At 40.1% G+C, this 72,089-nt stretch overlaps 1 protein-coding gene across 1 annotated transcript; it reads right to left on the bottom strand.

Moving 5' to 3' along the window:
* Positions 1-21,029: 21,029 nt before the first annotated feature.
* Positions 21,030-61,943, bottom strand: LOC311154802 (mucin-5B; the record flags this gene model as incomplete). Its single annotated transcript, XM_084207572.1, has 47 exons — positions 21,030-21,204; positions 21,768-21,891; positions 22,558-22,597; positions 23,468-23,596; positions 24,897-24,992; positions 25,892-26,014; positions 26,575-26,615; positions 27,242-27,346; positions 27,942-28,119; positions 28,558-28,589; positions 28,965-29,086; positions 29,238-29,307; positions 29,794-29,972; positions 30,626-30,818; positions 31,343-31,526; positions 31,951-32,201; positions 32,495-32,672; positions 33,186-33,427; positions 34,051-34,143; positions 35,380-35,535; positions 36,578-36,615; positions 36,819-36,903; positions 37,243-37,371; positions 37,584-37,740; positions 38,594-38,830; positions 39,217-39,396; positions 39,829-39,939; positions 40,630-40,768; positions 42,467-42,618; positions 42,905-43,005; positions 43,393-43,445; positions 44,446-44,698; positions 47,679-47,805; positions 49,337-49,431; positions 50,151-50,315; positions 50,875-51,012; positions 51,258-51,327; positions 51,544-51,645; positions 52,234-52,372; positions 53,619-53,736; positions 54,419-54,544; positions 55,363-55,588; positions 55,993-56,126; positions 57,022-57,109; positions 58,418-58,532; positions 59,946-60,201; positions 61,862-61,943. 47 exons carry the CDS (start codon positions 61,941-61,943, stop codon positions 21,030-21,032), a joined length of 6,327 nt encoding a protein of 2,108 aa, XP_084063698.1.
* Positions 61,944-72,089: the final 10,146 nt, after the last annotated feature.

Raw genomic sequence — 72,089 nt, 5'->3', positions numbered from 1 at the left:
ACGTGTCTGATGGATTTTGATATAACAGTTGACCATTGTCCCTATTCTTACTCATCTCTAATCACGCTGAATCTGCTTCATCCAGTCAAAGCAGACAGTTTACCACAGACTTGAGCAAATTTGTCTTACAGAGGTGTCAGTGTCTCAACAAGGAAAATTTTCTTGTCTGAGTACAAGTATGCAAACATACATCCATTGTTAATTACTGTGAAAATATTATCTGATGATTCCCTTTTATTTATCTATGACTTCATCTCCTCCAAAAGTAAAGTGATATATATTTCCCAGTGTGCATTTAATTTTGCATAACAATTTGGGGAACATATCAAACTATACAAGCACTTCCCTAAGTTCTTCTTAATCAGGATGTTTTTAAGCTAAGAAACAAAGTCAAGGAAAGAAGTGCTCTTCTGAAACACTGGCTGAAAAAATCAACAAAATCCTAACATGTAAAGTTGGTGGGTTACAATATGCTTTTAGAAGTCCAACAACTTAGTAGTACCCTATACTACTACTTCCCAAAGTTGACAGGAAAATCTGATCCATAAAGAATGGTTTCATTTTCCAGGATCTCATAATACTTAGAAGATAAAATAAAAGGAGGATAAAAATCCAGTAGCTGAATTTAGTGGATGGATCATATTTTAAAATAGGAGCAGCCTTCATTAAGGGACACTTCATAGAGTAACATGAAATACAATATGAACATAAGGTCCTGGCAACACCAAGAAAGTGACCTAGGAATTATAAGCTTAAGGTGATGGATGGGACGGAGAGAGAGATGGAAAGGAAATTCACAATTCAAAGTTCTTCATGGGATGAAGAACAAGGAGGCTGGATAAACTGAAGATAACCCCTGACATTTTGTAAAAATAAATATTCTTTATAATTCATTTTAGTCATGCTACAGGAAGCTTCTGGGTGTTTCCAAGCACTTTCACTGTTCCCTAGTTATGGATATTAAGTGCAGACATGGAGGAATTTGACCTTTATCATACTGAGTATTGTGTGGCTCTCTGTTGCTGAGTTATTCTTGCAGTTCTGCTGAAGAAGGTCCTTTGATTTCCTAAAGCCCCTGAACAAGGCTTCTCTCCTTGCACCCTGCATCACATGTAACTACAACATTATTCTGGAGTCAGCTGATACACAAAATCACCAGAGGCAGTGAAGATGACAGATGTGATCCTAGTCCAGCTGTAGTCAGTGATGATCTTCTCCTTGATTTCCCTGCCCTTGATATTTGAAGCTTTGTATTGAATGAGTTGCTTCACTTGGGATGCTGAAAACCACCCCCAGATACTGAAATATGGTCCCTCCTCCTGGAAGCTCACGTCTGCTGGTTCGAGCCATCTTCCATGAAATACCTCTGATCACAAGGGCACACATGACAAGGGTGATGCTAGAACTGGGCAGCTTTGCAGGGCTAGGAGCTGGAAACAATTACTGTCTACAGAAATCAAAGTAATATTTAACTTGACATTTGATGGTAGCACAACTGAACTCTACTTCCCCAAGTTTATGGGAAGTTGCCTTGATCATGAAGCTACAACCAGTTTTATGCTGTTGTTCCAATCATCCCTGAGAATCTGTAATCTTCAAGCAGACCAGTCACAGGATTTGTTGTGTATGATGGAATGAAATTGCATTAGACTTGGAATGAAATTGGTTAGACTGTGAGCTTTGTGGACAAGAGGGTTTACACAGCATTCAGGTCCTCCAAGGAGCACTGAAGGACTTGCAAAGTATCTGGACAATAAATTGCAGGATAAAGACTGGTCAAATCTGGGGTATATTCCTGATGAGATCCCTCTCCATAACAGACCACCAACAGATATTTGATGAGTTGCAGGTAGGGGGGTGGGGAAACACTTTGTCCTCAAAGGCTGGAGTCCTGATAAGTATCTTTAAATGAGTATTCAAGGCAAATTCTATTTTAATGGACGTCAGGAGATTACCTGCCAATATGAGGGCCCTAAATACATTCAGCTTGATGTGGTTACCTAAGTGAAATACTTAATTCAGGACCCAAGTCAGTGGAGTAAGATGCAAAGAGATCTGGGTCTCTAATTGGCTGAACTGCTGTGGTGGGGTACTGACTTGGTGGGGAACTAAGGACTTTAACTCACTAATGCACTTAAATAGATAGTATAAACCCAAAGTGACATTTGCAGCATTCGGAGTGTGACCTCATCTATACAGACTAAAACTTAAAGAGGATCCTAGGAACCAAAATCTAATTTGATGACCCCCTGCCTCTCCATCATACAGTATAGTGCTATGCCAAGCAAACCTCTGCCCCAGCTCTTCCTCTTAGGCACCTGCCTCATGTAAAATTAAGAGCAAATGGAACAAAAATCTACCTATTATTGTACATCTGGCTCCACAAAACTTGTGACCAATGTTGGTAGTATGTAAACCTATGATAACACAAGGTAGGCCAAGAAGCAGGTTGCATTTGCTCAATAAGTTAAAACAGTGTTTCTATGGAACTGAATTACCAAATACCTTCATGAAGAACGCAAGCACTTAGAAATAATCTTAGGTACATTTGGGAAAAAGCAGTCATCTAGGGAAAGACAAGGCAGAGTGTGGGAGAGAAAAGGGACCGAGAATGAGATCTACTGATCCACAGGTATGTGAAGACATTGTAATTCATTGTTTCCTACTGGGAAATCTGCATAACACTTTTACTGGTGATATTCTGTCTGGACTCTTCTTCTAGAGGTAGAGTTCGTCTCACAGATAGCTCTGCATAGCAGCTAACATTGTACTGACCAGCTAGATAACTTTGCCAGAAGAAGGATTTAACAGGATAATACAGTGAATAACCACTCTTCGTGATTCACTGCTATGTGTAACTCTAGGTGCTTGGTTACTCTTCCTAACACTCGCCCCTTTCAGCTTTGGTCAGTCACAGCCTACTGTCCTCCAGAGTTTGCAGAGCAGGAGGATTCAGGCTTACAGGTATTCATCCATCCATCCATCCATCCATCCATCCATCCATCCATCCATCCATCCATCCATCCATCCATCCATCCCACTTCTCTCTTCCCATTGCTATAGCTGCAGTATCAGGTGTTAAACACTACAACTCCAATCACTAGAGTTAAGTCTTCCCTGAACGGTACATCAGGAGGAATACTAAGTAACCTGGAAAGTTTCAGTTTACTTGGAATTGTTTGGAGTAAATTGCTAAGAATTTTTTTGCTAAAGGTGTGACCAGGTTCTACCAATCCCAGCTGCCTATAGCAGGAAAGGTTCTGACTTTCTTTTCTGTGTACGAACCATTAATCCAGAAAACAATGCCTCGATTCTTAACATCTCTCCCTCCTCTCAAGTTGCCTGTTGCCATTTACTCTTCATTAACTCTTCCAGCTCTACAAATGCTGTAATCCTGGGGCTATAACATTTCTGCTGTGAGTGTGGGCTGTGAGCCCACGTGTTGTTCCTGCAGTTGCATCATAAGCACATGATATAGGAAAGAATGAGTAGAGGAATGAAGATAAATAGTGGGAGAGGCAATTCAAAAGGAGTTTAGGTTCTGCAATGCAAAGCCACATCCTCCTATTTTCTCTTCTAGAGAAGTTGTGAAATAGGGAAATGTCCCACATGGAAAATCAGAATGCAGAATTAGAACACCTTAAAGCTTGGTTAGGTTTAATTCCAGCATCTGGCTTGAAAAACACCTGAAGTCCTTCTGGTTTGCTTGAGAGAATAGGCTCTGGCCTTAGGCATAAGAAACAGTTTGTGTGCACATAGGGCCCCTGTTTATTTAGTAACTGAAGAGGGTGTGCAGTGAAAGCTAGTCCAATTATTCTCCCTTTGAACTTCATGAGTTTTAAATCTTCTCCTTCGCTTTCCTAGAGATAAATCCCAAATAATATGAAAAAACAGCTTCTATCTCATTCCAGCGTCCTTAATTTTTGCAAAGATGAAAGTAACCCAAAAAGGAACAGCCATTAGAGAACTGTAATCTGGGGGGAGTGGGGGAGGGAGGGGGGTGGATATGTCTTACATCATGTAAGGGTAACAACCATGCATGAAGTTTGTTAGGAAGGGCACTGGACCCTAACGAGCCTTTCACTTACAGTGTAGTGCTGAACATCCTTGCATGGCTTTTATTACACTAAAGATGAGCAGGTCCCAACCAGGGCAGGGTCTTAATTCAAGAAGCAGATTTTAGCATCTGTTTCAATTGAGGCCTAAATTCCATTAACATCATGTAAAGTCTCATTCAACAGAGAACTACAAAAGTGATGCTTTAAGCTTTTTCTTTTCTCCATTTATATTTCAGTGACTCTGCTGGTTTTGCTCTGGTTTTCCTTTGAAAGTAATGTTACAGAAAATGGCAGCTCTGTTTATCAGCTGTGCTGGTGCTGTTCTTGGCAATGTATGCAGGGAGACTGGAAAATGATTTTGTTGATGGAATTTCCTCAATACCTTTGGCATTAGACACAATGGAGTGAACATGACTTTGACGTAAAAAATTCATTGGGATATTTGTTTAAGACCAACCCTCCATGACTCGAACAAACCTCAATCAAGAGGGGATGGGCTAGAAGCTCAGTAGTTACGTTTTTAAAGGAAAAATGTTAGGTTTTTTTTCTGAAATTTACTTGGCTTTAGGATCTATAAAGGCAATACATTGACAAAGGGGTTTTAAATTATTAGGTCAGACATGGTCCATCAAACACTCAATAGTTTTTATATGGTAACACTAAAATTGTGATCAACTTCCTGGTACTCTGTGTTTTGAAGTCACAGAACTGTGTGCTGTGATCATTTAAGAAAAAGAGAAATTCTTCTGTAAATTCAACATGAGGGGTTTTTTTGGATTTAAATCTCCCTCTACCTCCTCCTCTTACCTCCTGCTACTTGCACTAAGTAGGAAAGGAGTGGCAGCTACAACTCTCATTTCAAAAGAGACCAGCATAAAAAACTATCAGTTAGCAGCTGGTCTAAGGTCTGACTAAACAAGGACTAAAATTTAATTATAACCAATTTTTACTTCCTTTCCTTTTCCTGAAAATGGCTAGAGTTTGGAGCAGTAGGATTTTCTAAAAGCAGAACAAAAGTCCCCAGATATGTGTGAGAGAGATGGCCTACAGGACTCCCAGAAGGTCAGCAGCCCAGGTGGTGCTTGTATTGCTTACACCTGGAGATGCCAGAAATTAATCCATGGCCTGCAAGAAGGTCCTTGGAAAATATTAACAGTTTGCAGCTGCCTCTTCCTTCCTTTCCTCTCCACTAAACACTCCAGTCTCATGCAAACAAGGCAGCTGGGATGCAGGACTCATTCTCGGAGTGCTCCCAACTGGTCAGGGAAAGGAGATCAGGCTTGTGCAAAATCGTTCAGGGTGCACTCTCCTCCCCTTCTTCCCACCATGTAGATTTTTGTGCTATTTAAAGAGGGAATGTGTTGACAAGTCTAAGCAAAAACTGACTGGGATAGCTGTAAATCCAGAGCACCCATTGGGCTGAAGACCATGCAGAGCAGATGGTGATGCCGGGGGTGTTGATGAAAAAGCAGTGGTGGAGCTCTTTCACTCCTTCTGGGAGAGAGGACATGCCAAGAACATTGTAATTGAGGGACAAAGGATAAAGATAGTGATAATATCTCCATCTACCTAGGAAGTTGTGAGGTAAATGGGCTCAGTGTAGGGCCCAAATGCATCAGGCTGGGCACCACCTAATTGTCTGACATGTGCGCTCATTGCAAACACCGGACTGCCTTTTTTTTTTTTTCCCTTACTTGCAGCAACTTAAAAAAATTAACCACATGCAGTAGAATGGAAAAATGCCAACACTTGCTTTAAATGCTCTAGGACATGGAATAAAGGGGGTTTCCCCTTGGCACATGTGTTAGGAGCATTATGTAACCTTGTTTTGTAAGAAGCACACTGATCTCCTGGCACTGAAAAAGACCCACATATGTTGACTGCAAAAATGAGAGAGTCAGGAAAGTATTATAGAGGAATGAGTCTTGCCAAAGTAAGCAAAGTGCAAACATCCCACACTTCCCAAATTATCTTTCTTTCCTGCTTAATGCACTGTAAATGAAATTCAGTTGGACTTTGACATTATGGACTGGATTCAATCCCATTTATACTGCACATAGATAGGAACTGATGATAAAATGATATTGTTTGAACAAATAGCTTACTTCCTTTGCAATAGTTCTTACAATTGTTAACATATTTATAATTATTATAATGTGTGGCATTTATAATAGAGCCTTTCTTCACCAAGAATCCTAATGCTCTTATGAAATAAAAGGATTGTACTGTGTGTACACTATCTTAACTGAAAATATATCCGACATCACAGCTCTGCCTGTAAATCATGCTTTAAAACATAAGGAGATTAACTTTCCTACCAATCTATTGCATTTTCAGTGCCTTTTTACTGTTAAATATGGCTCTGCTTATTCCTCCAGATGCTTTCCACCAAAATGAATATGTGAGAAATCTGCAGCATTAGGCAACCTTCCTAGGGGAACTCTACATTTGTTTTCACTGCTGCAGGCAGTCTGAGTAATTTTGACTCCCTTTGATTTTCAAGATAATAATTTAAAAAACAGTGGTGAAAAAGAGACTCCTTACTGAACTAAATTAGTATTTCAGTGGTTCCATTCAGCTATTACTGCTGACAATCTGGGTGTGCAGAAAATATGAAGTAAGGCCTCATTGCCCAGTCTTGAGTGAAGCAGGAAGGCGCATGCTGGTTTTCAGCATGTCAAGAAACATATGTGAGGTCAACCCTGAGAAAAACACTCTTAAAAGCAGATGCTGCTGCCAAGTATTATTAGTCTATACATCCTGGAAACTTGGGCCAGATATCTCAATTAAAAAAAAAAAACCCAACAAAAAAAAACTAAACAAAAAAATCCCTAGTTCATTTAGAGGAACTAATCAAAGTCCTTTTAATTCTTGATTTAATAAACTAGACAGCCTTGCAAGGCTCATATCAATACAAACTTAATGTGAATGACTCCCCTCTGCTGAAGTTTCAAACAGGTGCTTTGGAGGAATTTGTTGGATACTGGGCAGTGAAATGCATTCCACCATGTATGGCCTAAAGTCATTGTAAATAGAGTGTGTCCCTTCACTGCCTCAGTTTTTCTGAGTGACAGGAATAAGAACACATGATCAATATTACCCTGAGAATACTGAGAAATTATTAATCTTTTTCTCTCTTAGGATCTCTGAGTCTATTATTATCATTATCATCGTTATTATCATTATTACTACTACAATTGTTATTATTGTATTTAGCCAATGCAGATAGTAGAAGTAGTCAATATTGGCTGCTCACAGGCCCAGTGTCAAGATTTAATCAATTTCTACTCTTACTGATGTAGATTTTTTTTTTCTGATCTAAGAGTTAATTTTTTAGTTGTACCTATTGGCCCTTTTGATCATATGTAAAAAACAGAAAACAGGAAAAAGAAGAAGAATGTCAACCACCCATGCTGAAAAAAATGTCAGAGGAAGAAGTCAAACTGCATTTCTAAAAAAACCCCGAAGTCTGGAAACTGTTTTTCCAGTAAAAATAAAACAAACAAAACCAAACCCTAACCTCATATTGGCCAAGAATGGAAAATGACCATTCCTTAGGTAAATGTTTGAATAGTTAAAAGAATGAGGGAAAGATGGTGACAGCTAAAATGTTTTGTGCATGTGTGATACAACAAGCTTTCTTTACAAGACAGGCGTAATAGCAGTGCAAGGTGTAGGAATGCCCTGCCCTGTGAGTCAACAGGCTGACAACATGGCATTTATTTTCCAGTTTAGAACAAGCAGCAAATGGCTACAGGAGATGGAGCTACAAGGCTAGCATGGGTAAACAAACTGGAAGTATGCATGCTGGAATAGATCCAGGATGCCAGGGTGTCAGCACTTTGAGCTCCCTGAAAAACACCATAAATACGGTATTGGCCACAAATGAGGCAGAATTTTAAATGTTGCCCACGATTGCAAATTACTCACAGACCTATAGAGACCCAACAGCAGCAGCAAACATTGTTTCAACCATTATCAGCTCCTGTGGGTTATCAGAAAGGATGTGGGTTTGTGATTGATGCTCTGTAGGGCCAATAGCACAGCCCTAGTCTTCCAACCCTTCCTGCCTCTTTTGAACATCTCGTTCCGGGACTTACACCCTGTCTGACCCAATACTTTGCAGATGAAGGCAAATATGAAAATAAAGTTTCCTGAAGCTGTAAAAGTGTCTTATTCTGGATTGGTTTTGCATACAGACCTCTCACTTCCCAGATAAGAACAATATCCTAGAAAGCCAAACAATGAGAAGCAGCACAGTTTAAATTCATACACACACCCTTAATACAAATTCACTTCCACAAGAAGATAAGCTTTCTGTAAGTTCACTAATCAACCAGTATAAAGGGAGAAAGCAGAATGGGAGGAGTGGTTTCACAACTTAATTTTCCAGGATTTACATTAAAGTCAAAAGTAGAACAAAATAATTACTCCCCTGCTAATTTACATCAGAAACATTTCTTTTTTAACAGGCCAATATTTGCTCATAAGCTCAGTCAAAAAAATAAACTAAGAACCGAGGCATAAAATAGTTGCAAAATTATCATATACTTAAACCACTCTGGACATTGGGTGATGTGCAATACATTTAATGTGCTCAGAGCTAAACCCTGCAGCAACTGCTGTAACTCTTGCCCTGCAGAAACTCGCTCTTGGTGAGTGATCAAAAGAAGCTAAATTCTCTAAAGATTCTACAGAATCTTTAATGGCATCATGAGGAAAAAACATAACTGCAGCTAGTTTTAGCCTATTTCTTAGAAATTGTGTCGCACAGGAGCATTTCTGGTTTGTGAGCAAGAGTTACAATTTAAGAAGGAGGAGATGGGTCCATTGTCTTTGCAACTTTGAGTTGCTTCTTTAATTCTGGGTCATTTTTGCAGGAAAACAGTCCTTGACTAGTTGAGCTGGGTTTGTCTCATTACTGCTTTGTTATCAACCCCAGTGAAGACACTGAAAGCCTTTGCCATCCCTACCTTTTTGCAGTGCTGCCCCTGTGATCTCCCACTGTGTGGGTTCTGAGCAGCAGGCTGCAGGACAGACCCCTTGTAGATCTGCTGCTCCCCAGGTAGCTCCTGTCACTTACACTGACATTGGAAATTTACCAAACCCATACATTTGTTCATCTTCGTTGTGGACTTCAGTGGTGTGTGACAAAAAAGACTCAGGGCTGGACATGTATAGGAAGAATGAAAATTCCAGTGCTTTAAAGCTGTTCAAAAGCACCTGCTCAGTCACAAAATGTCTAAGTTTTGTCCAGTAGTGTTTTGCCCTGCTTTCAGAAGTGTAGGGACTTTAAATTGTAGTTGCTTCCTTGTAATTAACTAGGCACAAAAGCTGAACCCAAGGAAATTGTACAGTAAACACTACTGCTTACTGGCATATGGGAAAGAACAATGAGGGCTCAGACTCCCATGCTACAACCCAAGAGCAGCACAATATGCTGTGTTTTGGGGTGATTGCAATGTACTGGCATGTGATTTAGGGAGAAATAGTTGCTTCTGCCAATACAGAAACAAATTTTCTCCTGCCATTATGTTAGGCCCCTTTCACCTCTCCTGTGCAGAGTGTTTGCTGAAGTCTGTCTGGCCAGTTAAGCAGGAGGTTGGCTGTGCTGCAGCAGACTTGTGGAAAGCAATTAAATGATTTATTACTTCTATTGAAAATGGGTTTTGGAAAGCAAACATTGTTCAGTGCAATATCACCACTAGTGACACAGAGCAGTTTGCTTCCCTAATGTTTTCCTTTAGGACCTCACAAAACATGGCAGAATACCACTGGAGTAACACTTGGTCGCACAGGATACGTAATCCTGAGAAGAAAATGTGACTGAGCTAGGATTAAGGAGGTGCAGTCAACTTTTCTGCAGTATGAACATCAAAGAGAGTTTGAATTTGTGACAGTGAATTTCAAACATGTGATTCATGAAATAGGGACAGTCTTACAAGCCTCCACAAATCCCTGCCAGGCACAGCAAAAAAATCCAGGTTATTTGATATAACTTCAGGCTTTGAAATTGTCACATTCATGGTGAAGAAAAGTCACAGATCCAATAAGGGGACATTCAGCAACATTACTGTAATTATAACAGAGATTATAAAGCTAGTGCTAAAAATCCAGTGTGGGAGCTGAGTAAGGAACACTAGCTCAGGATAGGAACTATGTTAAGTGCTCAGTCTGGCAAAGATCCTGGACATGCCACTGCCGTCATGATTTATGTCAAATCATGTACCGAAAGCAAGAGGACGAAGTTTAATTTGGCTCTTTGGACAGAAATACACCAACGGTCAGGAACATGTTGTTCAAACAGGCAATATGGACTTCAATGTGCACTGAAAGTATCAAGGTGGCCTCCTGACTCATGCCACTAAAACTCATGCATCTGGTTTACGCATGAAATTTAGTATGACTCTCCAAGTGGAAGAGAGTTCTGAGATAGATCACCACATTCCATTCTGATGTCTAGAAAGAATCATATCAGGTAATCCCTCATTAATTTATTGATCACTACTTTAAACCAAATAGGTTTTTTGCCTTTGCCATTTTCTAAAAAAAAAAAAAAATCTTACAGGGCCTTACACATTTGATGGTTTAAAAAATACGTCTTATTTCAGATTAAGGAATATAAAGCAAATAGCTCTGTAAAACCTGTTGATTGTTCCACTCTTCTTGTACTGACTTTCTGGATACAGATGATATCTGCATAAAAATATGCAAATGGACTCTTTACCTTTCATCTGAGAAAGCTGTCAGCATCAGATCTATTCGATTCTCTACAAACATTCATTTCTACAGGCACATAATAGAAGGACTATTGTTGTAAGTAGAAATTGGGAGCACTGTAATATAAAACACATGAAATAAGAGGATTGGTATACAATCAAATGGATGTTGTACTTATAAATCTAACACTTTACTACAACCAAAAGAATAACTGTCTCTTCCCACCATTTCTTTATTGTCTCACTAGAGTTCTGCTGATTTCAGTAAATTTTGTTCTGCCTTTTATTGACCTAAGTAAAAGCAGTAACCTGCAACAACAACACAGGATTGTTTCAAACAGACTTAAAGAGAAACACAATCAGCAGTGCTTGATGAGTAATACTTTCTCACTATACATATATATTTTAGCATACATATAGCATACTATATGCATGCTAAAAGTGATGTAAAGTTATTATGCTCAATAACTGATGATGTAAATGTATTGACAGAATATCATAGCAGTGTGAGGGCAAAAGACTGGTGGAAGCAGAAAGAGGAAAAGGGTTACCAAAATTCATTTAGTAAATCAGAAATTCTATATGCAGAAATAAAAGACAATTTAACAGTAAGCATACCCATAATGATTATAAACAAAATTCTTGTAATGTTAAATATTTTGATACTTAATGAAATGGAAGACCATCATGTTATCTTCAGAATTGGTTTGAAAAAAATTTTTTTCCTATGTTTCCCTTAAATCCAAAAATAATTTCCAGTAAATCAAGAAAATATTAACCTAGGATTGACATGTGGCCAAACTGTGGTGCTTTTTTTTTTAAATACAATTTTTGTGGATGCAGTTTAGTCTAATACTCTATCAAAATATGAGAAAGCATTTCAGTGCTTTTACATGCAACATAGACTGATAATTTTTAAATTGTTCTGTTAATAGTTTCATTGTTTTAATTCTGATGGATATTGCAAAGGAAAGATTAAGACCTACCAGAGCAAATAAACTGGCACTCTATAAAGTTTCATTTCTGGAATGCCTACTACTGCTATTCTTCAAAAGCCAGAGCCCAAAAAATATTTTTAATATAGCAGCATAGCAATCTAAGTTGAAGAGCTTTTAAAAAATCACTTTATGAGTTTTTACACCTTGCCAATTTGTCATATTTAAAAATACTGCAAATATTTCAGACCAAGTTATTTTCTGACATAAATCTATGCTCAAAGAAAACCAGGATTTATGGAAAAAAGATGCCATGCTCAGTGTTTGTAGTAAGCCCTGTAGTAATAGCATCACTGAAGAGGAAAGACAGACTTGCAAGAGTTCTGTTCCAGCCATGTAATTATGTACAAAAATTTATAGCAGCAGAAATTACTATAACTTGCAGTTATTTTGTTAATATTTTGTGGTACAAAAGCCAGGGGTATGACAAATAGGTTGAGACCAGCTGCAAGTTAAACTAGAAAGTCAGTGTGCCCTGGCAGGTTAGAACCACAAGCCCAGAGAAAAGCAGGAGGGTTTTTTGGTAGTGGCAGAAGGTACTGGAGTAGATTTCTTTGCCAAAAAGGGGTGTAGAACACTGCCATGTTTTTCACTGGTCTTTGCATTCATAAAAAAACAAACAAAAAAAAACCCCAAAAAGAACCCCAAATAAACAAAAAAAACCCACCAAACAAAAAACCCCAAATAAATTATAACAGATTTTCAGTTTGGTGAAAGTAACTGCTGTTGCATGTTCTGATAAAGAGTGTCTCTGGAGAGAACAACATCGAATCATACATTCATAGAGTGGTTTGGGTTGGAAGGGACCTTCAAAGATCATCCAGGCCAATACCCCTGTAAGGGCATCTTTCACTACACCAGGTTGCTCAAAGTGTTGTCTCACCTGACTTTGAACACAGCCAGTGATGGGGCATCCACAACTTCCTCAGGTAACTTGTTTCAGTGTCTCACCAACACTATTAAAAAAAATAATTCTTCTTTATCTACAGTTTAAACCTAATCTCTTTCAATTTCAAACTGTTGTCCCTTGTCATGTCACTATAGTCCCTGGTAAAAAGTCTTTCTATACCTTTCATATCTGCCTCCTTTATATATTAAAGGTTGCTGTAAGGTCTCTGTGGAGCCTTCTCTTCTCCAGTCAGCCTCTCTTCATAGGAGAGGTATTCCAGCCCTCTGGAACTAACAGGTCTGTGTCTTTCTTGTGCTGGGGACTCCAGAGCAGGATGCAGCACTCCAGGTGGGCTCTCACCAGAGGGGATGGAGTAGTGGGGAGAATCACCTGCCTCAGCCTCCTGGTCACACCTCTTTTGATGCAGCCCAGGATGCAGCTGGCTGTCTGGGCTGCAAGGGCACATTGCCAGCTCATTTCCAAGTTTACATCCCCCAGTATCCTTCTCTGCAGGGAAAACTCACCATTAATTAACCACACAAATTGCACAGATACCAGGAATTGCCCAGTACTGATTGCAGCCTGAACTAATTCCTCTTCAGTGAGACAGCTCCTTTCCTGAGAGTAATTGCACAGATTTATCTGGAGGAAGGTTTGGGAGGGCAAATGCACACAGAGAGGGTAGGAAATACAGGAGCTGAGCCTGCAGCAGGAATGTAGACTGGGAGAGAAAGAGCAGGGGCTCCCTGCAGCTGAGGGCAGACCCAAAGCCAGATTTGAGAGGTGAAGGACAGAAGAGGGTTTCCCAGGGACCTTGAAGACAGCTGGCAAATCAGAAGTGCTGGCAGGGCCTGGACTGGGGGAAAGCTGCTACTCTTCATGAACAGAGCTCACAGGAGACCTATTTAATCAAACCTTTTAAAACAGATTCACCTCAGACCTCTACACTCCCTCTCAGGGTCATCCTGCTGCAGATAATTATTCCGCACTCTAGTAAATCTAGTTGCAAGATTTCTGGGGGGGATTTTTTTTTTCCTTTTCCCCCCCCCCCTTTTTTTTCCTTCTTTTTTGGTAAGGGAGAGCCCTTTTTACTTTAAAAGCTTTCCACTTCAGTGAACTGGCTGCCTAGGGATCCTGTCACACCACGTTTCTGTCACATCATAACACCACTTTCAATATCTTCTTGTATCAAGTGACAGGTTGGGATTTTCAGAGAAAGTAAAGCCTTTTCTCACTTAGATTCTGCTGGTGTAAGCATATATTCCACTCTAAAGAACAGTGCTGACCCATCAGGTCTTGAGCTGCACTGCAGACTGGATACATAACTAATTTAGTTTTCTTTGAAAGAAAGCTGTGCAGATGAAGCAGGACCTGCTAGTCCAGACAGAATTCAGCAGCAACAAAGATTACCTGTTTCAATGTTTGCTCCCTTGTTTTGACTGCAGGAACAAGAAGAAACAGTTCTTAATTACTAATAATCCCTTGCATGCATTATTAACAGACTATTTTGTTCAAATAGCCGAGCCTGCAGTGTTTTACAAGCTCCATGTACAGAGTAATTCATCTTTGCTGATGATAATGAAAAACTTTGTTATTATTTTGTTGGAAGACTTTCTCAGGCAAGGCAGCCCACCTTATGAGGAAAATAAAACCAAAAAATGTAGTTCAGTTTTAAAGCTGCAATAAAAAGCTGTGCTTAGAAAAAAAAATCCTGAATTATCACATATTTATAAAATAGAAAGTAGAAGAGAATCAGGCTCAAAGCTATTATAAACTAGGGAATTCAAAGTGATAAAGAAACATTGAAATGGAACTGTATTATGGAATCCCACAGTATCTACAAGCAAGGATGATATTGCACAATGTTGTAGAACTGTTCATCAGATAAAATAACAACTCATTTTTATAGAACAGACAATTTTGTTATCAGAAGTGCTAAGCCATCCCACAATATGCCCAGGGTGCAAAGAAGCTCCTTTCACTGAGTCATATTCTGCAGTGAAAAATCAACATCAAAAGCAAGCAGCTTAATTAATTAGCTATTAATAACAACATGTCAGCAAAGTTGAGCACACTTGAGAGCTTTGCACTGAAAGCAAAATATGAGACTGCTGGGAAACATTTGTTTGCTTTTTTCAACTTGATTGGGGTTTATTTTTCAGATGTTTTTCAAGTCATTGAGCTTGAGGGAAAGGTGAATTAATAGGCATAGCTTCTCCATCTGGCAGAAACCTTTGCATTGAATAATTATTCCATTAAGAAAGTGTAGATGTAGGATGACAATGTCTTTGAAACTGATTTTCTTTGTATAATGGCTAAAAGGGTCATTATTATGATTTACTGTGAACAGCACAACATAGGACACAAAAATGTCACCCAATCAACTACTTGCTCCTGGAAAGGCACAGGCATCTCTTGGAGGATGTCCAGTCCAATTTATTTGGGGATGGAGAAGAGCAAACATCCACAGGAGCTACGGGAGCTATTCTGGTTCTCAGTAAACGGACAACAAACAAGAACTTCCCCATACAGACCAGCACTGCAGGCTATAAAAATTCAAAGGATTTTCCAAACTACTTATTTAGGGACAGTGTGATGAATTATAGCACTTCCTAAAAATTTTCCTGGAGCAACAGTGAAGAAAGATGGATTTATAGCATATATCTCATACCCAGGAAATCTATTACATGCCTAACCTGAAGTCTGAAAAAACAGAAAACATCATCAAGAGCAACCAGAAAGTTCAAGTAGGCATGCTAGAACTAAATTGGGGTACTTGGGGATGTTAAATTTTGTGCAGTGGTCCTTGAGAGAAATAGCCCTTGGGGAAAGGCTAATTTCAGGCCATAAAGTAGCAGGTGGTGTGGCTACAGGGCACTTTAGTAGCCTTTTGTTTATAGAACAACGTGCACTGCAGGTCAGATTAAACTCTGGTTTTAAGCCAGGTTTTTATGGCATTACAGGAAATACATCAGTCAATATAGAATAATGTGAGATACGAAAAGGATTGAAGTCAAGATGCTGTAAAGGAGTGGCGATGGACTTGCCTCAATATTCTCTTTGAATTTAGGGAGAGATAGTGACATGAAACAAACCATTTCAGAACTGGAACACAAAAGAGTTTACGCACTTCTTCAGAGACCTTCATACATTGAAGCTGAATATAATTTATAAATAAAACACATAGGGAAGGCACTAACTTCACTGATAATTTAGCCCAATTTTAAGCTCCCTTTGATTTGCTGGAGTCATGCTAAGGGACATTAATGTAGGTCAAAATATGACTTATTCAGTGTCTTATTAATACAACTTATTCTCAGTGTTGAGAATGAGTTCAGCTTCTATGGTCTACATTTAAAACACCAAAAAAACAGAGAAGGGAAAATTCAGAAGATGACTATAAATGTTAAAAGCAAGTGATATTAAGCCCTTTACAAAGAAGCTATTACAAGCTATGAAACTGTTCTCAGCATTAGTCTTAGTAAAAATCAGGGTGAAAGTGTTTTTTGCTGAAAGTGCTGTTGGTGGGGATGTTCGAAGTAGGATATAGGGTTGGAAGAATTTGTGGCACATATCTGATGCTTCCTGTCACAAATATATAATATTAGTATTTGGGATCATATCCTTACATTGCTAAAAAGATTTAGATGAGGTAGGGCTGTACTTACCTCATACTAGGAAGTCAAAAGAAGGAGAGGTAGGAACATTTCAGAGAAGGGCTGGGCTGAGGTAAGATGCATAGCAAAGAGTACTTCAAGTCCTGATTTATACAGAATTTTTTTAGCTAAATGGGATGAACCATTGCCTACCTATTCAGTCCTTCTTGGTTTCTGGACTGGATGCTCTGAAGAACCTCTAGTTAAATAATTTTATTTTCAACAAGATAGTTTATAAACAGGCCTTTGGAGAAATCAAGCTCTAGTGAAACAGGGATATTTGTGACCAGAAGTGTCAATCCACAGTTACAGGAAGCCACTAGACGGATTGCATTTGAATTAAAAAAAAAAATAAAGCCAGGAAGTACCAATTAAACTGCTTTACAGACTACTGATGGAAATTGGGCCTTCACCTGTTTTAGAGAAAAGAAAGTGCTTTAAGAAATTACGACGGGTCTGTGGCTTGGTGATCAAACTGTGGCCTACTCCTGACAGAAGGGCAATTGCCCAGGCAAGCCTCCAATGAGGCTGCTTTCCTGAGAGAGGCATTTCGATTGTCAGAGGTTTAAATGGCTGAGAGAATGGCCTTGTACACGGTAAACTGAGACTCTATTGTTGCCCTAAAGATACTGAATAATCAGATCCTTTGAAGTGTAAAAACAAGAAAGATTTTCACAACTGATACTTTTGTCTTGGTGTCTCTGGAAAATTGTCACAGTTTTTCTCCTAAAGGATGTTTTAGATGCCAGGTAAGCAGCAAATACCATGTTGTATATCACTGCATGAAGGCTTTATGAAGTTAAATGTTACAATCATATAAAAGAAACAATCCCATAAAAGAAACAAAAGCCTAGCTTTGTCCTTATCTTAGATCAGGAGGGAAATATAAACAAGGCCAAGAACACATGAATGTGTCTTTGAACATAGGAATCTGTAGAAGCATCAGGCTCTCAGACCACTCAATCTTTATTCTCCCCCTTACCTAAACGATGATCCATCGTATTTGCCAGATTCTTTTCTGGTTCATTACTAATCAGATAACTTTCCTGAGTGATATTTAGACAAATTTTTTCATGTTTACCTTGCAACTTTCCAATTGTTAAGCTAGTACACTGAAACAAAGTAGGTGCAGCATTCTTTTAAACAATCCCTTCTGTATCAGAGGGCATTTACAGTTCACAGTCTTTGTTCTCAGCTCGAGATTCTAGATATCAGAATAGATTGATCTCGATAAAGCACATCATAGATAACACTACAGGTCGGATTCCACAGCCAGGGGATCACTCAGTAGAGAACTAGGTCAAAGAATACCGCCTCTCCCCAAATAAAAATTCAGAGTACAACCTGAATTTTCTTCTCTTCCTTGCAAATGCCAATAACTGTAACAAAAGCAAAAAAAAAAAATTGCTAAACTACTTGAAAGTAGTGTTGTGAACTGACCTTTCCAAGCCTCAAACCAATAGGCAAGTCAGAATTCATCTTATAACAGCAATCCAGACTCAGAGAATACCAGTAAAATGATAAAGTGTCTTAGGAACTGTTCACCTGACATGAGGCAGTATCTCTGACAAATATTTATTTTAGCAATATGTGACAGTACTTCCTGGTGTGCAGGCTCAGAACTGTTCAGTGAGTTGGGAGTACCATCCTCACATGATAAGGAAAGAATGGCTACAGGCTGAAACCAGCTGAGCCCTGGCCCAGCTGGCTCAGCTGAGCTCTGGTTCTCCTGGGGTTACCCTATTGAAGTTTGTGCTGGTGTAAAGAATTCATGCAAAAGGAAGAAACAGTACTTGGAGTCATGCCACTGCTTTTTCTTGAGTTGCACCAGGGAAATGTTTGACTTGGAGAGACCAGTCAGTAACTGGAAGAGATGGCCTTGGGCTACAGATGAAGGCTGGCACACAGGAGAAGCAGCCACACAGCAACAGCAGCAGGATCATGGTCAAATCAAGCTCTTTCAGGAAAAGTCACCTGTGTTTAACTTTGCCTGTTCTGGTGGGGAGCTTGTGGCAACAGCCTGAAGAAGGACACACAGACTTCTGCTGCAGTGCAGCTTGATCTGTATAAGCAGCAGTGCTGCTGCTGCATGCAGAGGCACAGGCTCTAACCAAGAAGGGCCAGCTTGTCAGCATCTTGATCAAACAGTCTCCAGACTGATTTTTGGTTTTGTGCATAGGGAGATGTTTGACCCATTGACTTGAGTATTGTGTGTGGTTTCAGTCACCACAACATAAGATATTAAACTATAAGAGAGGATCCAAAGGAGGTCAACACAGATGGTGAAAGGCCTTGAGGGGAAGCTGAATGAGGAGGGGCTGAGGTCACTTGGTCTGTTCAGCATGGAGGAGACTGAGTGGAGACCTCATTGCAGTTACAACTTCCTCGTGAGGGGAAGAGGAAGGGTAGGCACTGAATTCTTCTCTGGCCAGTGACAGAACCCAAGGGAACGGCCTGAACTTATGTCAGGGGAGGTTTAGGTTGGATGTTAGCAAAAGGTTCTTCACCCAGAGAGTGGCTGGGCACTGGAACAGGATCTCCTGGGAAGTGGTCACAGCATAAGCCTGACAGAATTCAAGAAGCACATGGACAATGCTCTTAGGCCCATGGTGTGACTCCAGGGGGTGTCCTGTGCAGGGCCAGGAGTTGGATTCAATGATCCTTGTGGGTCCCTTCCAACTCAGAATATGCTGTGATTCTGTAATATTTACTGACTGTCTTTATTTACTGGCTGTATTTCAGCTGAAGAAGCTGAAATTCTCATTTAAAAGGCCTTACTTTGCTGGCAGCTAAGTAAGGCTCTGCACTTCCAAACAGAGAATCAGAGAGTTCTCTTTAAAACCTGACAATCAGGCCTCTAAGTAGTATTACAGTTAGATGCTGGATTGAGTGAGTAAATGGAGTACCAGGTGTGTCTGGGAATGAAGAAGGGGCATGTGAGATTTCACATGATCAAAAATATCCTGAAGATGGAAATATGCCTTTGGTTCGAGCATTTCACTTGCCTGAAAAGCAAAATGCATGTCAAAAATGAGCAAGAAAACATGCCTTTAAATCAATGCCATTCTCAGCTTCTGTGAAAATCTCATCATCACGGAAACAGACAAGAGAATAGAAATCTAAAGACAGCTGGTATGATTAAATTGTGGTTTATTCCCTTCTCCCATCTAAAGATAATGCAGAGATGTGAAAGGATTCTGATCTTGTTCCTGCTAAGTCATCTGGCTGACAATTATTGATTTACAGGGTTGGTTGGCTGGTTGATTTGCATGAGTGTGTATATGACTACTTACAGAGTCTACTTACTATTCTGATGACAGAAGCTCTCAAGAATGACCTCTTCCCCATCAGGGAAAGGCAAGGAGGAAAGAAAGGGATGTCTCTTTTTTTTGGTGGTTTTTTTTTTTTTTTTTTGGTGCTGTCTTTGCATTGCAAACACATTTACGCACTTGATTTTTATCAAAAAAACAGTTTTCTGGACTAATGTGAAATTTGTACATAAGCCTCAGTCAAGCAATTGTGTCTTCCAAGAGAGCGGCATTGCACAGAGTTAACTGAATTATTTGGAGGTTCCAATAACTTACAATCAAGCAATGTCAAGGATTCCCACAATTTTAAGATCAGTAACACCATGATGAAACAGTACACATCAAAGAACCCTGACATCTCCTGAAAGGATTCATTATGAAAAATAAGCAAATTAAAGATTCCTTGGGGCTCAAGAGCTGCAAAATTTTAAAAATGGAAAGCTAAAGTATAATGAATATCATATCTACTTGGTCATTTCAAAAACATTCCCTGCAAAACAATTCTCAAAAAGCCTCCACAGCAGGCTGCAGGACACTAAGTCATAGTCTTCAGTTCTCCTTTGGGTCAAAAGACAAATTGTTAAATAACAGAACCATCTGCCTTCCTTGTGCACTCTCAAGGTATTGTTGGATCATCTTGATCCCTGTCCACATGAAATACTGTCACCAGTAGCACTGGGCATGCTAGCTGGGAACCAATTATTTGTAACACAAATCATAGTCATGCAACCAGCAGTGAGATCAGGGCTTGATGTTGGCAAATAATAAAAACCCCAGTGAGATAAGGACTCCCAATAAGGGTGCAAATACATTCATTTTGTAGTGCATATATGTAAGATCCATGTTTTTACACTCCTGATATAATGCTCACTGTGCGGAAGGAAAAAAAACCACTTTGACTTCCTCCAGTGACCCAGAGTCACAGACAGAGTAGATCTGGGATCACTGGGGAGAAGAACAGAAATGTGGCCCTGAGCCAAGTCCTGCCTCTGCCTGAACTGCAGCTGTGGAAATGATTGTTGTTTCACTTCTAACAGAAATTAAATACATGTGGTTATGGTTTAAAAATGTGCACTTTCTTCAGGCAGGACTTTTGAAAGGCATCAGTTGTCTCTAGAGTGTCTTGTAATAACCTTGGTTTATATATCAGTGTGAGATTAAAGACATCAGCCACTTTGCCCCGTTAGCAGCATCACTGAAACAGGAGAACAAGTCCTCTTTGAAATGCAGTTTATTCCACAAACATTTAGAGTAAAATCTTAGCTAATTTCCATAACTGCATATAATACCAGAAAGAAAAAGCACTACTATGGTCATGTGAAGGTTACTCATAGCTGTTTTCTAAACTACTCACTTGCTAGGGAAGGATTAAATGGGGGATGAAATGTTTCCTTTAGTTCATACTCATGTTATCCTCTTTGGGCATATTGTTTCCACACATCCACATTCATCTATGTACACATATGTGAACTGGACTGTTTTATGGTTCGAGCAAACCAGTTCCACCTTCACTTTGTGACTTCTTTTTTCATGGCAGCAAGTGCATTTGTGTTCCATTTTACTGGCCTCCAAAGAATACCTATAGAGATGAGATTTTTCATATCAGTCTGCTGCCTGTGGTCTTCCCAAACTCATTTGTATTTGTTGCTCTAAATGCACGTACTACTAAGAAGCAAAATTTCCAGTCTATTCTTCTGCTTATTCATAACAGCCTTTCCTCAGGATCCTATTGGCCATGCAAGGCCAGATCCTTTGACACCAGTGGGGAAAATCCCAGTAACTTCAGTGGATTTTGGATTAGGCCCATTCTAGCAAGACAGAAAGGAGCAATTCATGCAGAGAACAAAAGGCAGGAAAGCCTCCTAGAGCTGTTCAAAAACCATACAAGGACATGTTTAAGAGCAGGTTTAATAAATGTAGCTGACGTCTTTCCCAGGGGATCTATTTTCCTGACTAAGACAAGGCACTCTGTCACACAGAAGCCATTGCTTCATTGAGCAGTGTGACTGCCCTTCTGCACACCCAGTTTCCCAACTGGGTCCTTACAAACAGCAGGAAGGGGACAAACAGCAGCAGCCCACTGGTGACAAGAGCCCAGGAAGACAAGCCACAGAGGAGGACAGAGAAAGGCTTCCTACTTACACAGAGTAGGTACTGCACATCCCTTCACAAAAGGGCACTGGGACAGGAGCAGCTGACTTGCAGTTGCCATGGACAATGTACTGCTCCTTCACATTGCGTTTGCATTTGTGCGGTAGGTCAATACCTGGGCAGAAGAACACTTCTGTTAAGCCTTTTCAGACTCAGGAACAAATGTTTTGAAAGGTATCTGCTAGTAAACCAAGTACAATTAATCCTAGGAAAATTTCTCACTGTTCAAATGCACAACCAAAACCACAAATGAGAGTGCAACGAGGCATTAATTCCGCAAAACGGTTCCCTACCAGTAAATGTGCTTTTCCATTTGTGGACTAGCTTTAGTGTGTAAAGATACTGTTGAATCAAGACAAACGTGAAGGGTTTAGGTTTTTCTAATATGGCTATAAATTACATTTGTGGCTCTATAACAACCCGGGATTTCTGAGTGGATGCTACAGAAAAAAACCCCAAAACTTTGTTTCTATGCAATTTGCAGAGGCAAGAACAAAGAGAATATTTTCTACACATTTTTTTAATCAGGAGTATAGTTCAAGCTAACAGTATTTCAGTTATTTAAAAACACAGAAAGAAAGATTAAAAATGTTAGTGTTCCTCTTTGAAGAATAAGGCAGATTTTTAGTCTTGGCTGTGAGGTACAGAACAGTTCTGCTGCTGTAAAGCTGTCTTTAAGTCTGTGGAATGTTTAGGCTCTCAATCCATGCAGAAACAGGGCTACAAGCAGGGAAGGACCAAACAGTATTGGAACAGAGAAGTAGTGATTTAATGCACTCACATGTCTTACAACAGCCATCTGAAGACACCTCAACTGTCCCCTGTATTGAAAGTAACCAGAACAGTGAGTTCAGATGCATGTAGTGCTAAGCAGACAGTAGCAATGATGGGAGTTCAGTTACAGTCGCTCATCTCTAATCCATACAAATTCCCCATCACACCTACTTGTGTACCAATTATATATAAAGCTGCTTAAAAAACCCAAACCAGCACAAATCATCCAGCAAGGAAGGAAGAGAATTTTCTTAGAACTATATATCCTCTCACAAGCCAGGCAAGATGTCCTGTAATACATGCCTGACCTTATTTAGGTCCCATTGAAGCCAGCGTAAAAACCCAGCCCCAGAGATTGACAGCTGCCCTGGAACTGAACAGCCTGGCTTGGGCAGAGCCTACCCCAGAGCTAATTCAAGTACATGGCTGTCTGGTCCCTGCTTTGATCTGCTGTGAAGTCCCAAAATGCTACTGAAAGTTACTGGAAACCACCAATAGCTGAAAGCCTGGGTATGAATATTACCCCTTGCTCATTCATGTTCAATTTCCCCACTTAATGGGACACCACATATCAGAAGACACTTTGTTCATCAGTCCCACAAGGATCCATGGTGAGTTACCACTTGTTCAATTGCATTTTATAACACTGATGTTTCTCAAGTGATGAAAAATCCTTCCTTGCTATTGCTCCAATATCCTTCTCTTTCAAGTTCTAATGCTTATCCCACAACAACTTAAATGGTGGGGGCTCGTTTGCAAATATTTTTGGCTTATTTCCATGAGACACAGGGCCAGAAAAGCACATTTCCTTCAAACAAGGAAAGATCAAGAAATACTTATTCAAAACAGCAAGTATAACTCCCAGGACAGAATCAGGGCTCATTACAGAAGTCTTTTTCTGGCTGTAAAATACTTACTGGCACACAGTTTGCTTCTTCAAATGGTAGGCAGACCTTTATTGTACTAGTCAAGGAAAACTGGCCTGCCGATTCAGTGCATGTGTAGTGAGTACAGTTGTCATATGGATCTTTATAACTCTTTCCAACCTGATAAAAGCAGGAAAAAAAAATAAAAAAAACACCTAAAAACAAATAAACAAAGACAAACAAACAAAAACCCCAAGCCAATGGAGTATAGCAATAAAATTAGAAAACTGAAACAGTAATAAAGTCAATGAACTGGCAGAGACTGAGTTGCTCATATCACTCTGAAAGGGCTGAGATGTCTGCAACTCACATCTACAAATTATGTACCAAGCTCACCCACTACCAGTCTATGCAAAATCACTTCTGTGGCCTCCGGGGGGAAAGAATGAAAGAATGGCAGAATGAGCATAAAGGTGTCAACAGAAATACCAGAAGGTAGGTGTGCTAATGTTTGTGGGCTGAAATAAACACAAAAGAAAAATAGCTCTTTCAAAGGATTTCAACAATTTTCTTTTTAAATTTTTGGAAGAAAACAAAAAGGAATGAAAGAGAAAAATCTCTTTGCAATAGAGATTAATGGATAACTGCAAAGCCTCCTTATGCAGAGATAAAAACTATATATTGGAACAGAAAAATCTAGCTTGTTAGATAAATTATCTAGGAATGAAAGGATGAAATAGAAAATATGTAGAACACAAGAGCTGTCAGAGAAGCAATTGCATGTAACACAAGCCACTGGTTGAAACAGCATTGTTAACCATTCACAGGAGTAGCACGCTGTAATAAAACTAAAAAAAAGCTAGAATCATGAAATCACAGTATTATTAAGGGTGGAAAAGACCAAGCCATACCATTGAGGGTGGGATCATCAAGCCCATCCTTTAAAGGCTCAGCTCCTGCCTTCACAACACTACATTCATAAGACATGATGTATTAGTTGTGTGTGTTACCAAGTCACACAACGCTGCAGCAGCTGTGTCACTTGATTTCTGCCTCAACAAATTCAGAACCAGTGGCAGCACAGCTTGCTCACACTGTATCCCTGTATCTTTAGGGCAAGGTAATGAAACTGCTTCAGACGGGAGCAGTGCGATGTGAAGCCAGCCCATGGATCTCTGCAAGAGCAGTATTACACCATGTCACAATCCCTTCTAAATTTCTTCTTGCTATTTCATGTCAAGAGAAGTGGAGGTAACATGATTTCCATTCCTGCCAGAGAATATAATTGTAAACATGGTAGTTCCTATGAGATGCACACAGCAGGGAATAGTTGTATAAACATCTACGTTCACTTTGGAAACAGAGACATTTTTACATTTCCTTGAGGTCCTCCCAGCCTTGAAATGCATGACACTGGTTGAAAAAATGCTGAGGTCTTTTTGATAGTTCAGCTTTGTGTGCAGAGCAAGGGAGTCCTTACCTCAATGGTCACATTGCCAAATGGAAAATTTGCCACACATGCCACTTGCTGGCACTGGCTGCAGCACTGACCCTTCTCTTCCACATAGCGAAAACCCTGTGGGAATAAAGTTTCCATTTATCCATGTTAATCTGTGTCTTGTTGCTGAAGCATCTTTGGATCAAAGCTACACTGAAGATGGCAGAGGAAATGAGCCAGCTTTCTGGTTTCAATTTTGCTGTCTTTTGAAATCTGTTGGAAGCACATTAAGCCTGACAATCAAAGCTGGTAATTTTTCTGCCTTACTGAATAATGACTTCTGGGTACTTCAGTTGCCATGAAGACCCTGCCAGTGACTATTCTTCTCTTCAGACTAACACACAAAAGTGGTGAAATAAATTAATTTAGCACATGATTACTTGCACTATCTGTCACCACTGCTTGGTCTGATATCATTATCTACAAGAACTACTGATGTCAGACGTGAAGATTTTCTCCCCTGTGTTTTAGGTATGCATTGGTTTTCTGTTGGCTGTGGGTATGGCTGGCTTCAGGAAAAAGTGTAACGAAAGGTTTTGTCCATTTTTAACATCTGTCCTTATCTGGGCGTGAATGGAAAAGCATCCACCCTACTTATATTCAGTAACAGAGTGATCAACTTGAGTGCTAATTCTCACAAGTGCTGAGGAGTAAATGGTTATTCCCCATCCACAAGTGAAAGTGTCTGGAAACATATAAACCACTGTGCAGTTTCCTCACAATCTTCATTTATGAGCTGACAATGGATAACATGAACAGAATGACACAAACATCTTTCAGCAGTCAGACTTAAACAGATTTGCAATCATTTCCCCTCAAAGCACTCTTCTAAGGGTGACCTCTTAAATTTGCTGGACCCTAGAAAGGACTTTACGAAACAATTAATAGAAGAGTCTATCCTGCTGTGTTGCACAGATAAAGCAGTTACACTGTCCCTGTTTCAACTCATTGGGCATTATGGTCAAGGAGGTGCTGACCTGCTGACAGGTGGTTTGGCATTGCACTGGAAGGCACTGGATGCGGTTGGTCTGTGTCACGGGATCCTGCTCATCTGTGCACACACAGTTCTCACAAGAGCTTTTAGGCACCATTGCCCCTGGCTGGAAATGTAGGGGAGAGAGAAAACCATGACAAGAATTCAGAGAGTTCTGGAATAAATATCCCCCTGGCCTATCGAAAAAACTAATGCTTATGAGGTTTATTTTTGGAAGAACTTCCTGAAATTAATACACATCCAAATCTCTAAAACTTCACCATTGGTATCACAAAATGAACACAAGGCTGACATTCCCAAGTGTATCAATGATGTTAAATGAGTCCTCATAAATTCCAAGTATTTTTGGTCCGTTTGACCAAGCAGTAATCTTACAACATTCAATGAGATTTAAAATGTGTGTTCAATCACAATTCTGACCCATTGACTCTAAAGCATAGGCAAGATCTCTTTTAGTAAGCAAGTTACTGGTCTCTAGCATTACCTATTGAGTAACCTATCTCAGAATCACAGATTGCTTGGTGTTGGGAGGGAGACTACTGGCAGGGAAGAATTACAAGCCATTCTAATCCTGCTTTTTGTATGAGTGTTGAAAACAAGAACTTCAGATAATTCTGACTCGGGCAACATTAACTTGTAGGGAGAAGTGTCTAGAAGAAAACCTACCTTAAATTCAACTCCTTCAGAAACACATACACCTTTTGGTACTGTAAGGAAAAAAAAATGAAAAGGTTGTGCTAGGAATGATGCAGTTTCTGTACTCATCTCCGAATTGTGAGTGATTTAGAGAAGTCAAAGAGTAGAGATGAACTTAACAGCCTGCACAAGAGGGGGGAAAAAAAGCAACTAGTACACAGTGATATTTGGTATTCAGAAGCCCACATGTAGCATCTGCTTATATGTTATGCATCAAGTGGGATAATTCTATACCTTGATATTTTCCATAAGGTAAAATTTATTTGCCTTATCGGTTTTTTACCCATACTTGAAATTACTTGACCTTTTCTTTATTGTTAACCACTGTGCTCTGGTAACAAAGTTAACAGGCTTATGTGTGTGAATCAGTAAATATAATTTGGCAGCAGAGGTTCTGGATGGCTTCAATTTAACCATCATTCAGTAGGTGGTCAGTAGCTTACACTCCCGGAATACTGAATACAGAGAACCTGAACCACCAGTTATTCTAACTCAAAAAAAAAAAACAAAAAAACAAAAAAAACCAAACCAAACCAAAAACAAAAACAAAAAAACAAGAAGGGAAGAGGCTTCTGCCATGATGTTAACTCATTTAGAAAAATCAAATACTTCAAACTTAAGGAAACAAGGTACTTACTACATGAGAAGACAGGGCAACAACCATCCTCAGACATAGCAACCACTGGCTGGAAACCTAAGTCACATCCTGTTTTGTTGATAATGCAGGTTTTTATATCACATTCTGCAATAGACAGCAGAGACAAAGTAAGCCAAAGCATCCAATCCACCCGGATAGAGCTTGAAAAAAAAACATCCTATTACCACTGCCAGAATTCTCTGTCCTGTGTCTTAGTATAGATACTGGGAATGGCCAGGTTTAGGAGCAGGCTACTCCTGGGCTGTAGTGGGCATTTGGGACTGGGAGTGTTCAAATGCAAAGCTGAGGGCAAATATATGTCAGCAACCTCCACGGGAAGCCTTAGGGAAGCCTGGAATATGAACACATCCTCTCTTACTGGGTGAATCCCAGTGGAAGGATCACCCTCTCATCTCAGAAGGACAAGAGCCAAAGGATCCTGTGGAGCACCTGCTGGTCCCAATGATCCACAGGAGATTTTCCAGTGTAAATATCTGTCAGGTCATGGCACTAATTTAGAGTACAAGGTGGACTAGAGGAGTTCTTTTCTGCTAGCAAGAGCTCCTGGCATGTAGATGGAAGAAATGACCACTCCAGTCTGCTTATTTGAATCTGCTACCTGTGGGGCACCACATCTCACTTTAGGATTACTGATGAAGGCAAGTGTTGTCATATTATGGCAATTGAAGGATCTACTCACCACAGACTGTCTCTGTGCAGCAGGGGTCTTCCAGACGTGGTTTTATTTTGCGTACAAATCCTTCTTTTGTGCAGTTGATAGGTGGAGATTTAGCACAAGGGCGGGGGAAGCAAGAGATGTTCAAGGTCCCTTCATCGCAAGTACAGTATTGGCAGTCATGTTCCCAAGCCTCTCTAGGCTATAAAAACAAGAGGGATCACAGTTTAGAGAGCAAAACCTGGAAGCATTATATCAATGAATGCTGGCTGCAAGCAGTGTAGGACTGAGCTGACCTAATTTATTGTGTAGGAAAATTGTAATTCAAATCCCAGAGGGAGAAGAAGGGAAGGGTAAGAAAAAATACCATTATTTGCCGCCTTCTTTTGCAGGTTTATGTGTTTCCAGGAGGAAAGCCTGATAGTTCTACCAGGAAATTCCCACAAACTGCTCTTTCTGTTTCTGTACCTCAAGTGATTGAACAAGTTCTGGAGCTAATAAAATCTGATTTTCTCCCCAATGTCATTGCAGTTCACTGGTTTTTAAGCTCAGAAGTAAAAGAAATAACTTATGCAGTCATTTTTGCAGAAGGTCACAGAACACAGATAAACTATAAAGACAGTATTTTCCTTTCTCTTACCTGTTTCACTGACCCATCTTGTGCAGTGCAACCTATAAAACGAATTAGATGTTACTTTAAAGGTAACTCCATCAGGGAAAACAACCGAAGCAGAAAAACAGGAACAGAAGGAAGGTATTGAAATCTGAGAAACAGCCACCAAGAGAAAGAGAAATTCAGAGTGCAAAGTCACAGGTTGTAAACACAAAAACATCTTAAACATGCTGTTCTTTGTTCTTTTGAAAGTCGCATCCTTTGCATATAAGAGCAGGCAGAAACTCTCAATCTGGAACGCTTCCAGCTTCACCAGATAGGGTCAGTAACAAGGTCTCCCCCATTCCTCTCTACCCAAAACAACCCCCTTAATGTGCAGTTCTAGTCAGGCTCTTACCCCCACTTCCCATAGCACCATTTATACCATTTCTTACCACACACAGACACACAAATGCCATCATGATCATTCAGCAGAATTTTCCCATCAGGACAGTAGCATCCTTCAACAAACACCGATGTGCTATTTTGGGAAGGAAGGGTGTCCATAACGACTCCTCTGCACAATCAGAATATAAATGAGAATGAACGAGAGGCAAAAATTGCCCAGGGCAATCAAGATACCTAAATCCCAAGGGAATGTGAACTTAAATTTCCCCCGCAATCTTCACGTTACGGACTTGAAAAACACCTTATAGGAAATGACCCACCTGCTGAAGCAAGTGTTTCTTTTTGCTTCCCCACATGGCTTATACACCTGATCCCGAGGACAGCTGGCCTCTGTGGAACATTGCAACACACAAGTTAAAAAGCCCAGACCCAGGTGTACCCTCCGATGCAGAGACACGAAGGGACAAAGCGCCCAGCTACCGCAGCAACCCGCCGGGTCCGCACAGCCCGGCGAGGCGGCCCTGCAGCTCCAGCAAGAGGGGCCGGTGGGCCGGCAAGGTGCAAGCGACAGGAGCGGCAGCGCTCGCCCTGATTCACGGGGGGCCCGAGGTGCGAAGCACGCAGAGAGAAGCGGCGCGTTGCCATCTAGTGCCCGAGCTGCGGGAACACACACACAACCCCTGGGCTGAGCCACGCAGGAGACACCGTGGGCCCGGCTCCCCCTTGTTTTGCACCAGGTCTGGGCTAGAACAACCTCTTTGGTTTGTGCCTGTTTTTTCTCAGGTCCAGAGCAGCAGGGGAGGGCAGAGCGGACCAGACTCGCTTCACCGCAGGGGGTGTTTTCCACCTTAACTCGCTGCCCGTTCCCAGGCTCACCGCACTGCCCGCTCGCCAGCCTCCTCCAGTCCACGCAGACCCCGTGGAGCCCGCACAGCGCCGCGTAGGTCTGCATGCTCTGGCACTCCGTGCTGGGCTGCTCCTCCGAGCAGCCGCTGGCCACACACGCCTCGTAGTAGGGCTGGGGGGGCACCACGCCGTGGCACTCCGTCAGGGTCCTTCACAAAGCAAGGAGAAAAACCTTGGGCTACTTCCAAGGAAGAATTCAACTCCGAGCCAAACCATCCCCCCTGCTCCAGGCAAAGCGTCAAGGTACAACTACAAATTGTTCTCATAGGCAATGCACCCCCACAGCTTAATAAAGAATGAGGTTTACCTGCCATTCTTTACAATGCTTTGAAAAGAAACAATATTATGTTGGACTGCTACCTGCAAAGGCTCCTGCACAGCTCATAGCTATAAATCTATATGCTGAGTTTTAATGCTACCATGTTTGAAAATCCTGCTTTAAACCACAAAATTGTTTTTAAAATAGACACATATTTGCTTACTATATTCTAACTGTGTTTCACGTCATTCAGAGCTTTCAGATACTGAATTATAGTTAGTTCCCACTTGCCCTCTCCAGAACTGACAGGCAGAGGGAGTGCCAAGCAGCAGACACAATTAAGAGAGGACTGATTTTGCGGATGCAGCTGAAAAATGTCTGCCAAGCTCCAGAACACACACATCAGTTCACTGCTCAGTTTCACAAGGTATGCAAGACTTTGTATTTTCTTCATACCCTAGAATCAGTTCACTCAAGTCATTTAGTGAAGAACAAAATTACCCTGTGGACTTTTTTTTCTGATGCTTTTGGGAGTTGTCTTACCAGATGATTTTACACAGATTAGAAGGCACACAGTGCTGATGATACTCAATCTTCGATGGCTGTGAGACACCAGGGTTACAGTATCTGTTGGTAGGATGTGGGACTTTCCAATCTAATGCCATCTTTTTGAAGGACTTGACAACCTCACCATTCCTCTTCATAGCATCATCAGACTTTTGGTTGGTGCAGGTACCTGGTAGCAATATAAAAATCACAGTTCAAGGACAGTTGATGCTGATGAAGCTGCTTTTAGAGAAAATCTGGGGGGAAGGTCTCCTCCTTGTGTGAAGGGAGCAACATGTGGGGTCCTGGATAAATTCAGACAAACTGTTTCTAGGAAGTGAAGGCTCAAAGAAACAGTTTGCCAGCTACTCATGGAAACCAAAATTGGTGTGTTGGTTGATACAATTCTTCTGATGGCCAGAGTAACTGAGATGGCACAGGACTCTCCCCATTTCCTACATTCCTATATGAAGTAGGTATGATGAAAAGGAAGGGCCTAGAAAAATTCTATCTCTATCCCTCAACAGACTGTGAACAGAGTGAAAGATATGAATTAAAACTGCATTTCCTGACAGTGTCTTTCCATTAAATAAATTTATTAACATTTGTGAGAAATAATGAAGGTGCAAGCATTTAGAGATTTTTCAAGAGAATGAGAGATAGAAGGACAAAAATTCAGAGCAATAATTTTTGCCAGCTGATGAGGACACTCACCACAGAGTCCCATGGTATTGTTATAAAACTTGCTGAAAGGGAGTTTTATGTAAAATGCAAGTCGACTATAGGAGATGTAAACCTCTAATTCAGGTATTTCAATTATGGCATAAAGGCCAGAACTGGTTATCCTGATACCATTCTTAAAAATGTCTGGAACAACTTTCTTATCATCAAACAAAACCTAAAAGAAAAGAAACAAAAGGTTTTTATGGATGCTCCTTCATTGAGTAAGGTACATGATTAGCACAACTGGAAAGTAGAGTGGCACAAATTCAGGCCTTAGGTGCACCAAATTATGTTTGTCAAAGTCAGTCATTTAAGCAGTTGCCTAATATTACTTTTTAATATGTTGAAATTTATATTTGAATACTCATATCAGGACAAAAACCACAATTTTCAGTTATGTGATAATTTCCCAGATTTTTAGAATATACAGATTCTATTGATACAAAGCAAAAAAGAGAGAGAAGAAGCAAAGCAATTGCATTTCTTACCCATTCCCTATTTTACAAGCTTAATCCTTTGTCATGACAGGACATTTGGCAGTACAGTAATACAACTACAGCAAAATAATTTTGAGAATTCATTTAAACACAATACTTTACCAAGTTTGTTTCTTTTCCATGTTCCATGGCTTGTGTCAGAATAACAACAGAGTTGGAATAAAAAATGATGAGGGACATTGAACAAATTGCTCCACCAGTGGCAGCACAGTAGTAGTTGTCTATGTGAATCCAGAAGTTGTGAGAGTCAGGGTGAATTGACTTCACAAGGACATAGGTGCAGTTTTCTTTAAAATGGTAATATGCTCCATCAAAAGTCACATAATGCTCATTTCCCCATCCACTGCAAATACCTAGGAGACAGAATGACAGGCATCAAATTTGACTTCTGAGCTACCTGTAAGTACAAGCTGGTTTTAACCTTTTTACTTGCTTCCAGTCAGAGACAAAATATCCAGTTTGATAAAGAAAAATTACTCTAGCAAGGACATCTGCTTTCAACGGCCAATATTTCAAATGCAATTTTTGTTCCATTGTATCCTGCTGAATTGATATGAACATAATATAGATGTTGACCAGATAGATTTTTCTTTTTTGAGGCCCAGCTGAACATAACATAAATTTCAGGAATTCTCCTGCCACTTACACTGACACTCAGAGATTTCACAGCAACCGGTTTCATCGGAGTGTTTTGTGAACGGGAAACCATTGACACAGAGTTTCAGTTGCTGAGGTGGGCAAGTCATGACAGACAATTTGATATTGTTTCCTTCCCCCAGGCAAGTGGCAGTATGGCAATTTCCAAAATTCCATGTTTCATTAAACTATTGATTAATTGAAAAAAAAAAAAAAAAAGAGAGGAGAGGCAAATAACAAAATAATGTCACAAAATCTTTAAAATCACACACAGCCACTACATTTCATTCAGTTATTTGTCTAGCATGGCAAAATTTGGTGACTACCCTGGCTCTGGAAACCAGGCAATATGAACCATATAAGAATAAAGAGAGCCTTGATATCTACTTTTTTGGGTGTATATGTTAGGGTCCTGATAAGTTCTGGTGGTAGAACACTGCCAGATTTGGCTTCCAAATCTTTGTTCAGCTTAGGTAGCTCTGCTCACATACAATCATTTAGGTGTTTCAGGTGATCAGAGGAATCTTCAACTTATTCTTTCAGTGAGGGGTTTCTGTCATACTTCTAAATCATCTCATTCAGCCACACCTACAGTCCAGCTGTAGTGCTGGATACCAGCACCAGAGGAGAACACCAAACCTTGGCTGCAGGCAATGGTGGAATGATGAATGATGTAACACATATTCTTCAGAGTCTCTCACCTTTCTGGGAGGAATGAGTGCAAGACAATCGCTCACAGAAGTCCTTGTGGGAGCAGGAAGTTGGTTTGCTACACCAGGAGCAGGTGTTGGTGGACAGGTTTCAGAACGTGGATCACAGACCTTGAGGGTCTCAGTATGACCAGTTTTACACTCTGCCCAAATTAATTCAAGCTGACATGATTTATTGCAGATGGAGTAAGCACAACGACCTGATACATTCACTGGCAGAGAAACATTTTCTCCTGCAAGAGCAAAAGCCAAGTGTTAGCCTGAGGCTGCATTCTCCGCCCTGAACTATCTGTACCCAACAGCCACGCTCAGGGCACTGTCTGTCTGCAGCTCCTGGGATTCAGTGGCTGAACTGGACAGCAGTTCATCCAAATGGCAAAGAGTGAGGGAGTGCCATGAGGCTTAATCTGAAATTCTGCTCTTAGGTACATTGGAAGGAATTGAAAATGGGTACAAGAGCCAATACTGAGCACATCACCAAGTGCATCTGCTCTTCACAAACACCAGGAGGTGAGTGAAGCAGGAGCTACTAACAGATGAAGAAGAGTCTTTCCTCCCCTGCTTTTGGAATATTATTGTCAGGTACACGCTCATGTTCAGCAATTTCGGATCCAGGGCTCTGCTGACATCAGCAACTGCTGTAAGTGTCCTTACACCAGGAGTATTCCAACCAGAACAGAGTTATTGGATGTGGGAGAGTAGTAGTTCTGAAGGTGTTAGCTACAGTTCAAAGATGTAACAACTTGTGGTAATGTCCAACTGTGGCAGGCAGAATGAGCACTTGCTGAAGCACTTTTATCTAGGAATACATCTTTCCATGTCAATGGTGCAGAAAAGAAATTGCATGGTTTCTCACCCATTTGTATCAATTGTCCATTGTCATTGCAGAAGCAGGGAGTGGCTACCTCTGATGAGGGGGGTGCAGATGTTACAAATTGCATATGTGGTTCTGCAGGAAATCAAATAAATTAGTGTTTAAATCTTCTACTACTCTACTTTCAAGCCTTATGACATCTCTTACATTCTCTACAGCTACAAAAAAACCCCAAAAAAACTTAAAAAAAATATTTTTTTTTACCCCCACTACATTCTGTAGATATCCACATGAAAACCTCTGTATTTATAAACACTCCCTCTATTACACAGTATGGTGCTGTAACACTACACACACAGCCTCCCACATCTAGTTATTTTTTTTCCAGTACAGAATACAATAAACACCCGTTCTTCTGTCATTTATTCATTTAAATTTAATGTTTCTAGTCTTGCAGTACTTCACCTGACTTTGGAGAGGTGATTTCCAGTGGCACTCCATTTTTAATGCTTACTTTCAAAGGAACTGTTGGTTTAAATAGAGACAGAACATGTAGACATTTTACCATGCCACCTACAGTCTGCTTTCAATAATCCAGCCTTTACTAGGTATTACTCCACTGCACTCATTCCATTTTTTAACATTTTCAGTAAATACCAAACACATGGGTTCACCATCAGGAATTTAGCTCTTCCACTCACATGAGTAGAGAAGCTAACTTTTTATTTTCCTCTTGCCCTTGTGTAATTTGCTACCAGGATAATAGATATGTATTTTTTTTAGCCACCTATTTTTATTTGTAAAAATCATGTGTCAAATTCCCCACTTTTCTTTATCTCTTTTAGGAAAAAGAGACAAAGGAATTTTCTGATTTTCTGATTTTTCACACTCCATTCATGCTGGAAAATGTCTTTTGAACAGGAGTTAACTGCCAGGAAGCTTCACTTTCATATTCCAGTGACCTGTATAAGACTCACTTATTCCAATGCAGAAAACAGTACAATAAAAACCTGAATATGTTATGGATGGTAAGAAGGAGAAAAAAAAGATTTAGAAGTATGAAATATCTAGACTAACAACACAAGAGTGTCAACTGTGATATGCTCAAAAAGGTTGTATGAAAAATTGCTGAATCTTTCTATTCTCTCTTAACCTCACTGACAGTAAGGTCAGCAAGAATCTGTAAAATTACACTTTTGGTCCTCACCACAAGACCCACAAGTTCTGATACTTCAGTTTTGAAACTTCAACAGTCTTAAATTCTGCTGTTATCCTAGACATGCTGTAGGAATCTTTTCCCAGGATGGATAAATCTTATTACCATTATGGACTTCCACAGAATCACCACCAAGCCTCTTATCAATCTAGTACCTTGTGCTGGTGTAGGTAGAGTTCTGCAGGGGGTAAGGGTTTGAATGATCTGTCCATTAGGGCCACAGACAGCTTCACCACACTTGGTCCCAGACACGTGGCTGTACACAGTTTCATTTAAGGTGTAGGTCTTCCCATTGTAGCAGCACAGGCAAACTGAGGCACCAAAAAAGAAAATGTCATGGCAACAGAGAAAACTTGCAATATAAATACAAGTGAAAATCAAACCAAACTGTGCATTTACCCTTCTGAAGTTCACAATATCAAACATGAATTACCTGACTAAGAAACTTTCTTAGTTGCTATTTGAAAAGCTGCACTCTGAATCTATGTCATTTATTTTAAGTGTGTTGGATTTTTCTGTTTGCTGGTGTTTCTTTGAGTCAGCTTGCATGGAGAAATTACTGGCTGGTAAAAGCACGAGAACTGATACTGGCCTAACTCAGCATGGAGCACAGGAGAACTCTCTCTGGGCAGGGAATGTGACTGGGATTCTTGCCTTTCTGAGTGATAAAACACTGGCTCAGGAGGTGTTGCACAGCCGTTTCCATCCACAAGTGAGGAGCACGCAGTGGTACACAGTTTCATTTAAACATATGAGAAGTTCTCCTGATTTTGGAGACTACATGTAGGAACCAAAGGAAGTGTATCTATTACTGTAACAAAATCAGCTAAACTGCAAATGTGTTATCTACTGGGTCACCCTGTGTTTTGGGATGTGCTTTCTCCCAGCTATGGGAATGAACTGATACTGTACCTTAACCAAATGTGTCCTTTAGGCACACAAACACGTATCTAATAAGCTGGCTGTCTTAGTTTATTTTATTAAATGAATGCTCAGCACTTCTACCCTGTTCTAAAAGTACATATTAAAAGAGGTGAATGGCCTGCTACAGACTACAATCTGTCTGTCTGCACTGACTATCAAGGAAGCGGAAAAGTGGAAAAGCAGTATTAACCTGCATAAGATGAATCCTACATATCACAGCTATCTCCTTCTTCCTCATGGGTATCCTTTACACAGTTTTGAGGCCAAAGGCTGCATTTTGCCTATCAAAGTCTATTTGTGCAGCTTTGCACCCACATACTAAACTACCTGTCTGGCCTCCTATTACCAGTATGTTTGCAGTAACATCTGATGTTGGGTTGTTGCAGGCCTGCCATCACTCAATGCATGGTGAGGGTGGTGAAAAGTTACCTTTGGAGTCTTCAGCACATAGTTTCTCTTCAGGATCACTGAAGAGAAAGAGTAAAAAAAGAATTATTTTATTGAAATGAATTAATATATGGAATAACAATGTCTGCAACTGTACCTACTTTTACAAAAAAACTACTCCTGGATTTAATGGTAATTGCCACTGCCTATAATCATTAACAAAACATCTCCTAGTTTGTCCTTTTCAGTCCTATTCTACCTTTCTCACCATGAACTGACCTACCATGAAGTGCAGTTGAGGAGGGAGACACACTCTCTGCTCTCCTCATCAAAATATGGCTTGTCAGGACTACACTCTGGGTAACAGCCTGGAAAATTAAACAAAGTATTCTGAGTTACATAGGCACAGGAAAGCACATAAATACCTCTATCAAATATAGATTTGATCCCCAAATGAATGTGATTCCAGCATGAATGTTCTTTTTACTACCAATTATTTTTCCAAGTCTTCTTTTTACCTCTCTCCCCAAAGTTTTAATTTACTGCATTTGTCAACAGATAATTATTCTATACAAATTTATAGGAATTAGTAAGGCATAGTAAATGATCTTCTGGGACAGATGGGATAACCTTTCAGTCACCTTGATGCAGCTGCAGACTAGTAGCTGCAACTCCCATAAACTGCATTAAAGTCAGGAAAGAATTACCTTCTAAACTGTACAGCAAGTTCCCACATTTCCCTTGTGGGTTCCTGCAGGTCCTTAGACAAGAGGCTCCACAGGGTTTGTAGAACCACTCGTGTTTGTCAGGTGGATTGTAATAATCACAGAACACAGCTGGAACAGAAGAATAAAAAACATTTAGATCTCAGACACTGGGCAGGGACTATTTTAAAATCTTTTAAAAAATATTTTAATAAGATAAATGTGATAAAAAGAGCTTGTTCAGTCACACAGGCATAGCAATGTAGGTGTTCTGCTCTTCTGTATCCTGTGTGCCTGAGCACAAGGGGCACTGCTTTCTGTGGGCACTTCCCTGCAGTACTTACGGCAAATGGCAGGGGTTCTCCAGTTGATACAGACACCAGCTCTGCTGCAGCTCCTCGAGTAAGCAGCAACTGAGGTACAAAAGCACTCACAGTCTCCCACACTGTCACAGCCACAGAAGTCAGACACACAAGATTCATAATATGGAATTGGGTTCACCTGTCAAAACACCAACAGAGATGTCACCGTAGCTGAGTCTGCTGCACTGTGTTTTAATGAGGGAAAGGGCTCTGAATTTCTGTCATGCATGGGCTTTGTGACAGACTGGGATTGTCATGAAGGAGCCATGATATTTTACAACAGGTAGTTTTCTATTTTCACCTGCCTGCTAGAATCTTCCTATTCTCATATGTGTAATGCTGCCACTTACCCTTAAAATGCCTAGCCAGTGTGATTTCTGCAGGACTGAACTACCTTGGTTTGGCCTGGCACAACTATACAGTATGTGCACTCTTCAACTGAGAGACAGTGATTGAGTATGAAAGGAAATCCTATTTTCACTAAACTTCATTTCTCTTGTTTTTTAACCATTGCCAAGATAAACTAACAAAGGAAATTAAGCCAAGTTTGTTCTTAAAATTTTTTATTAAAGTGCACTGAAACTTTGTATAGACAATCTAATTAAGAAGAGTAGCCTTGTTTCTGTTTAAATTAATTAAATTTGTGACTCAAATAAACCAAATAATTAGTCTCTTTAGATAACTTGAATGAACTTCCCAAGGATCACCACACAAACAGTCCTAGACTAACTTATCTCTACATTTTACCTAACTTTCTACTTCTGGTGGCCAACTATTATCCTCTTTATCTTCAGTTGTTCAAAACAGGCACTGCTGCTTCCTCAATACTGTGCAACAGGTTTTAATTGGCATGGCTGTGAAGTGAGGTTTTGAGAGAGGTAGCCGAGTACTACTGTGCAGTAGCTTCAATACTAAAAATATGCCACAAATGTGCTGCAAAACAGCAACAAATATCTAGTGTGAAACTATTGAGAATGAGAGAACAGGATTACCTTGCTGTGACAGGCTTCAAAGATGTTACTCTTAATGATGCTGCAGTGCTTCTGTCCCAGGGCAGACTTGAAAGGCTGATCTGCACACAGGTCTGTCATGTTTATATTTGAGCAAGTGCTTGTTATTTTCCAGCTATTTCCAAACTCCTGGATGCTCATCTCCATGGACTGCCCCCTGGTTGTGAAGTCGTTCCTTGAGCGGCCATCGAAGTCCCCACAAAGACCACAGACTTTTCCCTGTGTAATGTGTGAGGGCACAGTTAATGCTTTCATTATTTTGAGTGCAGCCCACTCTTTAACAGAAATAAACTATAGAACCTGTAAAGGCAAAATAGGTGCAAGTTTCTCAACAGAAAGCAAAAAAATGGCTTAGAAAAAGTTGTACTTCAAGTGACCTAAACATTTCCAATGTGTTACCAAAACTTCTAGCCCCAGATATTCTGGAGCGCTTTTTTCTGACTGAACAGTGCAATAAAACACAAGATGTGTGCTGTTTCTTCTTGTCCACTAAACCAAACTTTTTTCCAAGCCTTTTTTTCCGAGCCCTGAAAAAACTGGGGCTCTTGTTCTGGATGCATAGCTCTGACTTTGAAATCATAACTCCCAGTCCACTCCCTTCTTACCTGGAAAGATGGTGCCACGTGAACAACAACAGTAGTCTTTTGGTCCCACATGAAGTTCATCCCTTGTTTTGTTTCAATTACAATATAACCTCCTCTGAGGTCCACTTTGTAATTTTTCTCAGCTCCTGGATCAGTGGCTATCTCTTGAATTCTCCCTTCCAAGAGCCTTATTTCACTGTTCTACAAAGGAACAGTTACATTGCATGGAAGGAAAACAATAGAAAACTTAGTGGAACAGCACTGGCACTCTGCCTCTCATTCTTTGTCTTATTTTTCTGTCATCTTCACACTCTGTCTCAGTAGATAGGTGAGCCACAGCCACAGATGCACAGAGCCTGCTGTCACAAATGCAAACACACATGCACACAAATGCACATTCATAGAGCGTTGTTGATTCCTTGCACCTTTCCCCTCGTCCCCAGAAGTGTTCAATCCCTGTTAACATCAAATACCTAACCTTTCCCAACTTCCCTGCCTTAGCTTGCTGGCTGTTTGACTTCCATAGGTACTCTTAGCAGCAACTGAGATGGAATATAAGAGAATGATACAGTGAGACTACAGCTTACTTGGTTAAGACTACAGCTCCTTGGTTATAACTAGCTCTAGACAAACCTCAAAAATCAATGTGATCTTAAGGGAGCAGATGGAGCGTGACTTCCCACAGGCGTTGTTCTGAATCACAATCCGGAAGGTGCCAGCATCCATGTTATTAGGGCAAAAATCCTTAGAAAAACAGATAACATTCTATTAGATCTTGTCAGGCAACTGGACCAGTCAGAAGCATTTTTAGGAGCTCTAAATGAAGGACCCTCTGATCTGACTTGTTTATTCACTAAAACTATAGAATTTTGGAAGTATCTGGTGGCAGATGCATATTTGACCAGGGTTTTCAAGTAGAAAACTAAGGGCAGAAATGAACTTGTCATAGCAACAGTCCAAAAAGGTAAAAATATATTTTCTTAAAATTAGCAAAACCAACTGTAATTGGGGATGACAAAATGTCTCACTGAATGCTGTCTCATTACATGCAATTATTATATATGAGGTCCACACGTTAACCTCTGCGTGCTTCCATCACAACAAAAATAAGTCTTGGACGGCTGATGGAAACACTTTTCAACACCACATTTTCCTTTCCCTTGAAAATGCTGGAATGCGTCAGGTAAGGGCAGTCCAACCAAGGAGTTAATCATTTGGGATCACACAGTGCCCTCTTGTGTCACTTCTGAGAGTCAATTTGCTTTGTTTAATTTGGAAAATCTCACTCTATCAGCTCTAATGCAAGAGGAGAGGAGTAGGCTCTGCTCATTAGTTTGGTTATTTTGTATGGGAATTGCCTTTTAATTACCCAGACTGAAGCCTACTGTGGGCTGTGAAAAGCATATGGATGGGAAATTGAAAATAAATTGATACCTGAGCTAGGATATAGTCACAGTCTCCCAGGAAATCAAACTTCTCCCCATCAAAGCTCATGTAATGCCCATTTCCATACACAGTGCAGGTTCCCTTGCAGGGATTGTCCGTGCAGTTCCACTGCCTTTTGTTGCAGGTGCTGGGAGGCAAAATGCAAAGAATAACAAACATTTTCATGAAACATGGGCTTTCCTTAAGCCCAAAGAGGGGCAGAATAATTAAAAGGTTTTTTTGTTTGCAGTGACCTCTCAACTGTTCTAAGATCATGCCATGAGATGCCACATCAATCAGAATGTTCACGTTTATTACCCTGAAACATTTATTCTATTATTTCCTTCAAATATATTTTAAATAATTTAATCCTGGTAGCAGACTGTGGGGCTTTAGGAGACAAATTCAAGGAATTTGAACGGAATATTTCTACCATTTCTGACTTCTAACCTGTGAGGGATCATGCTGCAGTTCTGTTACAATGGTGTTAACAAATATTATCTCTGTCTTTCCTTGGGTGTGGCTGAGATGGAGAGAATTTCTTCCCCTCAGCAGGCCTCACAGAGCTGTACTTTGCATTGTCAGCTACAAAGGTGTTGGTAACACCTCAGTGAATTGGCTAGTGCTGAGCAGCACTCCCACAGCATCAGTACTGTCTCCTCAGCATTCTCCCCCTCACCAGTAGGCTGGGCATGGATAAGGTTTTGGGAGGGGACAGAGACAGGACAGCTGTCCCAAGCTGGCCAAATGGATATTCCAAACTATGTGATGTCTGCTCAGCAATAAAAGCTAAGAGAATGGAAGACTGGGGTGGGAACAGAGTGATGTATGTTATGATGTTTGTTTTCTAAAGCCCTACACCTTTGTAAGTGGGCTGGACATCACCTGCTGGTGAGAACTAGGGGATAAATATTTTGTTTGCCTTTTCTTCTGCACACAGCCTTTGCTTTTGCTTTATTTTGACCCATGACCATCTTATTTTCTCCCCAACCTTGTCCTGCTGAGGAGGGTAGTGACAGAGCAACTTGGTGGCCAGCCAGAGACAACCCACCACACCTTGACAAACCTCACTTCTAGTTCAGGAGGACTATAGACAGAAAATTTAGTTGTTATAGCTGTGATGCAGAGACTGCATTTTATTTCCTATGTGTGTCCTTTTCTCATAAGAAAACTCAGCCCTCATTGCAATAAAACTTCTTAATGACTCTGGGATAGCAACAAGAGCTTATCGGGTTTTGACTTCACAGTTTAAACTTGACTGCCTGTACCAATGGTGATTAGACCAAAGTGTTTCTACCTCTCATTTTCTGTGCATCCATTTGGCAGAACTATGCAGTCTCATCCTTGCTAAATAATGGATAAGGATTGAAAGCATTTCACCCACCATGATCAGTAATACCAGGGAAATCTATGACACCAGAAATTTGAGCAACTAGAATACTAGTTTATCCTGAGAACTATGGATCTGGAAGCACTGCAAGTCTCAAGGGAGGACCCTTGCAATTCTTCTTTGACTAAATTCAATCATTTTCTAGGGCTCAGCTGTGCCCAACACACACAAACTCAATCCCCCCTTATTGAATGAGCAACCACACACCAGCCAGAGTAAGGTTGATGGGGAAAGCTGGTGGGAAAACAGAAAAGGATGGAAATCATTTAACAGAAGATATTGGTGCTTGTTCTCCCCAGGTGCAGGCTCGTGCAGCATGATGCAGAGAAATACTTCCCCTTTTATTTTTACTAGCAGCCCAATGGCTCTTGTGATGAAGAGGAAGGCTTCAAAGCACAGCTTGTCCCATGGGTGCACAAATTTTGCTATAAAACAAGACTCCCTGGGATAACATACCATGTGTTGCAGTCCACTTTGATGGTTTCCCCAGGTTTATAGAAGTGTCCTCCATGAACACACGGGCACTGATCTTTGGGAATACATCCTCCACTGCCGTCCAATACCAGTCCATCAGGACACATGCAGCCAGAAACACATTCTGTGACATACTGCACATTAGAAGATATAGGAGATGACAACTTGTTAGTGCACAGAAAGAACAGGGAACCAGCAGAGGCATGCTACCTCTGGATGCCAAATTTTTGGCTTTTTAAGAAAAACTCCTTAATTGCAAGCTAGTGGAAATCATGTTACAAACATCACAGGTAGATTGTTAGCTACAGCTGCTGTGTTATCAGTGAAGCAGTTGGTGTGTGCCCAGCATGGCATGTTCCCATCAGTGCTTGATAAGGACAATCCTACATGCACAGCCCTGCTGGGAGGTGAACTCCTTACACAGTGCATGTCCTGCGTCTTGCAGCTTTTCTGACACTCTGATCCAGTTGCTCCAGGACCTGCAGAGCTGCAGTTGAAATAATACATAGGAGCTGGGCAATCTGCAGGAGGAGAAAACATTTCAGGAAGGTAATTTAGGGAGTGCTCTCATAAGGATGCCATCAGCAATTGCAAAACCAGACAGAGGAATTCAGAGGGCAGCAGGTGTCTGTCATTTAAAGTTTCTAATAGTTTTGCTTCTGCCCAATAACAGTGAAGGGAGAAAAAGGCAGATAACTTCTAAGCTTTGGGAAATATCCTCATCATCTAAAGAGTCTAGTAAGTCTGGTGACATTTTACGAAGACAAATGTTATCAATAACTAACACATTTCAGGGAGAATGTACAAATGTGCAGAATACTAAAATGCTACAGAAAGTGAGAGATAACACAGAAAAATATTATAAATACTGGCTGACACCATAATGACATTATTTAACAAAATCTCACCTTTCACCAAGACAGTTTCTCCAATGCAGTCTAATCTTCCTTGAATGCATTTGCTAAAGAGATTCCATAAAACAAAACACATCAGCTCTTTGCACTTTACTCCCTCACCAGGGAGAAAGGCACTGCAAAGCTTCACTTGTCACATGAATAACAAATTCCTATCAAAATGAATATTTGTTACAGCTATCAGTTTCACAGACATGCATTACCATCCCCAGAAGGAAGATTAAAAGACCCAGCTCTTCAAATAGTCTTCCTTCATCTGGCACTAGTTTATTGTGTGTTTTCCCTAAATCAAGTTTTTCCTAAGCATCCATTTTCCACTCCATGAGATAAGACTAATACTTTCTTAAATAAGAGATCTCTTAAATTACTAAATGAATATGTGATTACAAAATAGTCTAGAATCCTCAGTTGGAAGACAGCTAGAGAGAGAACATATAAACATCTAAAGATAATAAAGAAGCCTTCCCCTGGTGGTTGTTTCCATTGATGCCCTAAGGTAGTTGAAAATGAGAATAATGACAATTATTTTTCAATGCAGATGCAAATTAATTACATTTTTTTTATTATCGCCCCCCACCCCGTTTTTCTCTCTTTAAAAAAAAAAAAACAAAACAGTTTAAAAACTGAGAATTAGGTGTTTTTTTCATGGACCATTCTTATTTTTTAAATAGCCTGCAGGATGGCGTGGTGGTTTTCACTTTGCTTTTTCATTTCAAAGCCTGAAACTCCTCCAAGCCTTCTGTCTTCTAGAAAACTTGCTCCCACTGTTTGTGGATATTTTTTACACAACAATGAACTCTGCAAGAGATAGATTACAAATATTGTTCTACTTAACATATTTTCAGGTTCTTGTTTGCTAGCAGGAACATGGGATCTTAACATTTGCTGTGGCTGCACTTCCTGCTAGGGGAAGATACAATCTAGGAAAAATTTGCCATTATTCCTAACTGTAAAATGATGCCATTCATGGATTGGAGCAGAGACTTCCCCCATGAGCCCTGATGTCCCCAGGCACAGAGCAACCTTTGCATCATCAGAGCAACTCACCACATGAGTTTATCCTCTTGGAAGGAGTTGCCAGGCTGAACAATCTTGCCTTTGTAGTAGCATGGGCAGTCATCTGGAGCCACACATTCCTCCTCATCGTTAAGGTAGGTGCCTTCAGGGCAAGCACAGCCCTCCATGGGCGCGATCTGGACCTTGCACAGCGGGTCAGGCTCATCCAGCGAGCGGCAAGACTGGTTACAGTACTTCACACTATAGTTATAAACCATAGTCTCAGGACACTCCTCAGAGGGATCTTTGCAAGAGAAATAAAAGGGATGTATGGCCTTCTTTGTGCAATCATCTCTCATGACTTTAGCACACCTTTCTGCACACTGGTAGCCATAAACATGCTTTTATCTAACTACCAGACCTTGTCTCCCAGGATTCTGGGAGAATCTACTTGCGTAGCCTAAACTCTATGACACTGAAATTCTCAACAGGCAGTATATTTTTGTAATTTCCACAATTTACATTGCTATCTTATGCCAAGAACTGAAACCAGGAACTTCTGACTTGTCAAGATTTTATTTGCTGACTTTTACTAACGATTTCTTTGGCTGGGGATAACTTAAGAAATGACCCTGTTTTGTAAGTGAGAAATTTTGACATTAAATGGCAGTGACAAGGAACTCTGCCAATCGATTGATGCTACCAAGAAAAGGGTGTTGCCGTTCTCACAGATGTCTTGAGGAAAACTCTTGTTGTCATCCTCTGAGGAAATTAGAAACAACAGTTTCTAAGATTCCTGTTGGGTGAACCCAACAGGTAAATACCAAAATCTAAAGAGCTCAACTAACCCTGTCAGACAGTAAAAAGCTGGTTAATTTTCACAGGCTGACATTATACACCACCATCAAAGGTCTGCCATAGAATCTGCAGTACTGACCCATAGGGATGACATTAAATTTTGTCAGGAAACATCACCCACATTAAGGCTGCAAGAAAGTCTGGCATCCAGATATCTTTGAAATTCGGTGAGAACTGGAGATCTAGTCATCTTGGGCCTCTTTTTAATTCTGCAGATTTAACCCTGCAGCAGTTTTTCAGATACACACAGATGCACTAGAAGGTACAGGGGTGTTGATCATGGGCACCTCTGCTAATCAGCTTTGCAGCAATGCTAAGAACTTATCAGCAATAGGTTCCATGCTTAAATAAAGCTCTGTATGTTTTTCCAGTCCATGACCATGGCACACTTTTTTAGATTAGTTACTGTGCTAGGCTTGTGTACACATTCAAAACTAGCACCCTACCGCCATAAACTATTTGGTTTTCTGGTCCTAGCTGAAGCAAACACAATATCCCCCGTGTAAGTCAGGCAAGGCATATTCTCCTACTTTTTGTTCTTTGAAGATACAGCAAGTGGTATTTGTAAGTCAAAATACATCAAATAAAAATATATTAATAAAGGTGTTGAATATGAATTTATATCTGTCTCAATTGTTAGCTATTAATACAATAAAATAATGGGCTTACTTTCTCCCTTAAAATTTTCATAGAGGAATAAGATCACTTTTGATAGAGTGAGACTGGTAAGAGAAAGGTTATTTGATTGTAGTGCTCCTAGTCACAGGAGTGACACGCACCTAAGATGACAAGTCACAACTGGAGGCATGAGTGCAGAGAACATGAGCATACCAAAGATACCTTCAAGCTAGCTTGCACAGGGAGCACTAGAAAAGCAATGCCAAGACTGCTCACTGCAGTGATCTGCAACCAGCAACTCCAGTAATGGCTCAGGCTTCTGCTAAAGAGTGTGTAACAGGCATGCACAGGGTTTAACTAGCAGGATTTGCTTGTTTCACACACTCTGCTGACTGCAGTGCAGACATCTGCTTGGGATACAACCTGCCTTGGATGCTGCCTGCAGCTTGGCAGAGTGGATGCAGCTTCAGGAGCTGGAACAGTTTTTCCAACCCCCGCAACGGGGCAGAACACAGAGTGAAGGTGGGGGCCATTTAGTCTTTCACTCATGAACAGTGAGTCATAAACAACCATACTCTTATCACAGCCATGTTCCCAAAAGATTATTTCTTCCTAAATAAGGCCTAAATGATTGTTCTGATTAAAACATGAGCATTTTTTCTCAAGGTTAGTGCACTGTTTAAGGCAATATTACCCACTGTGCCTTAAGAACAGATTTCAGCCAAACCCATGCTGCAAACCAGTCTTGATTTGCCTTAAAAAGTGCCAGTAATTCTATGTTGAGAAAAAAAGCTCTCAATAAACAGTGTCTGTGTCTAGTGCATAACTCTGCAGGATTCTAGGACAATTTACTGTGGACTACAGGGTGTTCCTTTGAATTATTTCAGCACAGGTTTGTGAAATTGTTCTTATCACAGTCTTAAATGCCTCTGGCAATGCGTCACACCAGTTACATTCTTTGCCTCTATTAAGTATCCCAGCTGGCTCCAAAGTCAGGCAATTAAATAGATCATAGCTGCATCAAGCTCCAAAAACATAATCATTGTTGTTGTCTATTCAGATGTACAATTAGTCAAGAAACCCACACATCTATTTTCATGTTGACAGAGGCAAATCTCACTTGAACTATCTGACCATCAATGACAACCTGGGAATGTTGAAGCAAAATTCAGAATCAAAGATAGTGAGTTTTATTTTCAGATTTTATGCCATCTTGTAATAAATTCTGGCAGTGCCAAGGGAAAATACATACACACGTGTACTCTGAATTCAGGATTTGGTGGCAATGTGTATGTCCAAGAAGCTTTTGTTCATTTTTTAGGTAATTCAGAGCTGAAAATGCCTTTAAAGATTTTCACATTCCCAAATATCACCAATATATATTTATTTTAAAAACATTAGTATTTTACTGCAACATGGAAAAATGTGGTCATTTGTATTGTCTGGGACAAGAGGACTGAATGTAAAGCAAAAAAGGTATTGGAATTAAAATATATGGGGAAGCCCATGTGCTCAAAAGTAACCCAATTGCTATCTAAACCTAAATTAAACTAACCCTGTTTCTGTTTTGATTTGAGTAATATGCCTTGTACTATTTTGCTTATCCGAATACTGAATTCCCCTAAGATTTTACACCAAGAACATGCATTGTAAGAGTATGAAGCAGTCACAAACTGAATTTTATAGAATAAATACTTATTCTGTTTTTCAAAGGCTCTCTAACTTGATGACTAAAGACATAAGACACTGACAGCCACAAATGGGGCTGTTCCCCCATATCCCTGCCCAAGGAATTTCAATTCACATACCACAGACACCCTGCCTCCAGCCTTGCAGGGACACGCCTGCTGAAGCACAGTCTCTGGAGTAAGTAGAGAGCACACTGCACAGTGCAACTTCACTCTTCTCAGCATTACAGGTGTCATACATGCATTTCTAAAGGACAGAAAAGGACAATAATGGGTATTATTATGTCTAGCTCATAGAATAAACAGCAAAACATGTAGCAATTAAAAAAGCAGGCAACCAATATATTTTTTAAAAAGTATTATTACCAATGAAACTTAATATCTCTAAGAGAAAATGTATGCTAATGAAATACTATGCAAACCTGAGAAATAGCAAATCACAGAAATCAAATTACAGAAACTGCAATGACATTATGTCTAACTCTCATTAACAGATGGATATTAAAAAAGATAGAGGCATCTAGAGTTCATTTAAACACTGAGAAATGTCTTTACCAGCCATCTATGAGGATGTACAATCTAGGACCTGTCAAAATATATAATCTGAAAATATTGCACAGTGATGACTAGAACTTTGTGTACCTAGCTGGTAAGCAGATGAGACGCACCCAATGACATGACAGATGCATGACAGAAGATGGTTTATAGAGAGTCAGTCATATGTAATGACATTTCAAGAACTAGTTATGTAAGTATAGCTGGAATTTAAAGCTTGAGTTCTTTTAACAGTGTGGTCTGTACAAAAGAACACAAATACAGCTAGTCAGTCTAGAGCAGTAGGATCATACTGGATAGACAGTGACTTATCCTGCCATTACTGATGTTGTGGAAAAGGCCTTCAAGAATTATAGTTTAAAATCTGATGAGATCAGCAGGAGTAACAGACATATCTGTAAGAAACTGGTTATTACTTCTTCTTAACTGAAAATTGCAACATCCTATTTTATTTATAGTTTACACTCATTCTGAAGTATATATATTTTCTTCTGGGAGAGGTAAAACATAAGCCATATTTGTAAAGGTACTTGAAGACATATTACATTGTAGGCAAAATTTCAAGCTCAGGTATTTTCTCAGTAAGTTGTTTCACACACACACACACACACACACACACACACACACACACACACATCCTGCATGAACTTTCTGTGGTTTTGCAGGAACTTCTTTACCATCCACATAAATGTGGCAACTCTGTAGCTCAGACAGCTTTCTCAGCAGCATTATAGAGCTTTACACCAAGAGAACATATGGCAACTTCATGCATTCAAAACATAAGGAGACTAACGAGATTCAAAGGTAATAAATGAGATATAAACTATATAAATTAATATTCTCTCTCTTGATGTGAATTTTGTACCAAGTCAGAGGGAATCCATGGGGCTGGTAAAACTCTCAATTCAATTCCACTCAGAAACACTGATTCTTCTAGTTAAGAGTAAACTCTTTGAAACTTTGAAATCTTGAACTGATGTTTTTCATTTTGTTTCTGGGTCATGCAACAGAAGCCAGTCATGCTAATCAAGTATTTATGGGGCTGTAGCCAAAAAGGCCCATCTTGAACAAACTCTTATTTTATCATTTTTCTCATCAGCATCAGTGGACTTCTTTGTGACCAGTCACTACTGTAACCTATTTCACTCCCCTAGGCCAGACAACCTTCATGTGGGATCAGTCTCTGGACTAGATTAAACCACCCATTTGGAGCAGTGCCTTACCTTGATGTACACAGAAGGGTCTACAACAGAATGGCAGGCAGCAAACACACTGCTTGTATTGGACAGAAGAGCACACCAGTGCTGGGCAAATTTTTCTGAAGGGGGAAAAAATATCATTGTCCATAGTCACTTAAACCACATTACTGTCTGACTCAATATTCTTATCAGGTATCACATTGAACTAGAATGTCCTGAAGTGTTTAGATAACGCTGGATGGAAGTACAGGTCATTAACTTATCAAAGGGATAAGCATAGCAGGATGGATGACCAGCAATTTTCCTAAAAGAGAGGTTTCACCTTCTAAGTATTAACATTATTACTGTAGCCAGATTTGCAGTACATATACAGAACCTCCCCATTTTCACTGTTTTTCATCAAATTTTCTTAATTCTTTACAGCCAGATAATTCCTTATAGTCAAGCAATAATATCAAGCATGTAATAATCAGTGAGTTATGTGCCTGTGAGCTGCAGCTGTAACAACCTAGACTGGATGAAGAACTTGCCCAAATATTGGCAACCAGTGGTGCTCTGTCTTAAGCCTAAAGTGCTGTCATTGATGCTGTGTGTGCTTTTCAAGTCATCAGTCATCATCAAATAAAGGAATGTGTTGGCTCTTTCACCAGTAGTGCTGTCATTTTGTTTTGAAAGCAAAGCTATCCTCTTAAAGACCTTCAAAACACAATATTTTTTCTCTAGTTATAGCCTCAAAGGTAGAGGGTTTTGATGTTTATGAGATTTCTAAAGCTTTTTTGATTATCCATCATGTGAAAATTATTTCGCACTGATAAGCCAGGGATGAAAAGCCTGGTACCTTTATCCACACTGTTTGAACACGGATCTTCAAAGCTGTCTTCAACATCAAAACAGCTGGCTCTAGTTTTCCATGAGTTACCAAATGCAGAAGCTGAATCTTCCACAGCTCCAGTGACTGTTCTGAAGTCATCAGTCTGGATGTTATTGAAATTGCCACAAAGGCCTTGCGTGGGAGGCAAAAAAAAAAAAAAAAAAAAGGCAAAAGAAAAGAAGAAATCACTAGATGCATGAATAAGGAATGGCTTCTAGATGAACACTCAGCTCTGTAATAGACCTCGCCTGAGACAAATCCATTTTCCTTCAGAGACTTCCTGATGTTCCCACAAATCTGATAGGACCCTGTGTTTAGAGTGTATTTATTATTTTTCTGCATTACAGTAGCGCTTAGTGATAGCACAAGGACTAGAACTGCTTAAATGTGCTTCAGTAAACACTGGCAGACAGAGAGTATCTTCCCCAAAGGCTTGTAAATAAAGGAAATGGCAAAAGAAAAACAAAATGGGTCAGACAGACAGGGTGTAATCCCATTGCACAGACAGGAAACAGAAGCACAAAAATCTTAAATGGTGTAAACAGGAGATTAGTGGCAAAACCAAGAACATAGCCTGCACTTCACAAGTCTCTGATGAAGGCCTGTTTAAATGGATTCTAAAAGATTTTCACACACTAAACATCACAGATTTTTTTCAGCACATTGAAGGGTTTAGCCTTATGCGTCCTACCAGATGTGCGATTCTGAAAGGAATGATCGACTGTTATGGAGAGCTGCATTACAGGTTTCATTTGCACTCGGATCTGCACTCCAGCTGAGCTCAAGACTTTGATGAAAAATGTAGATTGTCTGAAGATGGTGATGCCATCTAAAGAAGAAAGAGAAAAAGAAAAAAATGTTGTATGCACTTGCAAATCTTTACAAAGCTGAGTAAACAGGAACTCAGGAACTTCCATTTGCCAGTGCATGCAGTAACACAGAGATTCCAGGGAATCCCAGACCTAGTATGCACCTAATAGTGAGTAGGATTATGTTCTTTTCAGAGAACGGAGCAAGAATCCCTCTGCAAAAGATGTAGGCTATTCTGTGGAAGACATGAAGAAGGGGATTTACCTTTTCTTACAGGCAGCTTCACAATGAAATTGTTCATGTAGATATTTCCGCAGGAACATATTTTTATAGTCTGCAGGGAAAAGGAAAAAAGCCCACAGTAGTGAATGCATATGACGTGGGACAGACAAGAGCAACCTGACAAGCTTCAGTAAGCATTGAGGAGTAGTGTCTTCAAAACCTCATCACCTCTGGGGTCAGTGTAACTCAGTGTCCAGACACCATACAAACAATGTAAGGAAAATAGAAGTGACCTCCTATGTATTGCTAATTAAAGACAGTTACTCACAGTTCTTCCTAGTGTGACCAATACATTCTTTAGGCAAGTCATTGTCCTTGAAGTCCCACACTGAATGATCTCCCCAATCACCACAACTGTGTCATCAGTGTTCTGAGAAGACATGAGAAAGGTACGTGCAGACATTGTTAGCATGTTACAGTCTGGGAGCTTGAAGAGAAAGACGTGTCACTGAAAGGCTAAGAAGGAGTAAGGAAAGAACTGAGGTATTTGATATCTAACTGCAAACTGTATTTATTACCAAAATCAATAATTTCACTAACTTTCCTTTGCATTCTTTTTCCTTGCTATCAGCTTGTGTGGATCTCATTTGCAGACATTCACAGATAATTCAATCTTTTTGCAGAAATTTTGGTTCATCCACTTCCTTCTGACAGTCACACATGAAGAAAGCTTCAAAAGAAATGCTTGAATCAACACTAATACATCCATTAAGAAAATTATTTAATTTTAAAAAAGTACAAGTATGTTGAAGCTGCAAAACTTTGAAGCTAAACATCAGCAAGTGACTTGCAATCCATTGCAAATTCAAAAATTTATGGGGTTAAAGACTGAGCATGTGTTGAAGTGCTTTGCTGGATTGGTGCCATTTAATTAAATTAAGTCATATAAAGCTCCAGCACAGTTTAAAGTGTTGTACTACTCAGGAGATTTAGGAATGAAAAGAGAAATTGCTCTTACCTTGGCTAAGACATAATGACAGTTGCCATGAAAATTGAACCTCTTATTATCAAATGTTGTTATATGGAATCCTCCATCTATGTGGCAACTTCCAGAGCAGGGCAGAGAGATACAGTTCCAGTGGCCTCCTTTGCAAGTACTGTGCAAAACCCAAAAAGCAGCCGTTAGAATAAACACACCTTCAAGGGAGCAAAGGTGACACACCATTTTAATCTGCTAAGATGTGGCATCTTTGTGTTTTAAGCTCATTATCTTGCCTTCTTATTCACACCCTGTGGATGGAAGCCTTTATATTAGGCCCTTAAAATGTGAGGGTTGAATTCCTATCGGTGAGAGAGTTAACTGCGCTGCGCTTTGGGCTGGCTGCCCCAGAGATACACTGAGATGGGAAAGCAAGAGATGGTTTACTGGGCCTAAATTGTTTACTTGACTTTTTAAAGAAAGAAAGAACCCCTTCAAGCAGGACCTTGCAACATCTTGTGCTACTGATGCAACTGTTCAGCAAGTCACTGCTGGGATGTGTCAGCAGCTAATTGTGGAGGGCCTCAGATAACGAGCAATTCTCGCACCTGTGCACACAAGAAGAAAACAGTCCAGCCATATAGGCTTGGGCTTTGAGGGGACTAAATGAGGATGTGGCAAGATGGAAGACTCACAAAGCCCATTAAGTTCAATTATTCAAAATTTCTGGGATTTGAGGAGCATTTTCTCAAAATGCAGGATAATCCAAAGGGGCTTGCAGAGTGTTTGGCCATGCACCATACCACATTTCATTCCTCCCTATAGTAAAGCTTTAACTGATGGTCAAAAAATGACGTTGTGTCACATAAACAGTTTTATTTCTTACTCTGTATGTATGACATAACACATACAGATTAAGAAATAAAACTATTTTGAGAGTAATCTAAGATCTTTTCACCTTTCACCCCTGCAGATGGCAATGGTTTCAAGCTGCCAGGTATTTTTCTAAATCAAATCGTTCTCAAGGATCAGGACTTCTGAGATCTGGCCTTTAAACAGCCTTGAGGAGATTCAGATGTTGTTGGAAGTGCCACTTATTAACATGGTATGACTTCTCACCTCACCCTAGTGGCCAAAGTCTCTGAATTAATCAGAGTCTCATTTTTCTACATTCTGAAATCTGGAGCTCAGTTTTCACAAGCAGTTTCAAGTGAAGGTGGGTAATAACTATGTGTGCTTGAGGAATACCTCTAAGTTTTCCTACACTGTTGAAATTCAGAGCAAGGTTTTGAATTGTTATTTAGGACAAATGACAGGAAAATATTAAAAAAAAAAAAAAAAGGAGGAAAGTAAAGAATGCAACTCATCAATGTTTTGAAATAAATATGTCTGCCTTGTTAGTGCAATCAAGACCACAAGAGTACCAGTTCTGGCAGGGAGTGGAATAAGTTCCTCCAGATGAGTAGACTTTCCCTTGAAATGTACAGGGGCAGCTGTCTCTGGGGATGCACTTCTTGCTGCTGAGGTCATCAAGGATAGTTCCTGTTCAGACACAATGACTAGTTAATATTCCCGTGAGTCTGGGAAATGCCATCAAGGAAGATTAGAGTACGGAAAAACTCTGGAGTATTCAGCATTTCCTAAAATGAATGGGATACTTTTAAAGGAAAACACCACACCAGGCCCTTTCAGGTGTTAATGAATAGGCAATATTTCTAACTAGAACTTAATGAAAGCAATCCAAAACTCAAAGAACATTTCCTGTTACAAAATCTTTCACTGTAAACAGGATTATCAAGTGCCAGATTGCAAGGGTGTGAGCCAGTTTTCATCCTTTTCTAACAGTAAATCTAACAGAAATCAGAGCCTCATCTTTGACTATTTCATGTGCAAATTTACGCATGCACATACCTGGAAATGCATGCATGTATGTTTTGTGTCACTTAAGCTACAGCTAGATTTAGTGTCCTAGCAGGGAAGCATCTCATGAGACATCTTCACCTGCATTTTTATTGTCTTCTCTTTCGATATCTGCACCATTTTTTCCTTGGGAGTATTTGCCTCCCTTCTCCAGCATCAGGATCTCATATCTTTAAAAATCTGGTTCTTCCAAGAAGAAAGTTGGTAAATTATGCTAGAAGAAGCAGTGTATTTGTTGTGTGTAATGGAAAAGGAACAACCTCCCTTGATGTGTGTGATTGTTGGCAGAAGTGAGCTGCCTTACCAGGAGGACAGAAACAGCCATCCGTACATGGGGCTTTACAAATCTTGCTCCTTTCTGGATCTGCACATGTGTCAGCACAGGAATTTCCGCATTCCATGTACTCCATGTTGTTTGGGCATTCCTGATCTGCAAGACCAAACCAAAATGGAGTATGTTAATGATGTATTTATAATATCTCTCAAATTGTAGTGTCACTACCCAACCCCTTCTTCCTCCTTTCCTCCATATCTTGTTTGCAAGACCTTCTATGCAGATATGTTGTGTTTGTTTAACATCTTAAAGGAATGCTTTATGGCCACTTTTACTTTATCTTTTGGACAAAACTGTGCTGCTGAGACATGTGAGCAATTTCACATTACTAGCCCAAGGTTGGCTGAAGTCACAATACCGGCAAAGAACATGAGAATAATTTAGGTAGTGATAACAGTTTATTTTTGCCTGAAGCATCAGTACTTCTGGCATAAATTTGCTATCCCAATCCACCCCACTAGCAGTTTGGGTGTAGCCTTCCCCCTGGATTTAAAGAGACTCCTTGCTCAGTAACAGTATGAATGTTTTCAAACTTCATACTGAGTATGAAAACACAGGGGAAGATAAGTACAAAGATGTTGCTCTTCTCAGTAATTACTTCTGTCTTGTTGTCACCGTGGTAAAATAAGGCTTTATGAGTTAACTGTGCAGAGTAAAATTTAAAAAAAAAAAGAAAGAACTCGAGAAAACTTAGTTGTAAGAAGGAGATGGGCAACATCAAGGTACAGTTGTAATTAAAGGAGCAAAATCAAGTTAAACTTGTAGAAGTTTTTCCATTAACAATGTTTGTGTCAAAGTATTTTCACAGATTGATTCAAGGCAGTTACCACAGCTCCTATCTTTGCTCTGCTGGGAACAGAATACTTGTGTAAACGTCTAAGCTGAAATAAATCTCCACAGCAGTAGCTACTTACGGCAGAGTTCTTTGGTTCTCCATTCCCCAGGATCTCCCTTCCTCAGGACACAATCTCGAGAGTATTGGTTTAAAGTGCTGCATATGCAGCTGGGAACCAAATCAGAGTGAGAAGAATTAACTGCACAGTGGCACATATCATCAGCACAGGTCTCTATGTAGTCATCAAAGGCAACCACTCTGGGGCAGTTTCCAAAACGGGACATAAGTTTCTTGCATCCTTTTTTCTATTAAAAAAAAAGGGGGGGGGGAGTGGGGGAAAGAAAAGCAATACTTGATATTTTACCACCTTTTAGGTTTTTGAATATACAGCCCAAGTTTTGGTGACACAATTCTACAGTCACAGAATAATTCAAGTTGGAAGGAATCTCAGGAGACTACCCAGTCTTTCTGCCATGATGTCCTTTGCCTTGGACTGGAAGCTGTCATTCAACTGGGCATTTTCCCAATAGCTATTTCTTTAATACCATAATAGGATAGTCTTTCATAGGATCATAATTTTTGCTCAAATTCATGCGTAGAGTTCTGAAAAATTCAGTTTAGTGCATGCTCTGTAATTAAGATTTGTTTCAACAGTGTTTTCAGCACTGTAGGTTGGGAGGGTTTGTACTTCTTGGTCCCCCACACTTACATATGTACTGCATCTATTGTCTTTCCTCCTGGGATGTCTTCCAGTGTGATCATCTGGGCTCACATCAGCACACTTTTGTGAAGGATCCTCTACTTTGTGGAAGTTCCCAAACTGTCTTGGATGCATTTTATAACCTGCAAAAAAACCCAGATGCATTTCAGTAACTTCCCACAATTCCTTAGGTCAATTAATGGGCTATAAAAATGCACTTACTCTTTGGGCTCAAAGCCAGTATGCACTTCATGAGATGCCCAAATTTAACCAGCAACCATATCTTATGGAGGATGACAGCTCGACATAACTTTCTGTTGGGCTAGAGTCAGGAATCTGGCACACTTTTATCAAAGCCCGCTGTCAGCCTGGGCATTTGAAATCATGTAAGACTCTTGAACTTTCTGTTACTTCAGATCATTTCCAAAGGCTTCTCTTTGTTTTGGGTGTGTTTTTCTTACAGAGTTTCCTGTTCACATGTATAACAGTCATACAGGAATTACATAGAGGGATGTTGTTACAACTTTGGATTCAGTCCTGCAGCTGATATCCCAGGATGAAGGTTTCTTTCCATTCATACAACCTGGTGCAGGATTAGAGGCTCAGCTATTTGCAATATCGAAACATGTCAGTGGATGGCACCACAGTTTCTTCAAAGATACTTTGTTTTTTCCTTAATGCTTTCATTTCATTATAGAGGTAAAAATAATCACAAGTAGAATGATTAAAATAGAAGAACAGAAAATGCACTCTTGCATTTCCTGAGAGTATGTTATTGTTAGTGGGGAACCTGGCAATGTTGCTGCATGATAGCCAAGTAATTAATTTTGGTCAAAGAGGTTGGAGACTCTTACAAATATGAAAAGAGCAGAAAATCCCAAATATCTCAGAACCTCTTAAAATACATCTCCTGTATATGCAAATGTTCATGTGCCTGTCAGGAAATCTGAAAGCCTCCTCAGAGGAAACAGATATCAAGTTTCATGTCATGTATAAGGAGGTCTGTTCTGGATGGAATACTCTGTATTTATGACCTACCATCCAAAATCAAATCATTCTTCTCATTGCCATCATAGTTCCCACATAGACCACATATTTTCTCTTTATATGTTTCTTCCAGATCCAGCTACAAAAGAGGAAACACAGAGTTGAAAGGCTTTTCCTCATATCACAGCACTTGTTGCAAAGTGACTCACAGCAGAAATGCTCATTCCTAGTTTGTAGCAATCTCCTTTTCTGGTACAAATCTCTCATAAAACTTATCTGCAGATAGACTGAATTGAAATGGGAAGAGAATCCTCCAGCAATTGTCATTCCTACCCACTAAAGATGTAACTGAAGCATGTTGAATTAATCCCTGGACCAGTGTCTCCCAATATACACACTGGTATACAGACACTTGGTACATCTTGCAGGGTACCACAGCTCCTTCTCTGGGAAGGTCAGATAACTGTGCTCTAATGCTGGATGCTGTAAAGAAGCAGCTTCTGGTTAACTTTTCACCATGTATAATGGGTTTTCTAGTTCATAGGGTGATGGAAAATTTTATAGCACTTCTAGGCGTGGGTCTGCCAAGCATTACTTTCCCCATACTTAGTGGAAATAAACAGCCAGGTTAGCACACTATTGCCTTGCTGGATAAAACTATTGCGCCTTATCACTCCTACATGCTTGGGGAACAGTACTGGTGCCACTCAGGTCCACCCAAAAAAAGCAGTGCTTTTCCTACTGTCATGTCCACTCTACAGTAATGTGCAAATACTGCCTTTAATACTTTAGTTATTAATTAGTACACTGGAAGGGGAAAAACAAATACTTCAATAAATCAGAATTTCAATATCACTTGATTACTTCTTGATATTTTTTCTCTCTATTCCCCTTTTACCCTCTCTCTATCTCTCTGAATGGCATAACATGACACACAACTTCCATTTTGTTAATCTCAGTCCTGATTGTGAAGGATGAGTATTCACACACAAAAGTGTGAATGCAGTGGTGCAGAAGAGGCTATTCCAGGGTAGATGTTTAGAGCAGAATTCCCACATAGCATCACTTTGGAATGAAAGAGGCCAAGATCTGAACTAGTCACACATATCAGTTTCCCACACAATATGGGCATGAGACAGAGTAGCAAGGCAGAGCTGGAGGGCTGTTGCTGCCAATGCCCCATGGAGCAAGGAACTAACTGCAGATGTGCTGTATCCGGGATTAACACTTTTGTCACATAAAATTAGCTGGAAATACCATGGAGTTGTGCCCCCATGCCCCTGCCCTGTGAAACTATTGCCCAGTTTGGTATTCTTCTATCAGTTTATGGACAGAGTGACACCTCCCACCCATAATTTCATTTATCAACACAGTGCCTGCATCCATCCCTGCTTTTCATTACTGATGAGGTTCACCAGGAGGAAAACAACTAACTGACTGTTCATACTAGGAGAGTGTCAGCCCAGTTCCACTTGAGTGTCAGACCCAGCTTGGAAGTGACTTGGAAGTAAGTACAGGTGTCCTCAATCAGAATGCTCTTCAAGCTGAAAGGCATGGCAATCCTAGAAATTTGAGGGGACAAAACAGATTGCAGTGAAAAAAAAACTGATGAAACCCTTACAGATATATAGGTAGGAAAACTAGAGTTAAAAGGAACTAAATAAGACATGGGAACACTGTTTGCAAGGTCAGACTTCATCCACACAATGCATTACATTGTCCACTGTGTCCTTTTACCAACCTTAATCCATAACACAATGCTTTTTGGTCTTGTGTCAATACTACATCAGCCACTCAATTGATAGAAGGCAGCCAAACCCAAGGACTTAACCCTTATAAACGGTTCTGACCTTATAAAGTTTATAAAGAGCAAGATGACAATATTAGGAAAATGACCCTCTACATAAGGACACTGAAGGTTATCATCATCCTCCTTGATATTTGGGATTCACAAACAACTCTGTTCTGTTACTCATGTACTCATGCAACTCAGACCTACATTACTTTTCCATCTTACCAAGACAATTACTGTTCATTTTGCAACAGTCTAAAAGCTTAGACATTCAGCAAATAGCTGGAAGATAGGTGATTTCTTGCCCCTTTGATTTAGGAGACACATACAGGCTTCGGTGCTATAATTATAACAGAGTGGTGCTATTTTATATTTGGTTGCTTCTAGAAGGCTGTCAAGACAGCCCATATGCTTGCAATTTTCTCTTCAACAAAATTGTGAGGGGTTTTCCTCAAGTCAAAGGTTGCCTAGGCCCTTTATAATTCTTTGCTAGGAGCAGGACTCTGCACTTCTCATGGGGATTGTCCTTAATATTGTGCCTAACTTTCAGCTATTGTTGCATATGATTTTTACTTAGGGAGTATTTTTTACCCTTTTCTTTGCAGTTTCCTTTGTTGTTTACTTTGAATTGGAATTAAAGGTGTGAATTTTGACTTCTAAAAATTCTGCCTTTTCTTATAAGAAGATCCCTGATCAAGCTGTGATCTACAAAGCAGAGCAATTTTCTAGACTAATCTATCTAGAAATGGAAAACTATCCCTAAAAGAACCATCTGTTCCTGAACAGCAACATAAAACATCAGGGTTAGTACCACAGAAATAATATTTTGAGAAAAAAGAAAAACCATCAAGCTTCTACAGATCTAAACTTATATAAATAAAGTGTTGGGGTTTATGTACTTTCCTTCATCCCTCCCTCTCAAATCAAAGCAACATTAAGGAAACCTTAAAACACCTTCTGTTTCTATAATATACACATTAATTTGTTGGTGTTGGCCCCTGGGACGTGTAGTTTAGTTTAAATGTCTCTTGCCTTCTCAAACACTGTGGGGGGGACTCTTCACAATACTCTGTCCAAAAAGCTATACACCTCATACATACATACAGCCACTGCTTTCCAGTCAGACCACCTAACACATAGCCATAAAAATGCAGCTCAAAACAACATTTCAGTCTTTACTCACTTCTTCCCATTCACCGTGATCCCCGTCTCCTTCACCTCCAGGACCACTCCATCAATGGTGACAGTGAAGTAGATCAGGAAGCTGTTCTGGGCGCTGCGCCTGATCTGAATGTTAAAGTCCTGGTAGCTGTCATTGCAGTGCGAAGCAAAGACATACGTGCAGGTTCCAGGAAAAGTAAACTTTACATGGTCAAATGTATGGAAGTGGAAGTTGCCCCAGGTGACACATTCACTCCTACTGACAGTAGAGACCTGGACTAAAGAAAAATCATAGTAGGGGAGCTTAGAAATTCACCCCATATGAGGTCTTGTCCCTTTTTTTGCTGAAAAACATTAAAGGGGCAGATTTTCAAAGGCAAAAATGATAACTCCTGGAAGATACTAGCCTTTGGGAAGCAGTTTCATCTCACTGAACTTTTGAAGTCCATGACTTTTGAAGTACAGAGACACCTGCAATGTGAGTAGATTAGCCAGTCTCCTTTGAAGTTAACAGTGAAAAGCAGAAGTTAACAGTGAAAAGCAGAAGAGGTTCAGCTTTCTCATCTTACACATGTGCCTAGCAAGAAGATGCTGTAAATCACATGCACCTCTCCATTGTCTAAAAAAGCTGTGCCTATATTCATGCTGTAGACATATTTGCACTATAGATATCTAAAATGAAGTGATGAGAATCCTATTCTGGATGTCTAAATCTCATTTAACTCAGGCAAGACTTTGTGTTGAGTGCTTTCCAGGAGCTATTACAGGTGGCAAGAATTTACAGCAAAGTGGCAGCTGCTGATCTCAGTGGTTGAGGCTCCTACCAGCTTCAGCTGTTGGCTAAGAGATACTTGGTTTTCCTTCTCAACCAAAACTCATGGTTTGGACCTCTAAGCTCTACCTCTGTCAAAGGTAATTGATACATAGTCTAAGTGCAGATAAGACATTACTTCAGAAAGCAGTTTTCACACCACTGAGCTTCACAAAGAAAACGTGAATCACCTTGAATTAAATTATAAATGCCTGCTACAAAATACTTTCAACATTTCTTCTGAAAGAATGACTAATGAAACAGGCAGATTTCTTTGTGTTTTTCAGGTAGCATGTTTAGGACTATCAACACAGCAACATCCACCACAGATCAAATCAAAAACAGCTACTCATTTACTCAGTGAACTCTAAAATCTTATTAAATATTCCTGCCTAAGAATCAGCAGGGAAGAGCTAAGAAATTCAGATCCTTACATTATAAATGTACAGCCCAAACTCAAGTGCCCCATAAGTCCATGCAGAAACAGCTTTTTAAAGGGACTGCTACTGTCACAGGTGGTTGCAGCACTGAAGTGGAGTAGGGTAATTTAGCACTTTTCTAAGCAGTCATGAGGGCAAGTGAGAAAGTTTAGCTATCCTGGAAGTGAAATTGCTGGAATTACTAAGGCAGCAATAACTGGTACATCAGCTGTGTATTAAGCAGTTGGGAAAAGTAAGACATTAAAAATCAAACCAGGAGGTAGCAGTGCACCCGAGCATAAAAAATGTGATTCCTCCTAATGCAGCATTTCATACTGGTTAATCAAGCCTAGCTGGTGATATGGTAAGTACTTCTTTTAGGAAGAATATGTGTGAAATGTGCTGAAAAGGGTGTCACCTTTTTTTTGTGTGTTTTGTTTTGTTTTGTGCAAACTGCATTCAGAGGGTCTCCTCTTTCAGATTAGTCACCTAGAGCATAAAACATTAAACACTACCTAGTAATGAAAGAAAAAAAAGACATACTTAAATGGTTGACAATCAGGATACAAAGGTACCATGTTTAACAGTATCTGGCATGTCTACATCTCTTATATGAATATGTGACAAATTTACATTTGTCAACTCAATTTCTGACCTATGGAGAGCCATATGAGAGTAAGCAATGCAATAATTAGATTCTTTTCTTACCTATCTGAACTGGTTCTTTGGCCTTGCAAAAACTCCAAATTAGGCAGAAGATCCAAAACGATCTCCTGTTTTTTATTTCCATCTTGCCATGAAGTTGTAACTTGAAAATCCTTTCAGGGAAGTGTTTTTTCTTGGCTTATAGGCAGATTTTTATAGTCCAGGAGTTTGGCATGAGAACAAAACACTGATGGCAGGGTCCCTGAAAGGTGGAGCTTCATTAAATTTTATTTCAGTCATTCATTATTAGCACCCAGAAACCTCCTCTCTCTCAGACAGGACAGGTATCTAGTTCTTTATTGCTTTATGGGGACAGAGAAATGTCTGTTTCAAATTTCCTGCTTTGAAAATCACCCCTCACCCTCCTTCCAGTTGTTATTTCTTTGGCAGTAATAGTTTTTATTTTTTTATAACATCTGATTAGTTACAAGCAATCACCAACCTCTTTCAGAGTTTTACTCTGTCTTGCATATCAGCAGAATCCCCCAGCACAAACAAATGTGTTTGCTGCCTCTACCAGCTTTAATGGCAACTTCTAAACAGAGCAAAAAAGTATTATCAGGTCAAGCATAATGTATGGTTTATTTAGAGCAAAATCTTTTGGCAGGAGGGCACTGTCCCTTAAGAAGTGTACTCAAAATATCTTACAAAAAAAAGGCCAGATTTACTGCTTCAATAGACCAGAAACAAAACCAAAAGTGTAAAAATTCTCACCTCGACTGCACAAATGGGATTTAATTTATTCTTTATGCACACAGAAGTGGTGGATTCTCCAAACATCATAAGGGAGCAGCGCCCAAGTCCTATCATAATGTAGACTACAGTTCATTCCTTCACCACCTAAATGATGCTGCTGCAGAAGCATCCCCTAGTGCTCTCAAAGTACTTTAATACCCTACCACATACCCATAAAAAGTTCAGTGAGCTCAGTCACGAGCTCTACAACCCCTTATAGGACACCCTAGAAGAATATTTTGATATCAGTAATTTTAGAGTCCCTTCTGGAGATTTACTTGCTTTGTTGACACAAACTGACCTTGCATTTCTTTTCCTCATCTGTGCCATGGGGGAACTGCTCCTGACAAGAGAGGAAGCTTCTCACCTGCTCCCAGAAAATCAAACCTGGATAAGAGACATTCCCGTGCTTCCAGCTGCTCCATCCCCTTTGGGAAAACAGCGGAGTCATTGCCAGTAATTAAGTGGGCACAGATACAGTCTAAGGCAGACATAGTTTTGCCCCTTCTTGCAAGGCCTAAGGTCAAGCCTGCCCATGCACCCATTGGGGAATATGAATATGAATGCCTTTTATCTGATTGTCAGGCACCAAGCTGGGCCTTGAGAACAGGGTCTTGCTCACTGCTTTTCCAGACTTTGTATTATTGCCAAAGTGGAGTGTCCCAAAGCTGGCCCACTGCTGCTGCCCTACACAGGCACAAGGTGCTTTGCCAAATTGCAGGTGACAGCATCTGCCAGATGAAGATTTGTTGCTGCTCCTGCTCTAAAGAAAAGTCTGCACCAGCGTGTGTGAGCATTGTGCAGGACATGAAACATGAGTTCGTGTTACCCCTTTGCCACTGTCCGTGTCCCATTAATTCCATTGTCAGTAGTACTTGAGACAGGGCACTACTGGAAGGCAGTTCTTGAAGCCCTGCCATTTTGGCTGGAATACAGAACCAACAGACTTTATGGCACTGCTGATGGAAGTCATGGACTGCTGCTGCTTTTCCTTTTAATCACAGCACATCTTCCCTCCTGATCTCTGTCCAAATAGGTACAAAGTTAGGAGAATATCTAGTAGATAAACTTAACCATGAGAATATGACATTGGAAATATGAGGATGATCTGAAATTGAATACAGTGAAATATAAACACTCAAATACAACAGATTCTCCTGGTAAATTTTATACTGGGTTCCTGTTCAGGCCACAGAACAGGGCTAATGGCAAGTGTGGGGAAGGGCTGTGAAGCCCAGGAGGAAAAGCGTATAGGTCAGCAGAGCACAGATACAGACTAAGAGAGCTTAGTCAAGGGTAAAGGTGGATGGCTGATTTTCCAAAATCAATGCTAGTGTCAAAATCCAAATGCAGAACTCTACTGAGATAAAGTCCATATTTCTTCAGTCACTGTCCTCTTCCTTTCCCACTCCCACCCAAGAAATTTAAGTACCTACACCATTCATTTTGGTATGAGAGTAGAAGGAAGAATCAGACTCTAGAAGTATGATTCCAGACTCTGGGGAAAAAAACCCATATTCCCACCGAGCAGCACAAAAGCAGCAGGAACCATGGAATAACTACTTGCCAAAGATACCCTTCAGGTTGGAGTAGTCCTTTGATGACAAAGACATAGAGAGGCTGACCTCTGCAACTTCCAGCCCTTTGTGTTCTACATGTGGGGTGATTCAAGGTAATGTGAGGATGGGCAGGAGGAATGAGTTAGGCATGATTTCCCCCTGTAAGCCCCACTTAGCACTTAGGGGCCTGGGAAGAACATGAACAGCACATGTTAAAACCTTTCAAGGAAAAGACAGAATAAAACAAATGATTTATTGAATCAATATTCACTTATGCTCTACCCAGCAGAGATAGTAATATCAGTCATCTGGGATCATCCCCTGAGAAAAGCAAGAGCAAAACTCTACTCAGAGAAATGGGAAACCCAGTCCTCTTGCTCTGTACCTAGTCATGTTCTTACCTCTGCTTGTCTGCTCTGTCATTTGTGCCATTCCTTTGCCATTTCCTGGGGAGCAGAGTTTCTGTCAATCACTAACCAGAGCTCCTGCTCCTGGCTCCTCCACAGATACTGCGGGCTACACTCCTTAGAAATCACTGGTTGCTTCGATCCTCTGCATTGATTTCAGGGCTACTGACAGGGGAAGGATATTTGCATTCAAATGAAGTTTTTATATTCAAGCGTGGAAACACTGAGGTTTTCAGAAGAAATACATGGGAGCTTTTCAGAAGGAAATGGAGACTGACAGGGAGCTTACAGGCTGTGCTGATCACTTACCACTGAATCACTGCTATTGGCACACAAGTTATAACTATTCCCCCCACAGTGACAAACTGGGACTAATAACTCTTCCCTTTATTGGACCCTGCAGGATAAGAGGCCTTCCCTCTTCTGCAGCTGTAGTAGCAAAAAGAACAATTCCTCTTGGCCCCTTTACAGCCCATTTCATGGATCATTTGCCATTAAAGGGTATGTGATTTTAGTAAATACAATTGGTAAATATTAACTCAGCTTCTTTATCACCACTGACTCATTGAAGATAAGCCATCATGAAGTTAATGTAATACACCAGTGACTTGGAAAAATAAATTTTTGCTACAAACTTGGTAAAAGACACACTCAAGTAGGAGGTATCTGGTGGATCAGTGCCCTTCATAGCCAGCCTTTCTACTGAAGTCTGGCAGTTGCATTTGTATCATATCCTTCTGTTAAAAAGTAATTCCATATGTGCTGTAAAGAGTTATGGCCATCCTGAGTCAGCTCAACACTGGGAGGTTGAGCTTGGAAATCCTATAGCAACCCAATTCATTTCAGGCAAAACTGGTACTGCTTCTTGAAATGAGTATCCACTATAAGACGGTGTTTTACAAGCACTGCCTAGAAAATAACCCTAGAGAAATTATGTGTGGTCCGTTAACAAACTAATGTTAGCTAGGAAAACATTTCATTCGTCAGGCAGTTTGTGCCAATAATCCACATGATAAAAAACATCCAAAGTGATTTTGACAAAATATTTTACATAACTGGTAGTTATAACAATCAGTAATTGCCAGTAGAATTCAAGAACAACATGAATTATCCTTTTTAATCCTTTGCATGATATCACAGAATTTAGGAAAGTTACATTAAAGATCTATTTGATCTATCAGATTTGTGTCTACCCCACAGTTTGAAACACATGTCATTAAGTATGAGGTGATCTGGAACCAGCAGTGGGAAAGGAAGGAAAGGATATCTGCTATTAATTGTCCATTAAAATACATGACAAATGCCTTCAGTATTTCAATTTTGGTAGAAGGTGGTTGAATGTTTATGTTTTCTTACATTTTGCCTTAGAATGGATGCAAAGCTCCTTAACCTCTCATCTTGCCGTAGGGCTCCTTGACTTTTTGTGAGCAAATCAAGGACATTAGTTATTCTTGTTTGCAAGGAATAAGTCCAGCTGCTCTTTTCTGTTTTTCTTTAAGAAGATTTAGATCTTTCAAAATCCACGTACAAGGAGTAATGACACGGCTGATTGGTGTTCGTGCACACAGGTCTCTTTGACCTATTGGCACTTCCTCACGTAAGAGAGACTCCCTGCATAGAAAGTCATCTCATCAGGAGGTTGGGCCCTAGAGATTTTCTACTTGAAAGCTTTTATTTTAAACTACCTTCCTGGTGGAAAAATATGGGGTAGCAGAACAAAGGGAAGCATATTAATTTTCTGCTTTAATACTTAGAACTTTTATGGGGTTTAGAGTGGAGCAGACTCTACCTCTTTTTAAAAAGCAATTTCTTATTTCCTGTGTGCCAAGATAATTCAGAAGAGGCCACTGCATGCTTAATACTGAAGCCTCTATAACCTTGAAACTACATTAAACACATACCCAGTAACCATGTCCACTATGACTGAAAGTTACTGCAAGCCAAAAGAAAGGCTAAGAGATGGGGCAGAAAACAAGTTAAGGTGGGAATCTAAGCAACCTTGGCCTAAGGTTTTTTGTGTGGAAGGTAGAATTAGCCACCCAAGAACTACCCACCGTTATGTTTTGCTCAGACTCCCTGTACTTTTAAGGAGAAAAATGATCATACAGATCCCATAGATTCTGCAAAAAAAAAGGGCAAGAAATGCTCAGCTACACTAGTCCAAATGGACAGACTATTGCAATTTAACTGCTGTGTCTGGTCACAGGCACTGGGTAAAGCCACATTCCTTGATCGCTGTCCCTGTTGCCTTTTGTTACTGCCTAAAGGAAAGCTGCATGGAGCACAGGTGCTCCTTCTCAGTGCCAGCTCTGCCATACTTTCTCTCTGCTTGAGTTTTTTCAAAGTATTAAGGTAATGAAAACATCACAGGGGTGATTTTTGCTGTTCTAGAGACTAGTTTGTGAAAAGAATTCAAGCATTTTATATAAGAGCACTGAAAAACTGGAACATTAAATGGAATACAGTTTGTACAGAACAGATTTTAGAAGCGTGATGCTGAAAAATAACTTATGGGATTTTCTATATTAGCGATGGAAATATGGCTTAGGTGACCTGCTTGGACATGTTTGGACCTTAATCTGGGAGGTTGCCACTTAAGAACATGGGTGTTTGTGGTAGCCTGAAAAGGCTGAGTTAATTTTGGAAATTTGGCTCTGGAAGAGGGCTGCTCAACTTTAAGAACTTGTTCTGCCTTAAAATACCACCCTACCCCTCAAAGCTTCCAATGTGAGGTGAAATTTCAGAAATTGTATATCAATGTTGCAGTTATTTAAAGGTTTTTTTTTTTTTTGTCAGACCTAAAACTACAGGAGTGTCATTTCCTGTGATCTCAGAGTTTGTAAGTCTATTCTGTCTTTTCCCAGTATCGGAGTTTGCTTTTCCAGACAAGTGCAACAGTATATAACAAGCCCAGTAACTGCAGGATTATTTACTTAGGGCTTTGCCTTTGCTAAAGTCCTTTCACTGGGACTTATGTGCAGAGTTGCATGTGTTTAGTTCAGTGAAGTGCGGTTTAGCAAAGTACACTTAAATGGTAAACACACTGAAAATTTTATCTTACCCTTCCCACAGAAGAAAATAATACTATTAAAGAACATAGATCAGAAGACAAGGTAGTTATTAGATGAGAAACCCCCACCTTGTATTATTTTGGGAAGAATTTTTTTCCCCTCTTTCTGAATCCCATCTGCCTCACCTCAGATAGCAAAGTGATTTTTCCATATTACTAACAAGTATTTTCCTTTCTGTCTCTGGTGTTCTCAAAACACATACCCAGTAATGCTTAATAAAAAAACTGTGCTCTCTTTATGAGCAAATCTTCTGTGAACTCCTTTTTAACTGCAGATGGAAGTTCTCACTGTGTTGCTGAAGAGTCCTATGAACAACACTGAGCTTCCAGTGCATCTCTAGGTAGCTACGAGGAAATTGTTTGAAATTCCAACTATCTTGGATGAGAAGATTACAAGTGGGAATGAAACACCTGTGATATTGGACAGCAGGAGCTGGGACCTTGGATTTTGGTGCCTTCAAAGGCTGTGTGACTGGAAGTCCTACTTGCCTCCCAAGAAGGCTTCCCCCTTTTCCAAGACAAAACTGAAACTCTTAAGTACTGGGAGAGGAAGAAAAAGAAACAGAACAGAGGTAGAAGAGGAAGAAAGAGAAACCCCTCAGCACCAATGAAAGTGGGAGGCTAGATAGAAACTCTGGAGGAGATGAACACAGGACTCAGGCAAGGAGACAAGACATGGTCTCTTGCTACTGCTTTCTTTTTGCTAGACTCCAGAAGACAAGGCAGTTCCTGGAGAATGGAGTCATTCTTTGAGGACAGAGAGAGTCAAGCCCACTCCCTTCCAGCACTAATGCTTTCTATGGAGCTGACAGGGTCTTTTGTGGTAGGTCCTGCCTGGAAGACAATGGGATCAGAAGGTTCCACAGTCTCCTGAGTCCCCAGTTGTGCTGATATCACCCTTTCAGATGGGGGGATGAGAAACATTTCCTCAGGGGTTTTTCCCCTCATTTTTTCCTCAGGGTTTTTTCCTCATTTTCCTCAGGGTTTTCCAGAAGAATCTCTTCTTGTGGCCTGCAGACCAAACAGCTCTTGCTTAAGAAACAAAATGCTTCCTGGGATCAGATAATACAGATCTCAATTTACTTCCAAGAGGGGTGTGGAGGGAAGCAAAAGTGCTGCTCACTGCCGCTACTACTCTTTGTAGGGATACACAGAGAAAAGCTTCTTTTCTTCCTTTCTCTCTCAAGTACTATCAGTGGATTTCTCTACTGGAGAAAGTTTAATCTGTTCAACTCTGTCATCCACTTCCACTGGAAATACAGGTGCAAACTGAACCACTAAGTTCTAAGGTGACTAATAGTGCAGAAGGTAGTGGAAGTTTGGCATGTGCAGTGTGACCTGGAACTGCCAAGTTTTTAAGTAAGAATTCTCTGACAATGTGTGCTTGTGAACCTGCTTATGGGCAGCACTGACCCAGCACCAAAACTGAGAGGGCTGCCATAACCCAGAGCACTGTGACAAATAACACCTTGCATGTAAATTCTTGTCAGAATAATTGTCTTTCCAGTGCTTACTAAGAGCATATAAATGTCTGTGGGGAGAGATGAGAGATTTATTCTCCTCAGAAATAAAACCCTCTACGTGATTAAATAAAAACTCCCTTTTGAGGCAGCTTACTTTTTTGGTATGAAGTGACTCTACATTCTCAGCCATAGACTGCCCTGCAGTGGTGAAGCCAAAATCTGCAGCCTTACTGACTTTTATCCAGGATCTTTAGAATTCCTCATTAAGAAGTAGTTTGCCCATCATTAGAAGGGACAGAAAGAGCCTGTGCAAACTACAGACCAAATGAAAAAGAAATGAAACAAGGAAGATTTTATATTTCAATGTAAATACAGTGTGCAGCAAAATTCACTACCAACTAGTAATATTTTATCTCTTTTTCTTAGGACACAAGGCAGATTTGATCACACCTTGTATCTATGTCCAGAAGTTATTTGCTGACTTTAGTTAAATTTAACTGCAAAAATAAAAATCTCAAAGACAGCTAAATGTCAACAGATTTTAAGAAAAGTAGTTTTTGCTAAAAGCTCATGGAAATGTATGATTCTAGTGCCAGCATAGAAATTGTTGGATAACAAAGAATCCACAGAGGAGAGATACTTTGTATGTGCCCTGGGAGAAAACTCTCAGTCACATCTTACAACGAATGTAGAGATAGAAATCCTTAGAAACCTGCACTAAAGCAGAAACTGGGCTTCATTTAATCTGCAGCTTGCTCTGTAAACTGACAAAACTTCCTTCTTGTTAGATCAGCTACCTCTCCAAATCCAGAGAAATCTGCTTTCCAATCAAAGCTTTGTAATGCTGAAAAAAATACAGGGTTTCACTTTCTGTACATCGTTAGCAGTCTTATTAAAAGACAGAAATCTTATCTGCCTTTTAAGCTGGAGTACATTTGATAGTAGCAAAAAATGGTGACACCAAACCTTTAGGTAGCAAAGATGCCAATATTGAGGTTGGCTATTGCCAAAAAAGATTTCATTAATGGAGATAAAATAAACCAAAAGCTTTTTTTTTTCCACTACAACACGTGTGATTTACCCTCATTGTACTCCAAGATGATTCAAGGGAAATGAACATCTTCCAGTTACCTGTTTCAGCTCCCCTTACAATAAGATAAACAGGCACTCCTTTAGGTTTGTTGAGAGACAAATTAATGTCAAAAATGGCCATTGCTTTCCATTTTCTGCAGAGGAAGCCTAGGATTACTTATCTTAGTGATGGGCATCTCTTTTGCAAATGTTGGAATTTGGAGAGCTCTTACTATGGTAGTAACTATACATCCCGAAAGGCCTGTGAGTGATCTTCATATAGCTGAGGGACTACTTTTGCAGTGAAAATACTTAATTGCAATGCATTGAGACAGTCCTAACATACAGAGCCCTGCTAAGGTAAGTTCTGGTGATGAACTAAAGTTTCTCCAAGTCATCTGAATTATTTAATGATCATTATTCATCTTTGCCTTTGTTTTGGCAGACAGCATCATCTTCTCTCCCACCTTATAGATTGGGTCTTCTGAATAGCACAATCTGATCAGCTTTTAAGGAGCCAGGAGTAGATACCCCAAAAATTTAGGAAACCGCTTGACTTCCTGTAACTTGAAAAAGAACTTTTCTTCTCTCTTCAAACTCAAACTCATCAAGACTGTATAAGAATAAGTACAAAAGCCATGCTTTTTGAGATGTGCTTTTAATCATTCAGAGAAAAATAAGAGGATTTGGAAAGGACCCAGGAGGTTGTGCACTTGTAAGAATACAAATTTGCATTCTTATTTTGTGCACAAATAAATAGGACACATTTAATTAATTAGAGAACAAACAGGATGCAGTTACTGGGAAAAGTAAAGTTCAAAAATAGTCAAGGAAGCTAAGAATGGTTCACAGTCCTTTTAGTTAATAATGCCAGAGGGTTTTTTTGCCTTCAATTTGACGTTAAGCTGATGGCTCTCTTGATCCTGTTCAGAGTGGTTGCCTGGTCATTTTCTGCATTGTTCTGCGGCTCATTGGACACTGGCCTCTGGCATGCAGTGTCTTGGCAGCTGCAGCTCTCCACGTAGATGTACTTGTGTGACACTGCATGCCCACCAGGGCATTTCAGAACCACCTGCTTCTCAGTGGTGCTTGTTTCTCTGCAGCAGGAGCAGCTGTGGTCCATAGAATTGGCCTCAGCAGAGTATCTGTCAACATGCGAAATGGCAATGTTACTCAGTGCCAGAGGCCAACATACAGGAGACGGTGAAATCAGGTACAGAACTGCTGTGAGAAGAGCCACAGTTGTGGCTAATGGAAGTGCTAAGCTCATCTGACAGAGCAGTGATTATAAAATGCCTAACCCAATCAGGGCAGTGTTAACAGGAAGGGGAAGCAGCAGCTTTCTGTTCCCATCTCACTGCAAAGTATTTTTTTGCAATCTTGTGTTCATCAGCTTCCCAAGCACCATTCTTAACATGAAGAATCGGTCAATATCAGGCTATAAACTGTGACAAGATCCATATTTTTTTGCATTTGGTAGAAGCAACCACAACAAGACCCTAAGATGATCAGGAATTTCAAAATACTAATAAACTCCCTGGCTTCTCAGAGTTCCATGTGATACTAAAGATCAGTTTTCATTCATGTCAGGTGCACTGTGGCAAGCTCAGTGATAGGCAGTAAGTGACAGTTTCTTTGGAGATTTAGAGCTGTTTTTCCAGTGTTTTAGTAGCTCAGTACCAGACGTCCTACTAACCACTTCCTTATAGCAAATTTTTAATATATTCTCTCATTTCAGAGAAAAATGCACAGTCAAGTTAGTCTACTAACACCACACCTCAAGCAACCTTTCATTTCTTCACAGTATAAAAATTGTGCATATTTGAATCTTCCTTTGAAAGATGTATGTGTATTTCATTTTATCTGTAACTATTGAGAAGCAGCTTTTCCACTTTCAGTTGCCAAGTCTGGCTTCTCTCTGGGCTC

The sequence above is a fragment of the Fringilla coelebs genome (genome assembly GCF_963513975.1).
Source record: "Fringilla coelebs genome assembly, chromosome: 6".
Lineage (NCBI taxonomy): Eukaryota > Metazoa > Chordata > Aves > Passeriformes > Fringillidae > Fringilla > Fringilla coelebs.
Note: the sequence above shows the minus strand (reverse complement) of the source record. Positions and strands in the feature narration are given on the sequence as shown.